This window comes from Chelmon rostratus, chromosome 5 (assembly GCF_017976325.1).
Source record: "Chelmon rostratus isolate fCheRos1 chromosome 5, fCheRos1.pri, whole genome shotgun sequence".
Lineage (NCBI taxonomy): Eukaryota > Metazoa > Chordata > Actinopteri > Chaetodontiformes > Chaetodontidae > Chelmon > Chelmon rostratus.
In genome coordinates, this window is record NC_055662.1 from 12,852,658 (window position 1) to 12,913,605 (window position 60,948).

A 60,948-nucleotide genomic window follows, 5' to 3' on the forward strand; every position below is an offset into this window, starting at 1 on the left:
CTGTGCAGTCACATTCATAGCGATCTGCATCAAATCTCACACAGACTCCTGAGTTCTGACAAGGGTAGTAGCAACAGGGATTCACTGCGAACAAAGAAAAAGATCATCTTATTTATCATAATGTAAAGACTGAAGTTTCTCCTGCACCACAGGTGTATGAACAGAGGCTTGTTGTTTGAAAAAAATTCCCGTCACTGGAGTCATTGATGCTTAATTTGTTTAAACTATCATTTGACACACAGAGACCAGCTCCTCTCACAGCATGACTCACCTTCAGGGAAGCAAAGGTGCCAGATTCAAACACTGAATAGAACGGGACCCAAATCTTGTAAAATGTTAATAAAAACTAAAATATGAAACACAGCAAACCTCTTCCTAACATGGGACAGATGAACTAAAACTTTGCTAAATTAGCTCTCATTGCAATGCTACATTATCCTTATGATCAATTTTGTGTTGTGATTGATTATTCTTTTTGGATTTTATCTAATTAATTATATAGCAAGTCTGTCGTAAATGTTTCGTATAACTCTGCCTCCTACAAGTTGCCTTTCTACATGATTAGATTATTTTCCCATTTGTTGTGATGGTGCTCACTGACTGAAGTTCAAAATAAGATAAAACAGAAAATGAAAGGTTAAGTGTTAAAATGTTGGTGCAGGCAATGCATTTTAACATGAATTGTTATTTCTTTGCAGCCCCGCTCCCAGCTTTGCAGGTCTGCCCTGCACAGGTCTGTCCTAGTACTGTTTTTTAAAAGGATCTGTCTCAGTGGTTGAATGGGTTAAATATTTACATGCCTCAATAGCAAAGCTGGGAGCAGCTCAGACACCCATTCATACACGTATCTCCTGTGACGACACATATGAACTCTTGCTGACTGCATTCTCTGTTTTATATTGTAATAACTTTCCTTATGCAGTCCAGTGTGTTTTTCTTCCTGTCATTGTTCAGTTTCCCACCAGTTTCAGTCGTCACCTGTTCTAAATTATCCAATCAGCCCCCCCAGTACTTATAGTCCAAGCGATCCACTTCCTGTTTGCCAGATTGTCTTTGTCTTCCTGCAGACTAGAGCTCCAGCCTTTGTTAGGCCTGTTGTTGCTTTGCAGCTCTGCCTGGTGTTTGAGTTTTGATTATTGCCTGGCTGATCTGCTTTTCACCTCCAGTTAATTAATTTTTTGAATTTTTGGACTTGAGATCTTTGCACCTGAGTCTCTTGTAGTTCTAGTCATTACAACTCCAACCCAAATGTATGGTGTATGGTGATGGAGAAATTTAACATGAAAAGTTCCGCTTTGCCCCATCCTGTGATCCTTAAGACTGAATATAAGGAGCTTTAAGTACACCTAGATGGTTAAATGGTAGCACAGACAGTGTTCAAAAATTAGTATACAAAGAAAATGGATCTGAGAGGAGGGGATCGCTAAAATCGCTAAATATAAATTATCCTGGCTATTGAAATTAAAGTAAAAAACGCAAATGTAAGGTAGCAGTAAGCATGATGTCACGACTTGGAGTTTCTTTCAGCTCTTGCTGTGTTTCCACTGCATGCTGCAGCTTGGCTCGGCTTGGCTCGGCTTGACTTGCTCTTTTTTGATTTTCCATTGACAGAAGCCGTGGATAGTACCTGGTGCCTGGTTGTGTTTGGTATCACCTCGGTGGAGGTTCCAAGTCAGCTGAGCCGATGCTAAAAGGTGGAGTGAAAACACTGCAGACCACTAATCGGTCAGACAATCATCAAGCAACCAGATTCCATTTATCAAACTCCTGTTTTTGTCATTCTTTTGACTTGTTGTATTTTGCTTTTTCTGATACAAAGTTTGTCTCCTTGCCGTGACAAACAGCCATAACTCTGATATCAACTACAGACACAACACTCTGTAGTTGCCATGGTAAAAATGACAACAATAGGGAAATCAGCCAAAATAAAACCACATTCATCATCATGTGAATGACCTCCAGCTTCACTTCATAATGTATGGTGGCCTATTCACAAGGTGTTATCACGAAAAATAAAAATGCCAAAAACCCTACATTTCACGTATAAAAAGTTAGTGTTTCTATGCAGCATTTAAAGTTTTCCATAAAAAAACACTGACAAACACCACAAACTGTGGTGAACCTGTTGCAGTCCAAGTACTCGTAAAGTCAAAGAAGTGAACCTGCTCACCCACACTGAAGTCACCAGCGCATGTTGAACTCCTCAGCAGCAACAGGAGGGCAAACACCCAGATGGACACGATGCCAAAGCCTGAATAAGGACAAGGATGATGTTCTATCTGTCAATGAAACCGTCAGGTGCTGTATATTTTAGAAAGAGCAACTCACTTCTCATGGCCCCCAGCAAACACCTGGGTCTCAGCATGTGGTGTGCTCTGGTTTAGATTATAGTTTTGGAGTGTTTGAGACAGGAGAACTCTCTGCATAATATAGCCTGACATTTGGTTATGTAACATCAAAACTGGGAGGTGCAAATTTTATAATTGCCACTTTTAATCAGGTTTCCCACATTCAAATTAGCCTAGCAGCCTCAGAAACGCTGCATGATTTTTTTTGAGATATTGAACTCTTTCACTGCATTACATTAATTTGACAACTCAAGTAACTAGTAACTTTTTAGATAATTAACACAAAACACATATCTGCCTCTAAAATATGTATATTATTCCAATCAAGATAAAAAGAAACGTTTAATGAAATATGTGTGTATATTTATATATGTGTGTGTGCGTGTGTGTGTGTGTGTGTGTGTGTGTGTGCATTGTCAGATGAAAGCACACAGCAATATAAAATAACTACCTTCACTGTAATACATGTTACTGCATAAGTCGGGGCCAGTTGATATTTGAAATCAATGTTAGATTTTCCAATAATTGAAAAATTGGTAGTTTATAAATCAAATTTGAACAGAATCATTAATTCAACTTAATGACAACAGAATATGTTTGCATTCTCACTCTGAAAGGGAACCTTCTGTCTCATGAGTACTTTTCCTTTTTATACCTTGAATAAATTTGACTAATATTTCTGAGTGAAGTTCAAGTTGGAATACAAGACTTTTAGTTGTTCAACCCGGATTCAAAAAAGTTGGGATGCTGTGTAAAAGTAGATAAAGACAGAATGCAATCATTTGCAAACTAACTGTGTTCACCAACAGCAGTTTTACGAGGGTTCCCTGGCCCACGTAGTAATATCCTTTATACGTATGCTATATGTTTTTGGAAGAATAAATAGATTGAGTATTCTTTTAACCCAAGAAAATGCACAGGAGCCACTCTTTTTTGCCCTGAAAAGTGCCTTAAGGCCATCTCTCATGCTGCTGCATAGAAAATTGATGTGACATCATGTCAAGCTTCTGTTCCAATAGCTTCTGTGAGTCAGTGTAATCACTCATTCAGCATCATAAAATTTACACATTTTTAAAGGATAAGTATGATTACTTGAGTAATTTCCATTTCACTGCCTATTCTATATTTTTATTTCATTTTTTTGCATGACAGAATACACTTAACGTCCTTGTGCTACAGTCTAGTCTTTTTGACACTTTAATGTTGCATTGCATGTTTCTCAAATAATCTGTTTAATCAAATTAAAGGAAATTAAGTGACACCATGTGAACCTGGTACACAGCAAAATACACTTTACACCTCTGACCCAAACCTAAACTTAGGATTTTAGGGCCATAGTTGTGCTTTGGCTTGTTTTCCTGACAATCTCACAGATATTTGGTTGTACAGATTCAGGACCGCCTCAGTAAAAGCTGTGCAAGGTTCCACTTTGACACAAAGGCAGGCCCACTTTGAACATCATAAAGACCCATTTGACACATGACATGTTAGCTTTTCTTCCAGGGATGGCTGCACATGTATGTCTTGATTTCCTGTTGGGTCGACACAAAGAAAATCATCACCCTATCAACATGCTGACATCTGTCTGGTAATGAGGCATATATGGATAAAAAGATGTAAATGAATCTAACCTACTTCTACAGTAGTGCTGTTAGTGCTGGGAAAACGTGATGAATGGTGATAAAAAAAATTGGATAACTTGAGTTAAGTAGAGGCTGACGCCATGATGGTTCCCAAAGTCCAAGATCTCTTGGCAGCTCACCGTTGTTGACTGTAGTGAGTTCTGTAGTGTCTGATGTTTTAGGACATTCTTTCATCATCCTGCAAGACAGATTACATTTCTGGCCTTGCTCTGTGACAAGAGCAGATGATGACTGCTATCACTGTTTAGCATGAAGAGGTAGACAATCAGGTCTCAGTTCTCCTGGTCTGTGTAATTCAAATGGCAACTGCTGCATCATTGTTGATTTGTCGATTCCAAATAGTAGGTATTTCATGTGGATTCAATAGTTTTAATATCTCTTGGAAGAGTAATTGCCCTTTTTCACAGCAGATATTTTGACTTGTCATAGTAGGAAAAGCTCTGTCACTGATAACATTAAGGATAGCTCAGCTGTATGCAGGTGTCCCAGTAAGCCATGACAGTGTTACAGTGAGCCAGCATGCACAACACCAGGACTGTGAAACTGAAACAACAGAATTCAGCCGTCAATGCTCTTTTTATGCACACCTGTGCTTTTCATACAGCGACATGTCAAAATGTCTTTAATGAAACACACCTAGAAACTCTTGTTTTTGCTGCTATCTAGCAGCTAAAATGTTTATACCCCAAAAGTGCAGCAACCAACTGGTCGACATGCATCACAAAGTAACCCACAGGGGTCAGTGCAACCCCGCTCCTCCATTACAGACAGCAGTGTTTCAGTTAGACATGCAATTAACACTTTAACCTTGCATGAGAATTGAATCTAGAATCTAGAATAATAAAATGTGGTTACTTCACAAAGAGTATATTTATCCTAGATGTGTACCTTGTTTTTGCATTCTACTGTTTGAAGCAGAGTGAATGAACAGCAAAGCGTGTTCGGCAGGGCTGCCCCCATGACACAGCAGTCTTGGGACACTGAAGTAATGCTGCCTGTCTTTTGGTACATCAGCAAAACCACAGCAGTGTGAGAGCAATTTTCACACACGTACGAGGGGATACACCACTCTCTGCATCCTGTCAGTAAGTCAGTGTGAAACCGACACATCACGTAGCCACTCAACATTGTGGTTGTCAAATTCCCCAAATTGTGAATTCAAATTGTCCAGAAACTCATGTAACAACTGCACATAAAGGGCTGTACTAAGGCACAACACTGACGGTGCATAAGCTATATCTCACTTTTATTTTGGGCCATTTAAATTGCAGTGACTTCTCTCTCTTCTTTCAACAAACAGTTTGTACAACAGTGTTGGGTATTTTTGTTATTTGGTCTGCAGGATACAGTCATGTACTGTCATACCCCCACTCTGAAAAAGAGAGAGAAAAAACACCAAGAAGAACAGAATAAAACAGTCACACAGTACTGAGTTACACCAATTCATTTCCAAGATCCTGAGTATTGTAGCACATGCAAATGGAAAATTCTGCCTTTCAACAGGTTATCACGTGATTCAGGGTGACCATTTTCAAAAAATGTGTAAATAATAGTTATGTAAATAAGGCTTACTGTAATACAGTATACTGTTACATGAAACTTTAAAGCCTCATTGTTTTGTTTTTCAAAAAATAATTGAGATGCCTTTCAGGCCTACAGTGCCAGTATTAAGACTTAATTGTGGACATCTCTGGAATATAAACTCATAAAGATGAAGAATCTCCTGTTCCATCTTCTTAGACTCTGGTCTAAGGTGGTGGGAGGGCGGCATATGCTGCAGGGTTTCCTTTATTCTATGTTGGAGTTTGGAGGATAATTAAACCCAGAAATAAAATGAAATGGGAATCAGAAACATTTAAGTTAATTGGGAGGGAAAAATGAACCACTGAGACATAAAGTTAACTCAGATTTGTCATCTTGATGTGCACAGTGCAGAGAGAAGTTACTCCTGGTTCTGGTGAGTGACTTTAACCATACTAGCTAACAGCAAGTTACAGCAATGGGCAACAATCCCAGTTGCCTGGTTTTGCGATGTTGGCTAACTAATGCCTGCTCTAAGCTGCACTTCAGAGCGAATTCGGTGGCGTCACAGCCCTGTACTAACGACAGCACCTCTGCTCTAACTGAGCAGGCCAAAAGAAAAGTGTGTGTTGCACTTTCATCTGGTTTGTCAGTAACAGAGAAAGTCTGGTTCCTTTTCGGCCTCACCATGTGAGAGTCCAACAAACAGCTACATCATCGTTATTCAAGGATTCATTTTAATAAGCAGACAGATAAAACAGTGGAAACACACAGCGCAATGTATATGAAATGAAATGACATCTATTGATGTTTAATGTCATTTATCGAACAATAAAAAGGGGGGTTAGGAAGTGTGGAGAAGATTATGAGGCCAGTGGCTGGACCTGGTCCTGACTGCTGACCCGGTTGTCAGGCAACAGCTGCTTCCAAAATCGAAACCAAAATGGAGCCTTCTTCTCCTTTTCTCTGTCTTTTCCTTTTTCTCCCTCTTCTCCTTTTTCTCCTTCTTCTCCTTTTCTCACAGAAATACAAATTAACATCTACAGCTCAACAGAATACTTGTTTGGTCCCATGAACAGAGTCCAGCGACATGCCATCCTCACTGGTGGTTGGATCGATGTAAAAGCAGGTGACATTTTTGCCATCTGGGATGCCGTCCCACTGCAGGAGCTCACCAATGTCTGCATCAGTTTGGCTGATGATGCCTGAGACAGAGCTGGTGATGGAGACAGCAGGAGAGCTGGAGATTTCCTCCATGATCTCTGCTTGTTTGTCTTTCTTACTTAAATCACAGATCTTGTGGAGAAACACAAACATTAGAAAACAGGCATGCAATATATATATATGAAGTATATTATTATTTAATAACATTTTTGATACAACTCCTCACTGTTTGTATGCTTGTTCGCTCTATTATTGCAAATTATAACATGTGCTTTTAGTGTCCATGTGTTAAAGCTGGAAACAATACAGATGATCATGTGACGGTGGGTGCAGAGAAAGACCCAGGAGCGGAAACGGAGAAGGTTAACAAAAGTTTTATTTTCACAAAAGGGCAATAACTCAAACAGTCGCTGGCAGCGCGAGGTCCAAACAACACAAACTCAAAGAGGTCCAGAGAGTGCTGGGCTGTGTGGGCATGGGAGGCACTGGAACAAAAAGAAGAGAGACAAGCAATTACTCCAAACAGGTTTAACACGAGATCAAAAAGTACTTTACCACGAGAGACTCAAGACCAACTGATACCACGGTACGTGGAAGTATACTCTGGCGTCGAGGAGCGTCTCCGCAGAGATTAAATAGGCGTCCTAATTTCCGGAAGTGAACTCAGGTGTGCCCAATCACTCCTCGACGCATCGGGGGGGGGGGGGGGGGGCCTCAGGAAAACAAAACGTAAAGTTAAAGCCAACACAACAGAACACAGGAAGTGGACCTTCAAATTAAACGCACAGACAATACCAACCGCCACAGATCATTTGTTGTGGGGTTTTCAATATTTGTGTTTTTGTATGTATGGCTCTGAAATTTTGTGTAAACATACTTTATCAAGATTAATTCTCAACATATTACTCCCTATTTTTCATTTTTATTGATCTAATGTTTGTGTTATCCCATCAGAAAAAACATGTGAAAAATGCTGTTTCCTGTTTGTTTACAGTTAGTAAATGGTGAGGTGTACCCTCCTACGGTGTCTGTCGTCTCTCAGACACATATAGTTCTTACCAGTCTTCAGATGCTGTTAAGATGAGCTGGGTTTAATTGTGTTGTCATTGTCCTTGCTGTTGTCCTTGTCTGTTGAAGTAGTGTGTTTTCCAGGCAAGTTTTTGTGGATTAATGCAGAAATCTCTCTGTTTGGCTCCACTTATAAAGTCAGGAGAGAATACAGAACACTGGTGGCTTATATAGAACTGTGTTTTAATAGAACTTGTGTGTGTGTGTGTGTGTGTGTGTGTATGTGTGTGTGTGTGCATTTGTATAACTCATGTTGTGGGGACATTAATTTACACAGTCACATTGTGGGGACTCACCTTCCTTATGGGGACAAAACACAAGTCCCCATAATGTTGAATTAAAACCATTATTTTTTCATGCAGCACCTTTCATTACTAAAAAAAAATAAAAAATAAAAACTTGATTAATCATGACTACTGGGCAGGAAATAAAATAAGTGAGATATCTGTGATGATCTTAAAGGAAACATCTTAAAAAATATTATAAACAATTTCATTTGACATTTTAGAACAATTTCCACATGGTGCCAAAAACACATGAGAAAAGATTAGTTAAGAGCCATGCTGTACAAATGGGTTTTCAGAAGTGATTTTCCAGTCACATCTCCTGGGATATTTAAAGGCATGAACTTAAGACCTCAGCCTGGAATTAGGACTGACCAGTGAGACATAATCAGTGGATCTGAGAAGCTGTATATGTGGCACCTGTAAGGATAATATTATTTTGCAAGTTATGCCTGAGACTACTGGTTCAACATTATGTTTATTTCTGGTTAACAATTAAGCTCCATGTACCACACTCACCACTAGGTGGCAGAGAAACCAGTTTTAGGGTATGGTACTACAGGCAAGGCATGAGAAGTTCAAGTGTTCAGTACAGAGTCGGACTGGTTGCTGCTGTGCTAATACATGAAAATTTAGCAGAGTCTTGATGTTGAAGCGATAAATTAACACTTTTTCTACACTATTAATGCTGTCGTTGCTTGAGTGGTGTAACATAGACCTGCTTCAGTGTGCAGCATGTCATTCGTTGCAGGCAGGATAAATTCACAGAATTAGCACATATAGCTTACAATGACCTGGATGAATGAGAATCTTCACAGGCACATATAGTATTAAAATCGGAGCAATAAATCCAATCTGAACGGGATTAAAACAAAAACTTATAAGACATTGACAACCATAGTATGTCATATCCTACAGGCAGCATCGTAATAAACTGATGACCACAGGTCATTAGGTGAACACTGATTAAAGTTCAGTAGATGGTTTCCTTGGTTTTGCTTCCTCCTCATTTCGTGGAACATGGAAGTCCACGTATGGACACCACTTGGTGTTGAGACATACCAGTTTCTTCAAAGTAGCAGTTTTGACAATACTGAAGCCTGTCTCTCCCCCAAAGGTGCTGGGCTTCCAGTACTCAGGGGAGCAGATGGGGTTTCCTAGCAGGCCTTTCAGGGAGAAGGGAGCGCCCATCTCCACCATGCTCTCACCAAATATGCCGTTAGCACGTGTTTTCTCCAGCAGGATGCCGGGGTAAAACTCCAAAGCATCTATGTCGCCGTAGAGCTCTTCCAAACCTCTGGCCATTTCTAAGTCGTCTGTTCGGGAAAGAGAAAACAGCTGTTAATTAACTTAAAAGGCTACTAACTCACCATGTTACACCACAGACTGTATGTGTCACCATGGCTTTGGCGATCCATACTAGCAGCAGAGCTCTATATGGCAGTGTCAGTCAATAAATCACTTTGGTTGAGAATGAAATGTTGCAATAAATACTGGATGGACTGCCGTTAATTTTGGATTTTAAAAGCAAGATATAGGCACAGCATCATTTCCGCTTACCAGTAAATTCATAAAAAGACGTGTATGGTTTTAGGTTGAACTTCTTCCTGTATTCATTAAAGGGCTGCACACGCGTTGCTCGAGACTCTCGGATGACCATTTCTGCCACTTTGAGCACTATTTCATGAGAGTTTTGGCCTCCACCTATCTGCAACACAGACAAAACAGTTACGGCAACGTCATTTTAATGAACTGTGAGAGTCCTCTTTTTCGCTCAGTGATCAACACTGAGCATCTTAATTCTCAGCAAACAGGAATAAGACTTTGCATGCTTCTGAGAAGTAGCTGAGAATATTATCACTGGAAGTGGTTACAGCGTTGGTTATTGGTTATTAATATGTGCCATGTTGTATGTTTCACTCTTACTGTCGTCTGCATGGGAGACCCTCCCACAGATCTTTGATATTTGAGGTACCTCTGAGCAGACAGTCGTGTATGTGATAAAACACAGAGCAGTGGGCTTTATTTGACAAATACTTGCTTTGAGGCTTTACATATCAATGAGAACATCTTGTTAATGCAACCATTTGAGGAAAGAGTTGAAGATGACAGAGATTGAGCTCAACTTCCTTCACAGCATTTCCTGTCACATATCTATATTTTAACTGTGATAAATGTTGCCACAGATATGATTCATCCCCCAGCAAGTGTTAAATGTTCATTTTGAGGTGTCTGAATCATATAAAGTCAGATCAAGTACTTGATTTAGAAAAATGGCTCATGACTGAACTGTATTATGATGAATAAAGTCTTAATACTGATGCAGCAGTGCATAAGTACTGTTGTAACTAGTCAAGGTGGAACTGAATTTAACTGCTTTATATACAACTGGATAGTTTAGTCCAGTGGTTCCCAACCCAGGGGTCGGGCCCCGTCTCATGACCCCTCAGTTAAATCTAAGGGGTCATGAGATGATTAATGTGGCGGAAAGATGAAAGTTCTGATATGCAACTTTTCTTTTGTTTTGTATTTAAATGAATCTGAAAAGCTTATAAGGCAAATCACTAACAATTCATATATATCTGAAACATAACAAGTGGCCCTTGCTGTCTGTGTTATAAGGGGCCATAAGCCAAAAAGGTTGGGAGCCAGTATTTGCTTCTGAACTGTACTGAAGTAGAAGTATAAAGTTTATTAAAATAAAATAAAGGACAAATACCCCAAAAATGTACTAAGGTACAGCATTTGAGTAAATGAACTTAGTTAATTTCTACCACTGTTGACTTGATTCCTGATTACAATCAGTAGATGGTACCTGTCCTGCAGGTTGACGAGAGAAGGCATCCACCAGTTTCTCCACCCCGTAGTGAGTCAGGATGGAGGTGTTGTAAATAAACTGGGAGTACGGGATTTCATCTCCATCGATCAGGAAGCTGTCAGGCATCAGTGGGTGCCAGTGGTAGAGGTGGCAGAACTCCAGAGCGATGCGGTTGCTGTACTGGAAAGGCGTGTTGAAGAGCAGAGGGGGATCGAACTTCAGCTTCAGCAGGTAACCACTCAGATGCTGCACGTACTCTTCGATTATGATGTTGATTATCTCCCCTGAAGGACAAAAAATGTCATCAGTTGATGTAATTTTCTATTTCAAATTTATGACTGTTAATCTCTACAGTACTTATTTTCTTTTCATTTCCTTTGTCTGTTTTGTCCATTAAGCACCACAACACAGAGGTAAATAATCCCTGCTTGGCAATAAATATTTTTCTGATTCTGATTTGAAAATGCCACATGAAAGAAAATGTATTTCCTTAAATCTGTAAAAGATGACCAGTTCTGCAATTTTCAATCTTGATTTCTTTAAAAAAAAAAAAAAAAAAAAAAAAACTGATTCATGGTCAGAAGTGGTTGAGAATGCAACAAAATATCAGGTTTACAAATTTAGAGTAATGTATTTGTTCAATCTGTCACAAAGAAAGATTTACCAGTACTGACACAATCATGTGACTTGGCCCTTACCGATGATGATGAGCCTGGTGGTCTGGAAGAGCTGCTCATCATCCCAGGTGGGATGTTCTGCCTTCAGGACGTCGCAGACTCTGTTATGCTCTCTTAGCCATATGGTGGCGTATGTGGTGAGACCCGGCAGGATGCCAAATAACTCCTGACCAATGGCCAGCCGCTGCTCTGGAGGGAGACCTTCAGGGTACACCATGTGCACAGGGACCTCAGACACCGTAGGAGGGTACATCTCACCATTTACTAACTGTGAACAAACAGGAAACAGTGTCCGCATGTTAGAGAAATATTTTAAAGGTGTGAAGGGTTAAACTGTGGATCTTGCATTTCTTTGACCTTTTGAATACCCTGTCTTATTTACTAGTTCTTAATAACCTTAAATCCTTTTCATAGTCTGCTTTATGACTATGGAAAGTCTAGTCCGCCATGCAAGTTGTCAAAGTTCGACTACAGGCATGTAAAAAAAAAAAAAAAAAACTTGTCAAGCACTGTGGCTTTTAGATAAAGATAGCTTTTAGTAAGTTCTCAAACCCTGACCACAAGAAAGTCAAAAGCAAGATAAAATGCTGCCACCTGCCATGACATGGCATTGCGTGAAAAATGTTTACATCAAAATCACAGATAGTTCAAAGATTAATGGCGCAAATCACGTAGTATGAGAAGTATGCAAATTCTGTTGCTTTTAGAGATGCCAGTTAGTGTGAAATTCACTTTGTGTTGGAACGTTACTTGAGAAGATTGATACCACTTTCTGTATGGTAAATATGAAGCTACAGCTGGCTGCTGCTTAGCTTAGCTTAGTTTAGCAATGAGGACTGTAAAGAGGGGGAAACCGTTATCCTGGCTCTTTCCAAAGGTAAAAAAAAAAGAACCTCTAAAAATCACGAATTAACACATTATGTATATGTTCAATACGTGCAAAAAGTGAAATGCAAAACTTCACTTTAACACTTTTTAGCTAACCAGCTAAGCTAACTGACTGCTAATCAAATCAAACAGATGCAAAACATGTACAAGTATCATTAAAAGAATTAGATGTGGCTATTTTTGAGCTTTCTGCTGGTAGACAGGTCTTGTTACTTTCAGATAGAGCCAGGCTAGCGTCCCCCTGTTTCCACTCTTTTTAAGCTAACTGGCTGCTGGCTCTTACTACATTTTTATAGTAGCCTACAGACGTGTCAGTGACATTGATTTTCTCATCCAACTCTCAGCAAAAAATAATAGTATATCTGAAATTGTTGAGCCATTTCTTGATTACCTGATATTTCAGCTTTCCATCTTCATGAAGCCGGAGTTGAAGCTGTCGCACAAGCTCGTCTCCATAGATATTATTCGCATCTACCTGCATGAGTAAGAGGGGAAAAAAATAAGTCAAACATTCACAACCAACAAATTATGAAAGAGTTGTGTGCTTTATGCTTAATTCATGACAACTCTAATTGTTGAAATGTTTACGAATGTTTAAATTCAGCTTCTGCTGTATGCGTCTCACCCCATGTCCTAAAGCCTTGGTGAAGCCCCCTTGAACTTTATGGTCTGTCTTGAAAAACTGGTGGGTGAAGTGTTGGGCCATGAAGGCAAACATCAGATTGGTTCCCTGAGGGTCTGGCCTGAACTTTTTTCTCTTAAAAAACTGTTCGGCCAACACTTGGGGATCAGGAAGAACAGGTTTGCCTGTGGACAAATGAAAACGTTAACATGTCCTCTGCAGCACAGTTGTCTGTGTATAGTTGTATGGGTCTCACCTTTAGTTCCCATGGGCAAAGGACAGTCTTCAGGTACAGGAGGGAGGAGCCGGGTGTAGTAGGAGATGTTGTAGTAGGACTCCCAGTTGAGGTACCCATATTTGGTATTGTAGGTTGGAGGGCTTGGAATGAGGTTGCTTCTGACTTTGGTTGACAGGTGACAATATGTAGTTTTTTACAATGCAGTATATATGTATTTAAGCTGATTAGGCTGGTGGTATACCATGTGACTAATTATTATTCTGTATTGATCCTACAAGCATGTCTTGTTTGTGTAGCCCCTACCTTATATAGCTTATTCCTCTGTTCCACAGAGCTCCACTGTTGTCTATTAAATTAATATCAGTGAGCCACATCCTTGTATTGTTTCTTCATTACAATGCACCTGGGGACTGTAGTTCATTTTTACTCAGCTCACATATACTGTCCTGCAGCTGAACATTGAACATAATCACTAAACACTAATGTGTATTAATCCGCAGGTGAAAATAGTCCCCTTAAAATGCCCTATTTACTTCTGAAAAAAAATGTGCACACCTTTTTAAATTAAATAATAATTAATAAAATAGTTGTAACCTAATTAAGAAACAATGTTGCTTCTTTATTTTTAGTGAAACTACTGTGACTGGTTGTTAAAAATGAAGAACTTCAGTAGGCACCAGTGGGGACTACTGAGAGAAGGACACAGCTTTTCTTTTTGTGGGATTTGTTGACAATAAGAAAACTATGGATTAACACCAGACTTTAACTTAAACTAAAGATCCAGTGTGTATAAATACCTAAATCAAAATGTTGGTTGCAATCCGCAACCTCGCCACTAGATGCCACTAAATCTCTCACAGTAGTCATTAAAGCCTGCTCTCAAGTGAGAGAGCAGGCTTTAATGACTGAGTTTGCTTGCAAGAAATAGGAACAGAACAGCCCAAAGTGAGAGTATGCAACCTTGAAAATGTTCAAAGGGAATCTATTTAAGTCTACTATCTCAGCACTTTTTGTGGATCTTTTGCACAAATTTGGTTGAGCACACTCGGACAAGTTGTTCTCCATCAAGGAAAGTGTTCGCAATGCACCAATATGTTTATCAAAATATGTCTCCACCTTTTCATCAAGACTGATAAAACCAAACTCCCACCAGTGTCATCTATCTAAAGACCATGACCATAAATAACAGAGAAGAAACAAAGCAAACGTTGAGCAAAATAAAGCAAATATCACTGATTCTGCTGGTCTGTGATTCTGCCAATTGAGTGATTTATTTGTGGGGTTTCAGTTTTTAACCTTTAACCTTTTCACCTACCTGTCAGCACTAATCTCATGAATGTGTCTCGCAGGAAAGAGTTGTTAACGAGGTCCCAGAACCACTGGAAGTGTGTGAGTATGAAGTGAACCGTCGTAGGGCTGGGCTTCAGCATATGACGAACTCGGGTCCAGAACTCTGCTGCACGCAAAGATGAAATATTTTTGTACCACTCCGAATAAAGCACACTCTCTAGGGGGATTAGAAATTGTCACTAATTTGGCTGCTTTAGAAATCACTCATTGTTAAGAAACATGTTTGTCTTGCCAGGTTGTGGAACATCCCTTTGGCACTTCCTTCATGTTTTTAGCTCTTTACAACAGTCCGTTGGACTGTCGATCAACGACAAAACATATAAAAATTTCGATTTTTAGTTTTAGTTTTAGTTCATCCTCACTCTTTTAAGTTTAGGATTAATTTGCTCCAACTTGGACACATGGAGGTGTTATTTTTACATAGACCCTCACAGATTTATGTCAAAAATGAAAAGTTTTGCTGTACTTACGAACAGTGCAGTTGTCTCCATAGAAGCTGGTGCGAGTGCAGTCACACTGGTAGCCGTCTGTACCAAATCTCACACACACTCCTGAGTTCTGACAAGGGTAGTAACAACAGGGATTCACTGCAAACAAGGAAACAGATCATTGTGCTTTGTACGAATGGATAACTGACATAACGCAGCCCCTGCTGAGCTGCATGGCTGGTCAACACACAGCCCGAGAGACAAAAGACAAGCACAGGCAACCTGAAAGCAAATTAATTTACATACATATAGTTGTGTGTGTTAATACAACAAAACTTGTATTAACTCACACCACCACTACCTGAAGATTATAACCTAATCTGGCCTAAAAGTCACCCTCCGTCATTAGCACCACTGAGGCAAGACTCTTGACCTGCTGGACCTTCTCAGATCAGACCATGGTTGTACTGGGCAGCTTTTTTGTTCACTATTATTATTTTTTGTATAGGTTTTTGATACAGAATACAGTCTGTTTACATGAACTGGTTTATTCAATTCAGACTTTCATTGTTTCGGAGGGAGTTGCTGCTGCCCCCCTCATATCTTTTACACTCTTGGCTGTATAATGGCTTCCTGTCCCTCCTTCGTGTTTGCAGAAGTTCAATGAGATAATGTGACGCTGCAGTTTTTTTCTTCCGCATTAGCTGTGAATGAGAGGATAGATAAGCATAGTCGACCCTTCATGAACAACAAATAGATTTAGGTTTTTAAAAAGAGAAACTGCATGAAGGTTGCTTCAGATAGTACTGATGTGTTAATGTTATGTCAGTCTTACTTTGCCAGGGAAGCACGGGAGGCACATGCAGAACTATAGACAGACTGAATAGATAATATGCAACTTCTCTGTCATATCCGTGCGTAACCATAGGTCATACGTGCTATTTTATAGTTCCACTTTTTCATAATATGTCCCCATAGTATGCTCTGTATTAAGCTCTTAAAGCTGCAAGTCCACTTGATGGTGGATTATGTTGTAATACAAGTCTGTTTATCCACACACCTGTTAGGGAAAAGAGTCTATTCCACCATGCAATGGGCAAAAGTGGAACAAGAAAACACAAAAAAAAGTCTGTATCGTCATGAAATACACTACGATTACCAAACAATACGGCATGTTGTGATGGAAAAAGAAAATGTGCTGACCAACACTTGAGTCACCAGCACATGATGAGCTCTCCAGCAGCAACAGGTTGATGAACATCCATGAGGACAAGATGCTGAACTCTATGAAAACAAAAAACAGTTGAATATTTATTTGGGGTATAAAAATTTCAATCAGCAGGTGTTTCATTAAATAATTTTAGGACTCACCTTTCATGATGTATTGTGCTGGGATGGTTCAAATTGATATCTGGTTTTGTCGTTGTTTCTAGAAGGTAATTTGAGAGAGAATGAGAGAATGGGCGGTGACACAGTTTCCCCCACTTCCTTGGACTTCCTTAGTCTTCTGTAGACCATAAAGAAACTGCAGTAGAAAGAATTTATTTTGATTTGATCATTTTTGACCAGAACTTGTGAGTAAATTGTTCTCAGGATAATATTTAAACCCATCAAGTGGACATTTTCTTCAGAGTGAAAAGTCCTGTCTTTAAACAGTGATCATTATTGATTTTAATGTGTCATTAAAGTTGTGACAGTGACAGGAAACAAAAACAGAGTGATGCTTAAGGACAAATTCAAAGCACTCTATCGCCACCTGCTGGCAAACTCATACAACTTCCAGTCCTCACTTGTTAGAATAATAAATAAATGAATATACTATAACTGCAAAATTGACACAGGTCTGTACTAAACATCCCAGTACCCCTAAATGGTCGCGTGCACTGAACACCCTCATCACAATTTCTGTGTGTGCAAGACTACAATGAACTCTCTTTATTTAAATAAAGTGGATTTTTACAATTGCATCCTGCAAAACTTATCACTGTGTCCTCAGTTTTGAAGACACAAAATTTAAACTAGATGTGTGTTTCCATCTACTGACTTTTACTGTGTGTATTTGTTGATCTAACAGTGTAATTGAGTGAAGAATAAGCCCCACGGGGCCTGGATATGGCATTATGAACAGATATTGAGTATAGGGCCTCAACACAAGGTTCATTAAGTAGCTGGTCTGGAGCTCACACGATCACACGATTGTTTGATCAGCAGTCCAAACCTCAAAATTACTTAAAAAAAACAAGTTTAAAAACAAATTTAATTTGTTAAAATAATGAATACTAGCAAATCCCCACATTTGTGAAACTGGAGCTATGAAATAGTTTTTGCATGAAAGCAACCAATAACTAAAGCTGTCACATAATTGTAATGGAGCAAAATGTAAAATATTTCTCTCTGAAATGTAGTAGAAGTAGAGTAGAAGTAGAAAGTGGCATGAGAGTACTGTACAGTGCTTGAGTAAATGTAAGTTGTTACATTGCACCACCAGATGATCCAATTGGAGCACCTACTGTACAGTAACACTCCCTGCCATGTACGTCCAATTTAAACAACATTATGCAGAATTTTTTCAGAGCTCCTTGAATGGTTCAGGGTGAAGGAGGAGCGAGTGCTCGTCTTTCATATCAGTTAGGCGTAGTTATCCTGCTGGTCCAGGCAACAAAACACCAAACCGACAAACCCTCTCTTTAAATTCTGTGGACTGAGGCAGAGAAACACCTGCAGTGGCCAGCGGTCCATCAGACGGTGTGATCACAGCACAGAGACTCTGACACTGATGGGAAGGAGTCCCGAGTGCAGGGGTGCCCAAATTTTTACAAGGCTGGAACTTAATGGTGGTCCATGGGTCACCAGCACAAACTTACTGTATGTATCTAATAATGAGGAATCTTTTATATTTGAAGAGAATTTTACCTCACAAAAAATGATAAAGCACAAATAGGGAATTATATTAGAATTTTCAGAAATTTATTTTTAATTTATTCTTTTATTTCTTTTTGCTGGAAAAAGCTGGCTGGCCAAATCAAATGTTACGGCGGGACACCTTTGGCTGGCAGGCCCCGTTTTGAGCATCCCTGCACTAGTGTGTCTGATCTGTGTTTTTTGGGAATAAAGGAAGAAAGAGAAACAAACGGAGGAACAAAGATTGCCTTCTTTCACAAATGAACCAAACAATGCAGCTGAGTTGCCAGGTTGTGATCTCTGATACCGTCCCGCAGAGACATGATCTGAGACAAACCTATGGGAGATTTTTGAGCGTTGAAGTAACTCTTCTGTGTAATTTCCTGCATACTGTAGCAATTTTAGGACTAGCTTGTCTGCGTTGTCCACATGGAGATAAGTCAAATCTTGACCAAAACATGTTCAGTTAATTCTTGTAAAATGTTGCAGCCCTCGCCTCAGCTCACTGTGAAGATGCTGTTTATGTTTTTCCAACAAATGTAGAAAAATAATACACTTTGTTGTCACTCTGTTTCTGTTTAAGATGTTTGAGAATATCTTATACAGAAAATGTGAGTAAGGACAGTGTTTTTTACAGTGTGTAAGTGTGTGTGGCGGTGGAAGAAGTAGTCAAATCTTTACTTAAGTAAAAGTACCAATGCCCATAGGTGCCTGAGCACTGGAGCAAGTGAAGCGAATGCAAAGAGCAAAGTTACAGTGTCTCTACCCCAGTTTTTGTCTTTTTAGGATAAACTATTCATACAGTCCCAGCAATCAGGTGATTATATCTATGCAGTCAATATCAGTGATCATTGTACTATTTTCAGTAACTGACAAAACAAGAAATGAAGAAATGACCCTTTGAGTTGGTTCAGCCAAAACCTTCACTGATCCTTTGCCACATCATGCTTTAGCTGTCAGTGACAGTCTGTCAGTCCAAACCGGAGTGTGACCGTTCAAAGGTGAGAAACATGACATTTAGCCTAACTGCGCTCATGGACTGAAAAAAGAACATGCGCTGATTTAGCAATCTTCAGGATCTCAGTCGTTACCATGCAGGAGGGCAGACAACTCAACGAATACTGGATGAAACATTGGTGCTTATAAACTGTGAATGTGGCCGAGTCCTGATTGTTCGCAGCCTGTCGGCCCCGTCCTGCAGGCACACGGACTCAAACAAGACAGACAGGAGACAAAAGAAGGGGAGACTGCAGACCTCCACACCCTCACCCCACACAACAGCAGACCAACTTAGAACACTGGGAATAGAATAGTCTGCAATCCACTAAATTTTTAGGCCACATAATGGTTTGAGAGACATAATTTCAAATCTGAAATAGCCATTCCTCTAATACACGTTTCATGTCCTGATCGACTCAATCATGTATTGTTCTTGATGCATTCTTGGTTTCCATTTACCTCGTGAGGCAGCTGGATTGGTGAGATCACTCAACACAAGAATCCATCTTGCCAGGCTTTGGGTTGTGGCCAAACCACAACCGTTTGGACCAATCAGATGAGGACCAATCAGATGAGGAACTACTGGTAGCTGCGCGCCAGTGTGGTTTAGATGTGACAACATCGTTCCTTCTCAAACAATGGTTGCTCCTCAAGAGTTCAGAATGGATGCTGCGGTAACATCAGTTATATCAGTACTGCAGAGTGTGTGTTCACTGAAAGAAGAGCAAAGAACGGCACTGAAGGCTTTTGTCCTGGAAAAGATGTTTTTCGCTCTTTGGCCTACTGGCTTCAGTGGGAGCTTCAGTTTCCTGCTGTCTTGTTGTTCGTTGATCTGATTGGTCGGAGTTAGGCCATGATAGACAGTGAACCGTGTGGTACGCGAGGTAAGGTTTTCATTGCACCTGATAAATAATCTAAATTAATGCAGGCGGCTGATTCTTGACTTAATTAAAGAGGTTAGGTGGTGTAGAAATGCAGAATACAGATACAGATTTTGATCTCTTTGGGGTCAAATTTGAACAGTTATTTAAATGAAACCGTCTGAATATTTTAGAGGGCAAAAGTCCCATCAACAGCTCTCAGACATTTGAGATGTGACAATGGTGACACACTAGACCAGCCACTGGTTTAATATTTAACAAACGGTCTAAACTGATCACATGTTTTTTCAACGTTTTCATTTCTAATTTGAAAAATAAGAACTACAGCTGTCAAATAAATGTAGTGGAGTAAAAAGCACAATATTTCCCTCTGAGATGAAGTGCAGTAGAACTACAGAGGAGCACAAAATGTAAATACTGAAGTACAAATACGTTAAGCTCACTTAAGCACAGCGCTTTAGAACTTTGGGTGAATATGCTGTTGGAATGAGGTGGTACAGATGCTTTAAGGACCGTGGGAATGTCTGTAATAGTACGTTAAGTGCACATGAGTCGATCCAGCAGAGACCTTTGTCACAGAGTTTTTTCTTTTTCAGTTCTGTTACAGCAGTGATACTCAGGAGCACTTGAGACTAACATGTTTTCTGTAAAGGAGATCATAGCGAAGGCCAAGTTCAAAGCTGGGTGTGGTCCGAGCCATTAGTACTGAGTACTCTTGTCATAATGTAGTAATGGCTACTGAGCACTCATGGGTCAGAACATCAACACGAGTGTTGACAAGCGTTGCAGCTGGTGTGATCCCATCGCAAGTAGTTTGTTTACGAATGCTTAATCAACCACAAACAAGCCGCAGCAGGTTTACTATGATTCTGTGATGAAGAAATTATGCAAATTTTTAAGATGTTGTTATTCCAGGTAAATAATTCTGATCATTGCATGCTTCTATTTCTATATCTATATTCCCTGCATATTGCTGTCTTTTACACCTGTGCAATTCAATTTCAATACCCTGTTTTCTGAGTACTGTGTATGATACACTCTACCTTGAACCTTCTTTTTGTTTGTTTGTTTCATCTAAAGTTGTCAGACATTTTAGCAGATTTTATTATATGTGCTTTCTATAGTTTTTACAATGCAACACAATGCAATACAAAGGATAAGTGCTTGGCATCCTCAGGTGAAACACCAGGCTTTCAAGGAAACTTTCGATCTTGGAAGTGGGAGTAAATGCGGAGCACTTGAATGCAGAACACTAATGTTACTGCTCCCACTGCTTAAATGTTTTCTAGCTCTCTGAGAGCTGTGTTTCAAGTACAAAGACAACTCCCTTCTGAAGCCCATCATAATCACTGGAAACTACGTCAGTCACAGTCCACAGTTGTGATATTTTCACTCTGAACATGCTCATAACTCTCACTTCTTGGTGTTTTCTTTTCTTTTTCATGCTTTGCATTTTTCTGGTGTTTAGTCTTGAAGTTTGTTTGGACTCTGGACGTCTGCACATCCGTGCATTGCTCCTCAGTGGACGTTTAGTATACCAACCGACCAAACTCTGCAGCTTCGAACTGCAAACTGTATTTGAATTACCTTCTGTTTCCTAGACATGATTGATATGAAAAAGAATGAGAGGCATCAGGAACTAATTATCAAATCATTATTTCCCGCCTTGCAAGTGCCTGAAAAGGACTCCTATCTGCGCAGGACTCGCAGACGTGCTGCTGGTTGCCATGGTGCTGTTGGCACAGGCTGCAGAGCGAGGCCCGCCGCTTCCTATAACATTCCTGGTAATTGAGATCAGATGCTCCTCTGAGTGGAACCTGGACTGGGAGTAACCTGGAAGCATTTATTTTATGGAGAAGATGTTTAGTTAAGCCGTGCTCCCGCTCTAAATGAGCCTCGGTCCGGCTCTGGTGATGAATACGATTGGTGAAAGCACTGAAGGCTGGTTCCTGACTTCTTCCTTCCCCCGGATCGGGTTGCAGATTAGCACACTTCCTGTCCAGTTGTGGAACGAGCCAATCCAACTGACGGAGCCGCGATAGGCATACACGCGAGGGCATCACGTATTATCTCATATGGGATTTCTGACAGAGCCACACAGCGGTGGGTCCTCAAACAGCCCACCGGCTATCATTTGTTAAACCTATTTTGAGAAGCAGCTGATTGTGAAGGAGGACAGACCTCCTCTGCAGTCAGCTGGTGGTCCACAACAAGTAGTGCAACTGTAGGCTACTTAAAGCTGCACTACAGAAAATACTGTGTATAAATGAAGATGTAAGTGACGAACCCACTGAGAATTGTCTCTGCAGTCCCACTCAGCTTTATGGAGCTTTTTAGACAAATTTATGCTCATTGTTTTTTCATTCAAAACAGCTCTTCTCCTCTTTCACCTGCCAGCCACAGCAGGTTGCCATTTTCACAAAAAATATCCTGTCTATAGACTACCTGTGCGGCACTAAACAGTCGTCAAAGTTTCAGGGAATAGTGGAGCATACAGCAGCTAACAGACTAAGGTACGAAACATATCTCCTGTTTCACTCATTCACTACTCTCTGTATAATAGAATAGTTAAAATTAGCTTAATAATGAGCAGTAAATTGAGATTTCCGACACTTAGTGATCATCATCATCTTGTATCATCACTGCCAGATGTAGAGGCACACAACAGAGCATTGCATTGTGGGATTGTTTGTACAGAATGTAGTGTACATGCACTACTGCCATGCTTGCTAACATGTCTGTAAAAACGACAAAACAACTATATAAGGTGATAATATGTCAGTGTTGTGTTTATTCTGCTGCCACCAAGTGTCCAAGAAATGAATGCAGCTTTCAACACAATTTTGATGTGCTTCATTTATTTGCATTCCATGCTGCAGAGTGAAACGTTGTACTTTTTTCCTTTTTCCTTTGTAAATTAGGATTTCACATACTCAGCATATCAGCTTAACCGTACATGAGTTCCAAACAATTTTCATTTTACACCTCCACACCGGAGACAGTATTATGTGTTCGGGTCGTTCATCTGTTCGTGCATACGGCGGTTCGTGCGATCCTCATGAATGCAATATCTGAGCAACACAATGAGTGAATTTCTTTAAATTTGGCTCAAACATTCACATGGTCAAGGATGAACTAATTAGAATTAGGTGGTCAATGGTCAGTTTGACCTCACAAAACAAATGTTTGGCCATAACTCGTGAATTCATACATTAATTATGACAAACAATTCACACAAAAGTCTCATAGGATAAAATAATGAAGTGATGACATTTTATCTCCAAAAGGTCAAAGGTCAACCTCACTGTGACATCATAATGATCTGCAAAATACTTTTCCTTCCATTATTCAAAACAATAACTCAGGAACAGATGGGGAGATTGTGACCATATTTCACATATGGTCAGATACTGAATTGGTGACACTAATCTTGGGTCTCCACCTTGAAACTGTGCTGATTGTACAGATCTTCTGTGCTGCAGGGCTGAAGATGTGCGTGAAGCATCCACGTTTTTGTTGCTTCCTTGCAGCGACACCCATATTTGAAGCAGTGTAGTCCAGCAAAACGTCATTGGTTTTGCTGATATTGAGCTTCAGGTGATTGTTTTTGCACCATGTGATTCATTCCTCTGGACTTTTAAATGAATTATTCACTGGAATTATACATATGACACACATATAGTGATAACTTCCATTCCACCAAAAAATACGCTTAATGTCTTTTATCAAATTCCTAGTAGGTAGTCTTCACTATATTATATGAGTGTGGACAGCCATGGATGTAAACTGCAATTTGAGTGGTTGGTGGAGGCAAACAATTGCAAGGTGGTAATTCTGGTTTCCTCAGTTAGAGTGTGTTTTGATGTTGGCTAAACTAAAATTCACTCATACTGCAGATCACTGGGTCCACATATTGTGCTTGGGAGCTGGGTTTAGACACTCACAGTCCTCAGACATTTACGCTATTTGCTGAAAATGATCAGAGATCGGTGGGAGGAGCAAGATTTAGGCTCATTCATCAGCTGTCAGAGAGCTGGCACAGTTCATCAAAGAAAAACACACTCTTCACTCTGCACACACCATAATGTAAGTGTTCATCGTTCGGGCACACAGGGTCTAGTTCTCCAGAGTTAGGGGTGCATGAAAGTCAAACATGAGGATGCAGTCATAGCTGACTATTCATCCATGTCTTTAAATTGGTAAATTCAAGATGTGCCTCCAGTATATCTTTACCCTTGCACTTGCTTTGTTTGTTATCACACACTCCTGCTGAATGACCAGAGGTACTCTTATCAAAACAAACAGTCCTAGTTGTGCTCCAGGTTATAGATCCTTTCCAGCTCTCTTTTGCTAAAACACCCCTCCGTTTCCTGTCCCACCTTCGACACTTCCCCTGGCTGATCAGACTGTGAGCGTGCCTGGCACCAGCCACCTCTACTTGACACAGCTCGACTCCACCGCGCTGCACCCGGAGCTGCTAGGATCAGCAGCGTGGCAGGATATTGCACTCGGCATCAAACTAAACACACGGTGCGTCCTGCACAAGTAATCTCCATGCTGAGCCTATTTGATGTGACAGTTTAAACACTTGAGCTCGGAGTTGGCCTGTCGGGGGAGGTGGTGTCAGGGGAGGTTGGGTGGGCCGTGGTGGGATGTGTGTGTACTGACCTAAAGGGTTTTCCGTGATTAGGAGCCCTGTTCACCTCTGATTGCTCCGGGTCAATGCAGGTAAGTGCAAGTGGTCGGAAGTAGGTCATTTTCCTCCTGGTGCTGGTTACCTGATTGGGTAAGTATCTGATCTTTGACACTGACCCGAGTCCTCAAACATATTTAGAGCCGAGGAAAAGCGCTGGATCCTGATCAGAGACAAGACTGGGGCTAAATCAAATCACACAGAGCTATAACAATGTGTTCCACACATGAAATTGAACTGCGGGTGATTATTTTCATATTTTTGCTGTTGCAGAGTGCTGTGGAATTAATGCGCCTACAGTAACCTGACCGAACTTTCTGTCTCTTGCTTGTTTCATTTCACAACTAACTGCCAACGAGGAAAACAAATGTCTCTCGCGCTTTCCTTTGCACAGATACATGTGTTTGCCATCTCCAGCAGGGAGGACAACAAACAATAATCTGCTGACTTATTGCTCAATGAAATTCTCCTCTGGGAGGTTGAAGGGCCAAATTCGCTCAACTATAAATGATACAAAAGGAGGTTAGAGGTAAGAATCAGCAAAAAATCTGATCTCTGATACTGATGGTCCAGCATCTTCCTAATGTATAGTCTAACTATTTGCTTTAATGGGGTACTCCACTTCAGTGTTGCACTTCCACAAAGTCGAAGTTGTGAGCAACATACTGAAAAAGAATGACTAAATTTAAAGCAGCAAGAGCTGACATCATCATACATTTGAGATTGATATGGTTATTTTTTCAGAACTTAGAGCCACAGAGGACATCACAGTGCTGTTGTTGGTACCTTCATGTTAGCTCTCTCCACAACTATCATAAAAGGGCCAAATGAGGGAATATCTCTTGTAAGAATAGCATTCATCCCTTTCGTATAGTTCAGAAAGATCAACAGCCAGGAGCACTGAAGTTGTTCTGGCAGCAACACCTTACAAAGGCTGGTGGCCCAACACCTTACAAAGGCAATTTGGTTTTTGTTTAATTTCTTACCTGTGTGAAGCAACTATAACTTCTGAATCAGCACTTTTACTTTACGGTGATCTTTCCTTTAATCTGTAGTTACTGTACAAAGTAGGACAGAAACAATGCTTTTAATAGTTATGGATGGACATTCGTGAATGTGGCACGAATAAAGAGCCAGATATTCCCTTCAGGAGATGGTAGAGACCGAAAACAGAGCTAAAAGAGAGCAAATATTATTGACTTACATTCATCAGGTAGCCATAAACACAACTGCTGGATGTGTCAGTAAGAAACTGTTTGCTAACAAATTCACCACATCAGCTTAAACTGTCAATGTTCATTTGTGGCCACTGCTTCCAAGTGGCCTAAAAATCAGTTATTGCAGGTCTAAATGCTGAATATACTAATCACTTGTAAGCTTGTGCTGTAGGACGTGCTCTTTGTAAATTCAGTTTCAGCACAAACCAATATCTGTGTGGGTTTGGGATAATCTTGAAACATCTGTATTTCTGGATGTTGTCTTTTGATGTGGTAAAACAAGATGCAATTGAGTATACACTTAATTTTGCAGTGCTCACTGGCCACTTGAGGGATTTCTCCTTTCACCCAGCAGAGGAAAAACATCAGCTCTCTTTCCTCCCTCCTTTGGCGGAATTGATCAGCTGCTTCCTGGCTGTAAATAAAGAGGCATACTGTAATCCACTTGATAAATATCAAGCAGAATACGGCAATCAGCTGAAAGCAATTTGCATGTCTGTGCTCAAGCCAGCGGCTCGTGATTTTCTCTCCTGTCATCTATCATAGACCACACGCTTGGGCCAAAATACACAATACCACCAAATTGCTGTCATATGGAGTGCAAGCCCCGAAAAAAGGCCCTTCATTTTTCCTTGTCTGTACTTCAAATAAACTCGTATTTGTTAAATAACTGGAGAGGGGTTCTTTTCTCTCCAGTGAGACTTTGCAGAGAGAGGGATGGTGTAATGTGCCATTTCCTTTGTTTGTTGAAAGCTTGGCTGCAGGACTATAATCTAGATGGGTTTGATCTCAGAGTAGATGCAGCCTGTTGAATGTTGGAAGTCGCTGGATGGTGAGTCTACAAACGTCAAACTGCAACAAGCTCCCATAGGCAAACATTCACTGTCGCCTCTCCTTTATTATTTGTGTGCGTCTTGACATCCTCAGCAGTTGATCACACTGAAAAATAAAAAAAAACGCACATCAAGAAGTATGTTTCTAACATTTGTTGGACAAATATCCAAAGCGCCTTTCAGCAGCCATTGTCTGACGTACCTCCACAGGCCTGTCAGACAAGCTGAAGTGCCCCTTCATCAGCACCACCGGTCATGTTCCAAATGCATTCTTATAAATGGGTTTTAATCTGGAGATTATTTAACACCATTTGTGGTTATTGTCACAATAATGTTTCCATACAATTGGCAGTGTTTGTTGCCTCAGTCATTTGGCATATGTTGCCTCCTGCTACCACTTCAAGTGTCATTTATCCATCACTTCAGAGTATTTCTAGTGTTTATTCATTACTCTTCACTAACAGTTTCAAAATGTTTTTACATTACATCAAGGAGTGTTAAGGTGTGTTCCACTGTTCATAGCTAATGATTTTAACCATTTATTCATTAGGCTACTTTGAGCTATTTCAACTGTTTATTACTTTACAGACGATTTTTCAAACAGCCTCCCCTAGCATTTCCACATGCCCAGCAACTACCAACAACACAGGACACACTGCATTTGTTTCCAAATTTCCATAAAGAAACAGTCACCACCTCTTTGTAAATCAGAGAGAGGAAACAAGAATGTTCATTGAAGAGGTAAAGGTAATTGCCATCATTTTATGGAGTTATACCATAGTTATGTCACGTAAACAGGTAACTACGGCAGGGGTTTGGCGTCGGGGTGGAGGGGGAAGTTGAAGAAAACACTAAGAGAAAAAGCACAAATGAATTCATTCATTTACTCTGTAATGGAAACTTGAAAGCAGATAGAAACCTTGACTGGATCGTTACGCCTTCATTTTACTGGGAGATCATACCCGGTGCAGACAGAATTGCAAGTGAATGCAAGGCGTAAAGTGAGCCAATATAAACGCAGACGATGTCTTTTTTCTGTAGCCATTACAATGTGCGATCAACATTTACTTCATCATCTTACGTTAAAGCAAAAAAAAAAACAAAAAAAAAAAACACGTCTATTGGTGGTTTAAGCAAACTATTTAAACTGTTTATTCACTATCTAACTGTTTCAAGCACAATCCAGTTGGCTAACCTTTACAACTTCTCTTCTCATTTGCTGACTAGTTTTCAAGCAACCTCAAGTGCCACAGGTGGTGTTAATGTGCTACAGCTGACTCAGACCAATTGGCAGCAACTGGTTATTGTAAATTTACTATTTGTCCTGTTTCTTTTCTTAACACACCCACAGCAGGTTAACCTTGGTTGCAGCAATATCTACGCATACTGGCCTCAGATCCAACTCTTATCTCAAACATCTAACAATATTCACATGAACTACAGTGGCAGAAGTTCTACAGCAACAAGATAAGACTTTGGTGTTGCATTTAGGGCTTGCTCCACCCTTCTCCAAACAATTTCTGTCAGCCAACATGCCAGGCGGAGCATCAGTCAAGCCTGTAACGGGGCTTTGTGCTGGTTCTCTGTAACATGCAACCACTGGAAGAAAGGGGTATGAATCATGCACATTGCACTTTGTCTGCCCCTCACCCAAAAGATTTACAGAAAACATAACAGAATCGGAGAAAATCATGAACTGCAGGCCCTCAACCTCTGCTGAAGAGAAGACATTATTGTTCATGTTTAACCACGTAATCTCATGATCACAAATGTGTTTATTTATTCATTCAACAAGGACAATACAGACAAACATTGTTAGAAGGAAGTGGTGCAACAGATGTAATATGGTATATCAAGCTGAAGCTAATTTGCAGCCTCTGTCTCTGTTTAGCCTTTTAAATTGGGGTTAAACAACTAAACAAACAAGTGGATGAAACAGATTCAGAATACGAACAACAGATAAAACAGACTGTGTGCATAAGAGAGACCTGTCAACACTCCTGGGATTATTTCACCCTTCTCTCCCGCTGTCTTCCTGTTTGAATGTTTCCTGTAAATCTCCTGTATTTTTCACCTTTTCTTTAAGAAAAGGAGGCAAAGCCAACCACCTCTTTGACGTGTTTTCTGGATTCCCCTCCGGTACAGCAGGTGGCAGTATGTCAAACATTAGCTTTAACATCTAGTGAGGAGAAGTCACTCAGACCCCAACCACCAATAAAACAAGAAGAACGAGGAAAAGAAGAAGAATGAATGAATGAATGAATGTGAGAGGGATGAAGTCCCTGCCAAAAAAAAAGCTGGGCGGGTGCGCTGGAAAATGTCCCTCATTTTTAAATCCCAGCATTGACAGGTATGGCATAAGCATGAGTCTATGTTCATGTACACACTGATGCTGTATGTAGGTGCAAGATATTTGTGAGTATTTAGACATGCATATACAGTATGTGACCATCCGATCCATTCAAAACTCGTCCAGTCTTCGCATCTTTGCTGCTGTGTAAGGCATTGTTACATTTGTTATCATTTTATTAAATTTATTATCATCTGTAATTACAAAAAGCTGTAACCCTCCCTAAATCAAAGACATAAGGTTGGTGTTAGGGGACAATGGCACAAGCACAAAATGGACTTATAATCAGTTACAGCACCAACATAATCAATGGCCTTCACTAATCATATCATGATACGAGTTTTAAAACCCCTCAAAATCTTACCTGTTTGTTTTTGATGAAATAAGCAACAAGCCAAGTAAAAGTTTTTTGGCAGATATAACATTATTAGGGGTTATTTATGAGAGTTTAACGCTCAAAATTTCACTTTGGATTTCATGGACTCTCACAACTCTCATCTAATTCTGATACAAACGTTTCTAAATCCTGATGTGTGCACTCAAGTATGTGGCATCACGTTTGTCTGGCTGAGTCCTGAATACTTTACACCAGTGAAAAGACCCTGGAAAAAAGCTGCTGTCATGTGGAACCAAAACTGGTCTAAGTTTGGCAGAAAGTCTTGTTTCAATGTTGAGCCCCATCAGAGTTAGAGGCTGATTAAGACAAAAAAAAAAAATGTTTCCAAAGTGTTTCATCATGAGAAAACACAGTCTGATTTTTCAAGATAACAAGATAATTAGTGTGAGATTTCAAACATTCAGACAGAAGAGATTTCTGCACACTCCGGTGGTTTTCCACTTTGTCTGAGACCTTGATCAGAGCACACATGACCCAACACTGGACAGGCTGGTACAAGTAAGCAATCCCAGTCTAATCACTGGCAGAATGCAGTACACCTGTGCTCACCCTGCTGGGAGAGGCTCCACCTCCTGGGTAGTTTTTAAATGCTAGATGGAGTCCTAGGTTTGTTAGGCAGTCAAATGGAAGCCATGCTTGTTATATAAGAAGGGTGTGAAGCAAAGTTAATGAAGAAAGAACTTATACGAAGAGGAAGCACTGTGAGCCATCATACATCAGAAGATTAATTAGAAAAACAAGCATCTCAAAATAAAAATAGAACAAAGACCTATGGAGGGGTATCAGGTGAGGGCCATCATGAACTACAGACCCCAAATTCTGCTTTAGAAATGAAAAAATCAACTTCCTGGGTGATACAGCATAACACTCCTTGCCCGGGCTGAAGTGTGTCTAAAGTGTCAATTCAAGAGAGACAGGGGTAAAATTAACATTTGCCACCACAGCAGCCCCTCGCTCTTATGCTCCTCACACGAAACGCTGCAGCACAGTAGTGATGATTGACTGCCAAACCCAGCTGAGTGGGTATTCTGATTGAAAGAGGCTGTCTGAGCAACATTGCCTGTTTGTTTGTTGGTTTATTTTTTTTTTTTTTTATGATTTAGATCTTACACAGATTATACCAAACTACAACAGAAAAATTAGTCAAAAACAGCGGGTAAGGATGGCTACTTCTGGCAGTGCAAAGCTCAGAAAAAGTACGATTATTCAGCTGTCTTTTGGCTGCTCAATTTCATATTCTCCAAATCAATCCACTGAAAATTACTTACAGCAGTAGATTATATTACATTACATTACAACCAAGAATTGAAAGATTTTAGGCACGACTTCAGGTATGAAAGCCAGTTTGTTATACAAGCATTGTTATTCACTTATGACAAAAGGACCCCACCTTAATGCTGGTTGTTTCCTAACATGCACCTCAGTAAATAAGTTCATGCCCTCATGTGAACCTCTCTGCACCTCCACAGCGAGCGGATGACGCACGTCATACATTGTTGACATACCAGCCATCAAACTGTCCACTGGGGGCTCATTGGATGAGTCTGATAGCTTTAGCATGTGGTGCAGTTTGTTTTTATTGTGGCAGTGTGCTGGTCGCTTATTGTCTTTGTGGATCGCGAACAGCTGAAGGAAGGGCAGCCGCACACGTACAACAGCAGAGCTGTGACACTGGCACATCCACAGAGCTGTACAGGATGCAACAGGTGACCCATCCTCGGATATTACCTTTGTCAGGATGTCGTTGTGCCTTTCAGGTTGCCAGATCTGTAGGGAGGAAATTCTGTAGGGGTGAGGTTCAGGAAAACAAAAGTCAAACTGTTAAAAAGCCTGCTGTTTAAAGGACATTTCCTTCTAGATAATCTTTACAAAAGAGGCTGTTTATTTCCCATGCATGGCTGAAAATCACATCAGTGTTTTAGTGATTAAATGAATAAATATATGATATACAGCACACTACGGCAATCTCCAGTCAAAGTTAACTTACTTGAATATTTTAGTGTGGGTTAAGGTAAGGTGTTAATGGTGATGTAAATACTGTTTTAGAGGCTTTCAACCATAACATTTGGGATGAAATTCTTCAAGAGAAAAAAAAAATGCAACAGAACTTAATTAAGTGTACACCGGTCAAAAACTGATCGACACTGGTCAAAAACCTTCACTTTTGCACAATGATAATGGAGGTGAAATAACACACTTCCCTCATTTAAGTCCTCCTACATCTTGACCAGCCCACTTCCATTTGACCCTGCTCCATCTGGTGATTACAGTTAATGCACAGAAGTGCGTTACACTGAGGATACAAAGAGACTGACACAATGTAATTCTGCTGTTCCAGATGCTTTTGAAGCGATCAATAAGGATTAAAATGTCTTTGACTTCATGAAAACCTTAACCTGAAAGTCAGTTTGTTCCCTCTCTGTGGGTGCAGGGAGTCTGGTGACTGTAGTGAGAGACATCTAACGCCACAGCATGAGACCTGCAACACAAGAGTCACTGTGAAATCTTTAAAGCCACTCAGGTTCTGTATAATCAACCAATCAGAGGAACCTAATGTATCAAAACTATTGAATCATCATGACCACATGAAATCTCACATGATAAAACAAAGCCTACTCTCTTCATGCATGTGCAGTATGAACAAGATATTAGCTAATTTCAAGTTGTTGGATGTAAAAAGTCATTCTTCAATTGCTAAAAATCCCTTCATGATGTTTTATTGACATTCAGCATATTAAAAATACATCAAGACATCAAAAACACCTCACTGAGAAATAAAACAAATGCTTTGTTTTATCGCAGAAAGAACGTCGTTGCTGTCTGGAGACTTTTCTGTATTTCTGTTGCTTTTTATTAACAATATTGTTATTTATGAACTTCCTCGCGGGCCGAACCAAACGGTCACGCGGACCGCATACGGCCCAGAGGCCATACTTTAGAGCAAGACTGCAAAAAATGTGGTTAAAAATGATAAATCCTCCAAAAATAAATTCTATATGATGGATAATTAGCGCTGCGCAGCTGGCATCACCCTGACCCTCCATCACTCTGCAATCAGTGATGGAGTGATTTCAATAAAACTAAGGCAGGTACGCAGCCGTCATCACCAAACAGACACATTATCGAAATTACCTGGTGGGTGTTTCCGCGCATATTTTAACTGATTGTCTTTTTCTAGTGAGTTCATGCCATGAATGTTCCTGCGAGCCCACAGAGAAGGAGAGTAAGCGCGCGCGGGCTCGCCGGTCCGGTGAGCAGCATCACATCCTGTCTGGCTGCGCTGGGTGTAGACCTGGAGTCCAGGCGGTGGGGAAGAAGCTGCAGCGGGACCAGCGAGACACGGGAGTCCGTGTGGTCGCTGCCGCTGGTGCCACTGGTTTGATTCCCACAGAGTTAATGAAGTTGGATTACTGCTGAAGACAAAGAGAGAGAGGCGCCTGTTTGAGCTCCAGGGATTATTTGGATATTTTGCTTGTGATGTTCTGGGAAAACTTTTGCTGGACGATGTTTTCGCCGCGTTTGGGAGGTTTTCCATGTATGAAGTACATGATTTATTTTTATTTCCATAGGCCATCTCTTGTCGCTGCCTCCAATATTTATACCGTAGCTGGTAATTAACATAATCTTGCATTCGTGTTAATTTCGACAAACTGAAGGGTAACGCGGACTCCGGATTGCCACCCAAACGCAGATTTTTTGGCAGTTTATGAATGCAGCTGTAATCACCCAGGGGAGCCTCAAGTACTTAAATGGGTCCATCATGAGAATGAGACAATCAAGCTCCTTTATGCTTCAAGATCAGCTGCAGTTTCTGCACATTGTCTGTTATGAATAGACCGATCTCCAATTGAGCCTCTTCACTTTGGAGATTTTTCGATTTTCGATTATACAGCTATTGAAATTAGGATGCGCCGCCTTTTTTCTCTCTTAACTTGGTGGCTCGGTTACTTTTTTTTCCCTTTTTTTTGATTGCCAGATGAAATTGACACTCGGGCTGCCACTTATCAAGCGAAGCATTTCAATCCACCGCTAATTGCAGATATAGTGCCATCCTTTCTTTTCACTGCGTTTGATTGCATGGGAATACAGCCTCCCATTGCGCACGAGAAGAATGATCGATCGTATATGGGTCTTTTTTTTCCTTCTAATTGCATCAAAATTTCTTTTGTTGCTAGGGTTTAAATGCAGGAGAAACTGTTATTCGTTGTTTTGGACCGGATATAGTGTGGGCTGGGGCAGAGATGCGTAATGCGCAGAGCAAGCTCCATCTTCTCTCCAAATAGGCAGCGCTCAAGACCCGAAAATGGTGAGTCACAAACATCTGGACGAGTCTGGTTTGCAACCTTTTGATTTCTTTGTCTTTCGCTGTGTGTAAGGCTTCGTTGATCCCTCTTGCTCCCCTCCTGAACTCTCTGCGTTCCAGATCACCTTCGGAGGACTCTGGATTTGGCTCAGGTTTAATCAGGAGGAGACTGAACTGTACCTACGAGCTGCATGCTTTGACAATCATGGATGTGGTGGAGAGAAATGCCAATAAAACTCAATTAATCCAATTTTGATTCGCTGATTAGAGATAATGCAACACCTTTAGCCTGAGATAAATCTTTGCTGTTGTGAGATTTAAATGAAGCTTAACATAGTGAATCATCACAGCACGTGCGCGGATGTCTGTCCAGATAAATCATGGTAAATGTGTAAATTTCTTTCCTAGGGGGCCTGTCACTGGAGACAATAAAGCTTTTCTGGAATTTTAAATATTTTCTCTTAGACCTTGGTGTTTTTTTCCACAGGACTGGATCTTCATGTTTCCACCACCTCACTGACTACAACTGAAATACTTGACGGACTATTTTCTTTCAGGAACACTGTGTTTAAAAAAATGAAACAAACTACAAACTTCCCTTTAATATGAAAACCGTTTTTTCTGACGCAGTCTAAGGCGGAGGTGAAGAAGGAGTCCGGTGAGTCCAGTCCGTCGGAGGGCGCCTGTCTCTGCTCTCCTCCGGGGGCCAAGAACCAGTGCGCCAGCTGCGGCATGGAGATCCAGGACCGGTACCTGCTCAAGGTGAGAAATGACATCTGGCGGAAGAAAAGGGATAAATATCTGCACGATTAAACGTATCTACGAAGCTTCGAGGGGATTAAACTCCAGCTCCGTCTCTTTGGTTTTCATCTTTTCTTTTATTCCCTAATATGTCTCTGTACACTCTCAACAAAATATGCGGTGTGGTGGTGACAATTTTACGCATGCATTGCTATTCAGTCCTCCTTTATCTAGTCACCCTTTTCTACTCAGGTTTCTTTCTTTTATTTTGAAAAAAAAAAGAATTATTTTGTTAATTCTTTACGGGAGGTTTCACGCACACTCAGCAGTCTGTGAGCGTAGTTGTATGTTTTCTTTCGTCTCCACAGGTCAACAACCTGAACTGGCATTTGGGATGTTTGGAGTGTTCAGTGTGCAGAGCGTCTCTGCGCCAACACAACAGCTGCTACGTTAAAAACAAAGAAATCTACTGCAAACTGGATTATTTCAGGTAAGGTCAGGTTTTATTTGTGCAAAGACTTCCGCTTTTATTTTGATCGCTAGTGACGTTCATTACATCAAAATCAAAGTGTCAGTAAATGTGAAAATTAATTATTTAAATAATTACCACAGCTGAACTATAGATTCACTTTATGTTATCATTTTAAAATAAACGTTCATTTTTGTAGTAGGCCTTCATTAATAATAGTAATTGATATTTATAATTAATAGGCTAAGTTAATAATAAGATAACCTTTGAATGGCGTTCAATTCAAATTTGACAATTACCGAAATGAAATGAATGAATTCGGTGATTCGGCTTTATTCAAATATTTATTTTGAAATGTTTATTTCTTTTGAAATTTAATTTTACTTCGTTGGTTTTTTATTTTTGTTTTTTTACTGTTTCGCCATGTCGACGTTTATTCTGTAAAATAAACTGAGTTTCTTGCACACGCAAACTCTGCGGTTCATCCCTTTAGTTCTGAGGCCAGTTCTTTTAACGCACATGGCTGAAACTGCATTTGTTGAGTCGTGTTTGAAAAACAGAGAAATGAACGAAAAATAGCTTTAAAAACAGACAAATGAAAAACATGTTTTTGTAAATATTGTTCCTTCGCTGTACCACTGCAACCCAAAATGCTGATAATGTTTCATTTTTTTTTTATCTCCCATTGAACCTCTCAAATTCTTGTAAATGAGACTTTATGAACTAATGCTTCTACAATATTCGAAGAGCATCCTTCCTGTTGTTTTTCATATTAATGAAAAAGCCTTGCAGACAGACAAATGTGCATATGAATAGGATTAAATTAAGTATTGAAGTATTTTTGGAAACCAGAATTGTTTCTAGAAATGCAAGATGATATTTCAATGCTTCTCTACTTCATTCCTGAAAAAACTGAAAAATGAAGCATTTCACGGTGGACTGATGAGCTTTTATTTTTTTTGTGCAGGTGATAAATTATTGGACATTAGTTTATGTTTCTGAGTGTTTTTACAGCGAACTGATCTTTGCTCTCCAAGATCAACTTTGGACTCGAGTATAATGTGATTTGGCCTCCCACTTAAGGGAATCGTGATTTCCTCAATGAAAAATATGTTCTGCATAATGGCCCATAATGGGCCTTTGCTCTAAAGGATCTTTTCAGTAGAATAAAGTCTATCAAAGCAAAACCATGTTTTTAAAACTAATTCCCAGCCTGTAAAAATCTGTTTACAGTCCCTGCCTGAGAGTCAGATCACATCAATGAGCACATTGCTGGATTACCAACCAGGCAAAGTGAGCTACTGCTCTAAATTTCCTGCATCATTTCAGTGGGTTTTGGTCATTTGATTGTTCATAGATTTTTTTGAAAATTTGTGCCACTAATGTGCAACATTAACTGCATTATTAGCTAATTTTGTGGCCCTGTTTCATTGAAAATCTAGTTTTAGGACCTTATTATTATTAAAACCCAGTTTAGTTGAGTTAGTCTTCCACTTTCACAGTTTTACTTTGAGGTACTCTCATTTAACTGGGTCTTCTTATTCTATTGGCTACCAAACCCCACGTGACACAAGGTCTGAGTTGAACAAAATGTTGACATACTCCTCAAGATTGCCTTAAGTCACCCTGCAGGGCTCACTAAATAATCACAAACAGTGAGTGAAGTGTGTGTGTGTGTGTGTGTGTATCCTTTTTGCACTGGTTTTACCTCTCAGGCTACATACAGACTGGTGTACTTACTGCATATTTTTGTGTAATTGTATAATAAGCTCTAAAAAGATGCTGGAAATAAACATCAATAAAAGATATGGCATTAAAGAACACCCTTTAACTAAGAAGTAGGCCATCACAGACAGAGACTCCCCAAACCCTCGACCTCTATGAAATATTATAGCAGCCCATCAAAGAAAGCTGTAGGTTATATATTCTGCTGTTCTGACTCTAACTGCTTTATTAGTTTTACTGTATTCATTTGAAATGTTACTGAAGCATCAGGGAGCTGTGTAGCTGTAATATGAAGGAGAAAAATAAACAAATAGGATTTGGTTGGCAGATACTGAACATTAAAAGATTCAGTACACAATCAAGACGTCTCTACTTTTAACTGAGCTCTGCAAACTGCAGCCAACCTTCACCCACTCGTTTCCTTCTTCCTCACAGTAGGTTCGGCACCAAGTGCGCCCAGTGTGGCCGGCAGGTGTACGCGAGTGACTGGGTGCGGCGGGCTCGGGGCAGCGTGTACCACCTGGCCTGCTTCGCCTGCTTCTCCTGTAAGAGGCAGCTGTCCACCGGGGAGGAGTTTGGCCTGGTGGAGGGAAGGGTGCTCTGCCGCAGCCACTATGACATCATGCTGGACAACCTCCGCAGGGCTGCAGAAAATGGTAACAGACGTTATCAAAGATGTATCTCAGATGGTCCCAGCAAAACTATGCACGAGTCAGGGCCTCAGTACCAACAGGAACAAAATATTCTGGCAACTCTTGATCACTTGAGCTCTAAAGTTTCCAGTGTGCCCTTTAAGTTTCCTCTCAAGTAGTTTTTTTCCACACTGGATGACAAAATCACAGATATATTCTGGATGAGCTCAATCCAGCTCTTTATTGCAGCCACGTAACACTCTTATTGAGTCAAATATCGAAATACAAAGAACTTTTTTCGTTATGGATGCGACATTACAACAAAACGCAAAAGTCTAGATGTCTTCGCGCCTTATGTTCAACATCTAATACCAGCATTTGATCTTTGTTAGCTTTGTGAATTGAAGATAAAGATCTGAGGCTCTGAGCAGTGGTTTTCCACCCAGCGTGAGGTTAAATGGTGGACCTGCTGAAAAGAGGGACATTCTGAGGACTTCTGACAAAAATAGTCACTGTTTGAAAACAATGGGCTGTAGGCAGAAAGACAGAAACAAAATATCATTCATCGTGTTTCAGCTCATGAAAAGCCAAGTGGATCCTAAAGGTCCCTTGTTATTTCCTATACTTTTCATACTGATACTCTGATGGAAGCCTCTGCTCACTGCTGTGCTGACACTGAGGAAAACGTGGGCCATAATAGTATAAATACTTTGGACTGTGCGGTTGCTGGCAAGAAAACATTTTAATTACGTGAAACGGGTTGTTTGGACAAATGCTCAATTTTATGACACAGACTTGAGCTGTAGCAAAATTGGCCAGTAAACTCATAACTACCTTGTTTTGTGTAATTTCACAATGAAATGACTGAAATGTGAGCAATCCTGTTGTGATTGTGCTTTCTTAAAGGCACAGGGCTGACTCTGGAAGGAGCGCTGCCCTCTGATCAGGACTGCCAACCAAAACCAGCCAAGAGGGCGCGGACGTCGTTCACTGCTGAGCAACTGCAGGTACATCCTGCTCTGATGTGTGTGTGTGTGTGTGTGTGTTCAGATGCAGCGTCACCTGTTGTTTCTGTCTGTCGCAGGTGATGCAGTCTCAGTTCGCTCAGGACAACAACCCTGACGCTCAGACGCTACAGAAGCTGGCAGAAGTGACGGGGCTGAGCAGACGAGTCATACAGGTGGGACATGATAAAACATAGGGGTTATGAGATGGGCTAAGAAAGAAAAAAAAATCCACAATGATATAACATTTATTTGCTTTTTTTTATTTGTTGAAATGAAACAAATTGAAAAGGGGAAACTCACTTTTTGGTTGAGCTAAATATGGTTCGTAGACTCGTAACCTGTGATTAGTTACAAAATACTGTAGACACTGCTTTGTTTTCAAGACGTCTGAAGCCAGAAAACAGCTTTGGGAAGGAGCCACTCATATGAAAAATGCTTTTCCTGGAATACGCAGTATCTGATACTCACATAGGATTTTGTTGTTGATGTACACATTATTTCAATTTGTTGAGTTTTTGGGGAAAAAAAAGAACCTAATCCAAAGAATTTCCTCCAAAATTCCTCATGGTGGAATAATATAATGTCTCATTTCGAAATGTAGGTCACAGTGTTCTTGCTTGTAGACCCTGAAGCTTTTCCTTCTGCTATTGACAAATTTAAAGGATTTTTCGAGACCGGCACCCAGTAGTTCCAAAGAAAATGATATGTATAAAGATATATGTTTCTTCCCTTTTAATCGACTTGTGGCCCCTCAGATCAGACCCCCAGGTTGGACACTACTTATTTAGACCATTTTAAACACTTAAACTCTCATGAAACCCTGACCAATTAAATTCTTTTAGGAAGATAATTAACAGTGTCGTACTTCAGAGGAAGACAGGTTTCATTGTAGGTTTAAGTGAAGCTTGCACACAAACCAAGTGGTCTATCTCACTGTCAATCAATATATCAATACATCAATAGCCCCGGTCCTTATGAATTCAATGAACTCTCACACTAAGTGCTCCTTGCATGTCGTTATAGTGATCCAAGCAACATTTGACTATCACTTCTGGGCGTGTCCTATTCTCTCCTACAGGAGATAAGGCGGCAGAGAGTCCACTTAATCATGGACTCTGAATCAAGATTAAATGGTTTTATTTGTTACGTGCAAGATGCAGTAGTCCACTTAATAGTTATTTATTGGTTATGCTCATCAAATGAACTATTTTCATTCTAGTAATTGACCTTTGACCCCGGGAAAGTCACAAGTATTAGTGACATAGTTTGATTTGACTAAAACTTCAGTTTCTCTCACGCGTGTGCTGTAATGAGCTCTTATATTTTATATTTATATATGTAAATCTTCATTTTCAGCAGTCGTGGTTATTCTGCAAGGGGAATAACCTCAAATGTGTAAATCTATATTTGAAGCTTGTGGCCTGGTGCTGGAAGGGTTAAGCTGGTGGGTAAAATCCTCCCACACCACACTGAAATGATTTGTCTGGCAGGGACAAATAAACAAATAAACAAATGGGGTCTGGTGAGAAGCACAACAGTCAAACCTCGAGCTTGATTTCCACAGTGTTTGTTGTGGCGTATGTTTCCTCTGCCTGCCGCATGTTCACATCATCTGTAATATTTCCCAGGTTTGGTTTCAGAACTGCCGCGCGCGACACAAAAAGCAGCCGCCACAGAGCAGCTTCTCTCAGAGCGCTCCGCTGTCCAGGATGCCTCCATCGCTGCCAGACGATATCCACTATTCACCGTTCAGCAGCCCGGACCGACCGCATCTACTGGCCCTGCACGGATACCTGGACAGTGAGTGTCAGGCCTTTTTGTTAGTGCCACTCTGTTTGGGATGTTTGTGTCTTTTCTGAACCAAAGGTGACTCACACACATACAATTCTATGTTTTAAAAAGCAGAAAGACTCATTTAAGTGGAAATCTGAGGTACTTGTACTTAACTTGTGTATTTCTGTGTCATGCTGCTACTTTTATTGTGCTGTTTAACTCCTTGCTAGTTATTTTACACATTAAGCACATTAAGATTTGATGATGCTCTGTTATACATTAAACTACACAACAGTATGTACTGTAGAGTTCAGCTCCATCTCATCCAACTACAACAGCAGTATAACACACAGGCCATTGCTCTGCATCATGACTGCTTTTACTTTAATACCTTTGAGATATTATTTTTGATGCTTCACTGCTTTTTTGTAGCAATCCTTATGTCTTTTCACGTAAGTAGTATTTCAAATGCAGTACTCTTACTTGTAATGGAGTATTTTAAACTACAGTATTGCTACTTATGTAAATTTACTCGGCTGTTTACTGTATGTGTAGTCAAATGCAGGGTGGCACACTCTTGAGGCTGTGATGGAAAGGAACAATGATTGAGATTAGAGTATAAATAAAGATTAGGAAAAGAAAAAGATCAAAATGAAAAATCAACTTTAAAATGTAAGAAAAGGTGTATTTTGCTCTGGTGTGTAGGTGGCCTGTGCATTAAAAAGTTAAGCGCACATACAGTTTGTCTCAGCTGTAAGGCGAACTATACAGTGCAGAGGATTTTGGAAGATGGCCCCCTCCTCTATTGCTCTCCCTGAGGTTTCTTCCTTTTAATTTCTAGTGTTTCTTCATCCGAATCGAGGGTCTAAGAATAGAGGGTGTGATTTGTTGTACAGATTGTAAAACCCTTTGAGACAAGTTGATTTTGAACTATATAAAAAGACAAAAAGCTGGAAGTTGGAACATTGTTTTGCAGATTCTGAATCTCTTTCCTCACACGTTCTTGAACTAAATTACATCCTCGCATGTCTCCACGAACTCATGGTTTTTCTCTTGTGCACTGCAGCTCATCCCTTCTCCGTCCTCGCTGCCCCGGGCCACTTGACCCATCCGTCCATCTCTTTACCACAGCTTCCCATCAGCCGCTGACTTCCTGCGTCTGCTTTTTGCAGCGTCACCACACTGATGTTGTGAAAAAAAAATCCACTGGGACGTACTGTCAGTAATCTGCTCTGTTTGGGAGTCTAATCCCCCGCGGGCAGCCGGGACCTCGGCGATCTGTTTTCAATCAAGTCGGATTCTTCGCTGCGAGAGTTCTGAGCTCAGCTTTGTCTTATAAAGACAGCAGACTGTGGCGATTGGAGAAATGTCCCACCTCCACGCCAACATGGGAGTTTTTTTGTCTTGTTTTTTTATGGTGCAGAGAAGAAGACCACTTTTATTTCATTTTTTTTCCTCTTTTTTGATGGGACATGAAACATTGCATCAGGTCAGGATTTCTCCTTTTGTTTACCCACTCATACAAGGTATTTTAATTAAATTGCTGCAAAATGAGCTCTCAGAAACGAAGGGAAAAAGCAGTGTTGTAGCAGTATTTCAGTAAAACCTGCATTTTTGTCTGTATTGGTGATGAGCACATTTGCAGCTTTACTGTTGTTTGTTGTTGTGTTGTTGTCAGAAAATGGAAACTCTTATTTATTCAGAACAAAACTTCACTTTTAAAAAGCACTTTTAAATGTGTCTTGAAATTGAATAATTCAGTGATTGTACGTTGTAAATACTGCTACAGTTTAATAAAATGTATCAGAGCTGTTATGAAAATGTTAGTGTTTGAATAATTAAGGATCAGGTTGGTTTAATCAAGCAGAGAGAGCGAGGAGAGTGTCTTTATGTGAGTGAGTGAGTGTGTGTGTGTGTGTGTGTGTGTGCGCCTCAAAATGTCAGGACAAACACACATTTTGAAGGATCGTTACAGAGAAATGTGAACGCATTATATCAGGACACTATTTCTACACTAAGAGCTCCAAAAATTGAAAGGGTCGCCTGTCAGAGGCCATGTACCTGCAGTAACCTGTTATTGAGAGCAATATCCTGCGACAAACCTGCACATCATCTCCAATTTACACTCAACAGGAAATGTGACCAATCCTGCTGTGAAGAGGATTATTTGAAACGACCTGTTCACTCAAAGCGTGGCCATTGATCGGGCAGTTTGTTGCCTTTTCTGAGGCCTTTTAACGCAGATTTTCTACAGTTGTTCCATTGATTGGCAGCACTTAAGGATCTGTGATGGGAAGAATGAATTGGTTACTTTGAGTCAAAGGGTATCATTACATCTGGATTTTCCAAACTGGATCAATGTGGAGGGGTTTTCATCCCTGTAGTGAATTAAAAGAGTGCGCCACGCCCATTCACACTGCACATGTCTCGTTTCACAATCCTGAGAACAACCAGGATACACGATTTCTGAGGCTGCAGGAGACTGTGATATTTGGGAGTTTAAACAAATATGATGGTGATGTATCATCCAGTATTTACTTGTTTTACATGACCACGAAACATACACAAACATTGATAACATTTTGCTCAACATGTAAGATGTCAAAACCACTCTCACATTTTTCCATTAAATTTAAGGTTGCAGCTTGCAGGAAAAAGATTGGAAACACAGGGAAACAGTCTGCTTCTGTCCAAAGGTAAAGTAAATAAATCTATAAACCAGCATCTTTAAAGACCACAAACTAACACGCTCCGTCTCATTTGTGGCAACTTCTCCCTGCCAAGAAATAGTGCGGTACCCCCCAGTGATCAGTGATTTTACAGGTTAGCTGTTTCCAGTCTTTTTACAAACATAGTCCTCTGGCTCCTGCTCCACAATCCCACAAATGTAGAAATATTATTTTAAAGAATTGTTAACAAGAGCAGCACATTTAAAATGCGTATTAACCTGTGAGTGCTCTCTGCTGTGCAAATCATGTAATGGTGCTACTGTTTTCATAGATCTCTTTCTACTGAAATTTCTTGTTACTTCTGGTCAACATATTTTTAACCAATGTTCCTGCAATAACATCAAACCTGCTGATTCACCAGGCTCTACTTGAAACTAGTGCTGAAATTAATGTTTACTTTCATTTTTGATTAATTGTACAATTATTTCCCAATGAATCAAATAATGATTAGGTCTGTTAAAATGTCAGAACATTATGGAGGCCCCAAAAGGTCGCTGTGGGATTTTTTTTTTTTTCTGCAATGTTGTTGCCTTACCTCAAAATACATTTGCATTCCCTCTGATCCTACAGAAAGGCTGAGCTGTATGTCGATATGGAAACAAAAATCAGTAGGCCCAGCCTCAGCTAGGTGTGGCTCCAGTCTTAACTGACTGCTGCTGAAGCTGATTGAGACAGACTTGCTGTGACTGTGGCCATCGCCATGGGATGACAGAGCTTTGGCCGCCACTGTGATTGTGGCTGCAGCCATGGCTGTGCTTCAGTTCTTCTGATTATGGCAGTGACACATTAGTTTATAATGGGTGTAACACTAAACACATGTAGGGGTTGTATGTGTGCAGTGAAGTGACCTGCTTCTGCTGGCATTGTATTGAAGCTACTGCAGCACATCTGTTGTATCTGATAGAAGCGTCGCCAGTGCAGATCCCATCAGGCTTAACAATGGTCTCTGGGGTGATGTTAATTTGAGCTGTAAAGTGTAGTACAGCCACCATAACCATAACTCTGTTCCACAGCCTCAGTTCCACCCACCACAGCCAGGCAGAGCAGCTGCAGCTGCTCACACTGACTGTATGCTGTCACAGCTCAGCCTTTTCAAAGAAGTGTTAGCAATGAATGCGTAATGTCAAAGCCTCACTTCATCTCTCCTTTCTGTAGCATCTTGAGAGCCTTTTCCCAAATTGGCAGTGTGTTATAACAGGACTCGAAGAACACGCAAGTAGTAGTAACACAAGTCCAAAAAAAAATTCCCACCATGACCTTTAGGGGCTCTGTTAGAAATGACAACCTTCTTCAGTAAAAGGTGATGCCTTCAGGTTGCTTTTTTGTCCAACCAGCAGTCCAAAACTTAAAGAGGCGTGGCAGAAGAAAGAAAATCAACAAATCCTTACAACTGAGAGACTGGAACTGGATTCCAGATAATCAGAACAGTTTCAGATTAATTTTCTGTCAATCATCAAATTGACTAAGCATTTTATCGCTGCCTGAAAAGAAAACCGTCTGTAGAACGTGTTTATTGTTTGTTTGGTTGGTTGGCTGTTTTTTTTTTACTTAGACATAAGGCTCTTTCTAGCAAATACCGATACACATGCAATGTCTCAAAATTGGACCTGAAGCTTGGTCTCATGCCAGGCATTTGTAAACTAATAATCCTACAAACAGTCAACCTTAAAGGAATTGTTTAACATTTTGGAAAATACGTAAGTACGTACAAACATGTAGCTAACATTAGCAGATTATTTTAGCATAAAGACATGAAACAGTAAACGGGCCCATTATTCTGAAACCCCGGTTGTCTGAAAAATGTCCCATTGGACCAAAAACCTATTTGTCTGACAGCCCGTTATCCCAAAAACAAATGTCCATTGCTCCTAAGAGCCAGTGCTTTAGTTGCTATAATGCTAGAATTAGTGAGCGAGGTGCTGGTCGGGTATTTGTTTCACCTCAGGTAAACGCAAACATCCAGTTTGATTAAAAATGCAGAAATGCGAATCACATCTGCATTAATGCAGTTTGAAGAGTTGTTGATTGTTGCTTGTGTTGGAGCACGAACGTCAGGAACATGACAGTTTGACCCATTGCTGCCCTCACACAGACAGCAGAGCTGCAGCAGATAAAAACTACATTATCCCACTCTGAGATTTAATTAAAGATGACCAAAAGGAGACTGGACAGGTCTGAGTGAGTGTCTGTGTCTGCATCATTGTCAGACTTTTAGGCACATCTGTCTTTGTGAGGGAGTATATACCTGAGAGCACCCATTGTGATGGAAAACAAAAGACGACTGATGCAATACTCTCATTCTTTCCTGAACTTTACCTTGAAGTCAAACTTTTTTTCCCAATCAATCACTTTCAATCAATTCAATCCAGGAAGAAACCGGTTCAGAGAAACGAAGCCTTTTTTGTGAAATCTGAGAACAAAAGCTGTCTTCATGCTGAGCAGAGAGATGATTATCAGGCTGACATAGTTTGGGCCACCTGCCAGCACTACACTGTAAAAACGCAAATTTCTTCCCCATTAAAGTCCCTCTCAGATACGAGCGCTTAAAGCAACGTTAAGGCATGTCTCTCTCCATGCACAAGCATCCCTGAGCATTTAAGCCGCCCCGTTTTGTCATCATGTCATGCGTCCGCCTCGGTGATTGGCAGCCTCAAGTGGTTACAGATGAAAGCGGGCCCCCCATGCTAATGAATAGGCCCCTGATTGCAGAGCTGCTCGCTCTCTGAATTACAGCGTCGCCCGCCTAATGAGCAGATACACTGCAGTGCCCCTCGTCTCGGCGTATTCAAATTTCTCTCCTTCACGCTGATGAGCTCTCCCCTGCATAACAGTCAACAAAACCTCTGTGGAAGATTGCAACGTGGGCCATCTTCATCAGCACCCTCCTCCTCCTCAAGTTTGTTTCAGATGCTGCCATATGCTGGCAGGTTCTTATGAGTTTTTTTTTTTTTTTGTCCTGCTTCACTTGACGATATTATTCCACTGAACTAATGGTGCCATGCAAAGTGTCTGAATGGCTGATGAGCATGATAATGTCTCAGTTTCAATGTGTAAATAAAAGAACTTCGATAATGCGTTTATCTTTAGCTATAAAAATATCTTACCGTACACCAAACTGAGGATGTAGAGGCAGTACTATTTTAGGAGTAAAATATAGCTTTGCAGACAGTACACATCTTTACATTTCACCATCTCCTGATAAAATAGACACTTTAGCTTTGGTGTTAAGGACTGCAGAAAAAATATTTAAGTGAGGCTGAGCCTTATTTTTCACTTTGTAAAAAAAAGACCTTCCAAACATTTATTAAAGTTTTGTCTGAATCCCCAAAAGGTCAAAATTATTTCAGCGCTAAATTGGCACAACTTGTTCAATTGGGTAGCTCCACACAGGCTGAAATCATTTTTCACCCAATTTCACCGTTCACTAACTTCACCCAAATTAACTTTCCCCCAAACAGGCCTAGCCTAGCAACTGTAAACTGGCGCTGGAGGTCTGGCCAGATTTTCCATGTGTCAGTGTGCAAGGGGCCAGGGAAAGAGAGATACTTGTAATTTAAAGTGTTGACAGTGGGGTGTCTTTTTTTCTAGCCTTCCAAAAACCAAAAACACAAGACCAGAATAAGTATAAGTATAAGGGATGGATTGAACTGGGTGTAACAAAAGCTGCTTGACATTAGCATGCCCAGCTAACTAGCTTGTTACGTCGCTACAGCAGTAAAACTTAGGGTTTTTTCCACAGCAAAGGGCATGTCATTAGCTAACTATATCATTATATAGTTTATGTTGAAAAATACCTGCTCAGGACAAGATGCTCCTATATCACAATTTAGAGTAGGCCTAGTGTTAGCGGCTTTATCCTTCTCTTTATCTGGTTTAGGGACGTATATACACCAGCAATTCCACACAAACTGTATTAAACAGCATACTGTCTACCAAATGCCATCAGTGTTGCACCCTCAAATCCCTTCCTGTTCTAAAGATAACACATACTGTTCTAAAATGCTGACATGAAATAATAAATCTAACAACTCTGTCTGCATACATAGATCATCACCTGCACAGGATGCTAACTTTTTTGCCTGGGAAATGCAGCTTTACCATTTGTCTTGTAGCACGATATCATGTATGTGGCCATCGAGTGCAAACCTGAACCCCTTTCACAAGATTTTCTTTTTTAATACGAGTCACCTGAAGCATTTAAAAACAGCCAGAGGCTACATTTTGAACCAGTCACGGTGCTAACGTTAGCCTAACTAGCTAGCCATTCACAGCTGAGCATTAACTAAAGTAAAGCTGTAACCTTTATTTTATTGTTCTGTTTTATGTATTAATTTACTTATTTGTTCTGTTGTTATTTCTATTTTTGGTATGTAACTAATATTCTTAAGTCTATAATGTCATTCCTTTATTTGTTCTCGATGGTTTGACTGTAAACTGTCTATTTCTTTGTTTTATGGACTTCCTCATCTGGTGTGATATATGACTGTTGTCATCTTTGTACAGTAGTTAGTAGGATATTTTATTGTTGTCAATAATGATGAATGGGGCTGGCTGGCTTCAGCTGATCAAATCTACCATTGGCATAAACCCAACAAATAGATGATGGAAAGCTGTCAATGAGAAGACTGCTTTTGTTCAACTTTGTCTAAAATCAAGAACCCATTGTTTCAAAAATGACTGTTAATTCTGAGTGGCATCAAAGACATATTCATACAGAGGCCATTTTTATGTGACACATGCTCAGCGTGGGAAGTTTGAATGCTGTTAGCGAAAGGATAATGTCGCACTGCTGCGCTTCAGCAAGTCGTATACTTCACTGCCTCCCGATTGATCAGCAACTGAAAAGACAATGGAGAGTTAAAACAGGCCAATATTTCAAGGTTATTAACAACACTGACAACCCGCTAGCTAGACAACAGCTAATGCTAGCATTCAACTACTTCCACTTCCACATAATCTGTTATACAGAGTATTCATGAACACTTATCATTAAAGCATAAACTCATGACACCTAGGACAATGTTTAGTTTTGCTTTTAATTAGGTCTAGATGCAAACTTGACTGGCAAATCTTCTGTGGTTTTCAGCTTGTTCTCAACCAAACAAATGTGCTATCCGGCTTCAAAACGCATTGGGACTTTTCCTCAACAACAGCTGCTCATTCCTGGAAGCACTTAAAGCATCACATGCAAATGCAATGTCATCCATCAGCTGTTTGGTGACACAAGAGAAACCCAGCAATTTGAGCTCCTCTCAGACTGACTAAATTTGTTGTTCAAAACTGGACTATCTGAGGATTCGGAGCAGGACCACGTCAACAAACAGCAGTGCAAGTGTTAACACGACATGAGTGAACATTTTTAGGTGAAACGTCCCTTCTGTAGGCAAACTGGACCACAATGAATTTACTTTGTGGCTTAGGGTGTTTTGTTTAAATGTGGATATTGCACAGGCCTACCATTTAACCCCGGCTATAAAAGCTCTACACAACTGGATTCAGTATCAAGTTTCCAAACAAAGCCAAAACAAAGCAAAACAAATTTATTTGACTCTGGACTGCGGGCTGGTACATAGTGTGCAATAGAAATTCTGAGAAATAAACAAAGAAACTTTTTTTTCGTGTGTAAACTATGACTCTTACAGTAGCACACGAGAGCAGGAGGAGGGCTGATGAAAAGCAAGGAAATAGTTGAAACATATGATTCACTTCACCCAGGCTGACGGCCAACTGTGCACTATGCAAAAATAAACACAGGACTCCACAGCAGGTTCCCAGAATGTGTTTATTTGGGGTGGGGGGGTGGACGACAACCACTTTTGAAATATCACAGCACTTCATTTTGATTTATAAGAAGCTGGAGCAGGAGCTAAACCTCTCTCCTGTCTGCTGTATGTTAGACGGTTGGGCTACAACACGGTGGAAGACTGGGAATTCTGGGAATTACTGAAGCCAGAACTGTTTCCAAGTTCATACAATGTACATATTCTCAGCTGGGCTTGAAATGAGCTGCTGTTCAATACAATCCAGCTTCTGTTTTATCAAGCACAAAGAATATGAATTTCCTCCTATTTCCAAACTTACATTCAGGAAAATGATTTCTTCAGTATATCCTGTCCTGTATTGTAGATATGTTCTGATTTTAATCAGGTTTAAATGTTCTGACCTCTGCATTCAACCGTTTGTCATACATTTTAGTTCAGGACTCTCTATCAAGCAATGTTGGGAAAGGGGCAATTAGCTACCGACGCTGCTTAAATGTTATGATTGGGACAAGGTGAGAGATTATCAGGATCAAGTGAACAGTGCTCCTGATGCTCAGTCTACTCATTACAGACAGAAAACAGTAAGCACTATAGTAAAATTTGTGTCAATTGGGAAAAAATATAGACAGTGAAAAATACCTGCACTGTACCCTTTTTTATGTATGCAGAAGCAGAGCAATACATTTTTTGCGAATTGAAACCACTTAAAGTGTGCTTAAGATATTCAACATTGCTGCACTAACCTTTTTTTAACATTGACTCAAAGAACTCTTTGTAATGTGAAAAGGGGTCACTTGTAATGATGAACTCATAACTAGCATCCAGTTCTGCAGCTGGTATAATTGATTGTTTGGGCTTTGTGGTGCTCACGTACTGCAGCTATCCTGTCACTGAAGAATCATGGATCAGCTAAATGAAATATGTTTCCTCAGTAGATGGTGGAGACCAAACCAAAGAAAAGATGTAATGCTTGAGCTGAAATGTGGCCACTCTCTCAAAAACAAATGTCTCTTTTTAATATCCATGTATCATTTGTGGGAGAACATTCATTTCTGCTGCTTTCCTCTTCATGACATCTCAATAATGTTCATGTTGAAAATGAAGTAAGTACTAAAATAATGCATACTGCATACTAATACCAAATTATCATGAATATTGAGCATCATACACTAAAACAGATGGATTTGTGTATAATGCATAGACTGTATACAAAGATCTTTATATATGTATGTGTGTGTGTGTGTGTGTGTGTGTGTGTGTGTGTGTGTGCGTGTATAAATCTTTATATATAGTCTTTGATATAATGTCATGGTGCAAACTTGTTTTGGAAAATTTGAACATTTTTTAACACTGAAACAGTTGCAGTTAACAGCATGTTTTGCATGTGTTCCTATTGAACTTGTAGGTTCAAGCTATATAATGTTTCACGTTTTTATACCCACAAGGTGGCAGTGCATCCATGCTGCAGCCTCCACCTGCATTCGTCTGAATGCAACAATAATGCCTTTCAGATTTATACTTCAGAGGCAAAGCATTCATGTGTTCCTGAGAGATATTATTTCAAAAAGGATCTATGCGATACATGTGCCCACATGCTTTCTGTCACATGTATTTCATTGTGTTGCTGTAAGAGGTGTATGCATTGCCACAAACACCTGTACAATGTTATGCAATCAAGCACAATAGTCCAGGACTTAATACCACATTTAGGAAGACAGGAAATGTAATTTTCTTTTGTTGGGACTTTGTTGGACTTGAATCAACCTCATTGTGGACAGCTGGATAGAATTAAGGTATTCGTGTGTTTGTGCTGGATAGGTGATGACTTGTTCAGATTACAGACAGCACAAAAGAAACTTTCCACACTGAACAGTCTAAAAATCTAATCAACCATCATGCAGTGCTGATATTACATCTCCTTCGTCTGCTGTTAAAGTCTCGATTTGATCGTGTGGATGATCTCAAAAGCTTGGAGGGCATTTCTTTCTCTTTTTATCATTGTATGTATGTACAGGGCATGTGTGGGGTTGGGTGTAGTGAGAGGCATGATAGGCAGAAAACCAGGTCAGTATCACTGTGTGATCCGATCCTGCAAAGATAATAATGCTCACCGGTCAAACTACAATACAGTAACAGGGGATTACATACTGTGTCACAGCAAGACAGGGCTGAGAGATTGTTGACACTTATCAAATGTACAAAAAGGTGTGTATGTGTATTTGTTTCTGTCTGTCTGTGTGGGAATATAGGCCAGGTTTCCAGTTCAACCAGACCTACGCCCTGCATTTCTCAGGGGTCTTCACTTTCTTTTCATTCTGTCCCTCCATTGTTCCTGCTTCCTCCCTTTTCCCCCTATCCCGCCGGGCCGTCCTCAGGTGGAGCCGGCTCCCTCACATCACTCAGAGTGCATTGTGTCCATGCTCAATGGGATCACTGTGGAGACAGCACGGCCCCTGTTTCCAGCCCGCTAGCCACACTGGTTTGTCCTCCAAGTTTCACCATACAGGTCAGATGAAGACCTGAGGAGACTGATGTCACTGTATGAGGCTAAATATAGCTCAAAAAGTCAGTCTGCACAGGAGATAATACACCACCGTTTTACATTTACATCATCCATTACATTTTTCTTTAGGTTATTAGCTCTGATATTCAGAGTATTTTTATTTTCAGCACTGTTCAAGCATCTCCGTCATGATCAAATGATTTTCCTTCTTTGGATAATAAAGTTAAACCTGAATTCACGTTTAAAGGACCACAGATGTTGATTAGTTTTACTGTTACAAGACATAAATCAAGTGTCAGCTCACAGCTGCTGTTTGTGATGCTGCATGAACGTCACGATAATATTCTGTCACTAGTTTATGTGCAGTACAGTTTTTTTTTCTCTCTTCCACAAGGTGTCAAGTTGCATCCTCCTATTTGTTAGTGTGGGATTGGACACATCAACAGTGGCTCCACCCCGACAAAGAGAGTTGTGTTCTGCAGTCAAACTCACCTGTGAAACCTGGTCCAGCAACATCAGAACGGTCTCTCACACTATCAGGGTCAAAACCTGACCGATCAGCACAAGACAAGACCTACCGAAGACCTGAGCTCGATGTAAGTACTGTTTTTTTTTTTCTCTGCTGTTCTTACTCAACAAATAATCACTCATTGTCACTGGATGAGCAATAAAGTTTTCAGTTTTACACAGGAGGAGGAAGGCTTAAAGCTCACAGCTACTCTGACACAGAAACTGTCCATTGCTGAGGGAGGGATGATCCATGTGTGTAGTTTTGAATAATCTACTAACAACTGAGGTAAAATATTCCATATATAGCTCTCGTTGTTTACGCATCATCAAGCAGATTGACAAACCACAAGGTCCATTTAGTCGCTTTCCCTGAGAGACACATGGATTACTGAGTGGGCCTACCAAGCCTGTCTGAAATGACTATTAACATTTCAAATTCAATTAAACCCTTGCAAAGAGATGTAAAACAACTAGGGAGAGATGCAAAACAGCTACAGAAGAGACACAAAATGACTACAGAGAGAGCCAAAACAACTACAGAAGAGACAAAGAACAACTTGAGATGCATGTTGGCTACATAGAGATACAAAACAACAACAGAGTAGACACAAAAGGACACAAGTTAACTACAGATAGACACAAGACTACAGATGCAGAAAGATAGGGAGATGCAAAACAACTACAAAGCAACAATAAACAACTATAATAGGATGCAAAATGAGTAAAGACAAATGCAAAACAACTATAGAGAGAGATGTAAAATGACTACAAAAAAGTAAAACATGATTTCGTGATTTCAGGATGTGATTTCGTCTTGCTCATTGACAAAAAGTTAACGTTTTCTGGAGATAGCAGAAATAAGAGCCCTTCATAAGAGCACTGATGAAATTTCCATCTGAATCTTCTGCAGTGGACGCCATGGCCTCCACCTTGTCTGTGCGCAGCTACTCGGTACGTCAGCCCTCCTTCTCCAGCATGTCCGTGAGGGACAGCGGGCGCAGCATCCGCTCCAAGCCTCCCGTCTCCATCAGCACGCTGTCACTGTCCCGCTCCGTCTCAATGGGCAACAGCCTCAACACGCTGGGCTCCAGCCTCTCCTTCAACGGCCTCGGTGTTGCCGCCAACGAGAAGGAGACCATGCAGGGCCTGAATGACCGTCTGGCCAACTACCTGGACAAAGTGCGCTCGCTGGAGAAATCCAACGCTGAACTGGAGATGAAGATCAAGCAGCTCATGCTGGACAGGGCTCCAAAAGGACATGACATCGAAGGGATGATGGCCCAGGCACATGCCATCGGGCAGGAGGTCAGTGACTACTTCAATCCACTTTTGTAGAGGTTTTCTTTCAGGGAACACATGGTTGCACTGCAGTAATTGATATGAATTGAGATCTCTGAGTTTCAAGTTGTAAATATTGTTGATCATGTTAACATAATTGGGCTTGACCTTAGATTCACACCTAGATTGAATGAGGTAAAGTCTATATTATATATATATATATATCTATTATTATCTTGGTGTTAAATATTACTTGATGAAGATGTACCGTTAAAATGTCACAATGGTACTTCAGACATCGTCTTTTTCTGAGTGCATGGTCTCCCTTTTCTTGTGACATTAAAGACATAGTAATGCAACTGTCCTCCAAGTCAACATTAATCTTAAAAGCTAGTGCTTTGAAACTCTGAAGGCAGCAAAAAGACATTTGGGGATATTGAGATAAGAGATTAAGAAGTCTTGGTCCATCTTGTTATGAAGAGCCTTAGTTGAAAGCAGTGGCGACTGAATGAGCACAAAACTCTGACAGCTACCTTTGTAGCTGATGCAGGATCTGCATCTGCAGCCAGATGGATTGGGATGTTCAGGGTGATGCCCTTTACTAAGAGCATGCATTATTTTGGAGTAAAGCTCACATACATCACATATTGTATCTTCTCCATGCAGTCCTCTAAATGAACTTTGCACCATGTTCACTGCTCAGGTGAGAAAGAAAACGCTGGAGAACGCCCGGATCATGCTGGAGATTGATAACGCCAAGCTGGCGGCCGATGACTTCAGGGTCAAGTGAGTGTCACACAGGAGTTCCTTTCTTTTACTTGCCTGTGAGTGTTCACATGGGAGCGCCAGACTGCAAAGCAATGTGAATAAATGACCTTTATGTCAGGCTGTGAAATAAGAGCCCCATTCCCACGGTGCTCAGGCACCCGCAGGAGATGATCGTGCCATCGGTGAGTGCTGGATGTGATGGATTTTGTAGGTCAGAGAGACGTTGTCCGTTTCACAGTTTGTTAGGTGGAGCTGAAGGAGAGATTGTGGAGTCAGAATACAACCACTGCTGGTGTTTTTCACAGTGTGTTGATGGTATGTTCTGTGGCCTGATGTGAAGGAGTAATGCATCAATCAGCAGTGATTTATGGTATTAGAGGCAAAGTGCATGTGTACTTTTCATGCAGATCTTTGCATGGTATTTTCATGCATGTGTGCATCCACTTTCTTGAGTGGCTTCAAGCATCCTCTGCTTGTTTGCTTGTTTTGCACTATGACTTATGCTTCAGTATTTTCGTTTTATGCTGATTTCTACACCTTTGGTTATACCCTTGATGAGGTTGCAGGTTTTTTTGTGACATGAGAAAATGTTACAAGACTTTTTAATGGTTTTTGTAACATCTGCTAATTCATCTTTCAATAAAACAGATGTTTAACTCCGACCGCAATGTACTGATAATACTTGAGAGGCACAAACTGTGACTGGTGTTGCACATGTCTGCTGATGACCTTCTTTCCTCTTATTTCAATCCTCCACTGTGTGGCGTCTGCAGGTGGGAGGCGGAGGCCACCTTGTGCCAGTCAGTTGAGAGGGACTGTCAGGCTCTGAGAAGGGCAAAGTCTGACCACGACCAGATCATCGCCACTCTGCGAGGAGACCTGGACAGCTTGAAGGAGGAGCTCTACTTCCTCAAGAAGAATCATGATGAGGTGAGATCCCTGCCAGGGTAAAGGTCCAGTCAGACATGATCAATGAGTGCTTCCTCATCAACATAATCACTTTACAAGTTGTCAAGTGTAGTCTTGTTTAAATGTAAGATGCCTTTGAGGGACAGTGCATTCTCTGAGCTGCATGAAGCCGATTTTCCTGCACCTCAGTATGATTAATATCATCTAAAAACTTGAGAGATTGTAGTACATTCCACACTATCAACAACACAACCGAAACATGTTGGCATAAACCAGGACTGTTTGTGTTTGCTCTGTCTGTCAAGGTTTAACAGTATTCAGCATCTGAAACATGATAATGTTAAGTCTACAGACACACCCTTTGTCTTTGTAGTCGTGGTGCTTTAAGATGTCAAGACAGCACCCGTGACAGGACTATTGGATTGTGTGTGTGCAGCCAGTAAGGTGTGGTGTCCAGGATGTGGACTGAACCTCCCGGTAGACTTGACAGAAGAAGTGCACTGAAGTTTACAAAGAACAAAAAAGGAGCCAATAAGGAACAATTAAAGCTCATGGGAACATAGCAGCTGGTTGTAAATAACTGGGAAAAAACAGATAAAAAAAACTATAGCTGCAGTGTCATATTATTGTCTGATGTGACTGTAACACAGTAACCTAACCTAACCTTGCCCAGATCTGTGCTACTTAAATAGCCAGCAGAAAATCAGACAGAGTGACCCTAAGGACACCCTGAAATCTGGCGGCATGGGTCTATTATTCTTACATTACTGTCCATTGTGACTTTTTACTCCCCACCTTTCTAAAACCAGAGATTCTTTTCAAAGAGGTTGATTTGAATTAGTAACAACAATATCCTCTCACTTTTTCACTTCAGAAAAAATAAGAAAATCTGATTTGCAGGACTCAATCATAGAAATAGGGTCTAAATAAAATATACCATCAAATGAATGTGAAGGATCTGAATCCACCACTGGATAGTTGATAAGTGCCATGGCGAGATGGCAACGGACACTGCCAGCTTTGGGTTGTAGCTTCCCATCAAAACAACTCTACAATAATCAGGTGTTCAATACATATAGAAATGTTGCAGCATTAAACACTGTTTTGCCTTTCGCATCTTTAAATAATTTCAGGAGATGAATTCTCTGAAGGGGCGTCTGGCCAACGAGCAGGTAAATGTGGAGGTAGATGCAGCTCAGGGTCCTGATCTGGGGGCCATCATGGCTGAGCTGAGGGTCCAGTATGAGAGCATTGCTCGCAAGAACAAGGAGGAGGCCGAAGCCTGGTACCTCAAGAAGGTCAGTCACTAGATGAATCAGGTCTTATTTTTCCAGTATTCATACTTAGCCTTTGCTTTTACTGTACATTACGGTTTATATTGATCTCATGTTTGTGTCTACAGTTAGAAGCAGTGCAGTCGGAGGTCAAAGACAGCAACGAGGCTTTGCGTTGTGCCCAAAGTGAGCTCAGTGAGAGACGACGCTTCCTGCAGGCTCTGGAGGTCGAACTCGATAGTCTTCGGAAGCAGGTACAGTACTGCGCTAACACTTGGTGCAGGGGGTGTAGTCTGAACAAGTAAACCTCTGTAGGTAATCACCTATTTCTGCACGGGTAGTACTTAACCTCTAGCCTCAGCAGTGAGGAGGCAGGGTGGTCTAGTAATTAGAGAGCCAGGATTCAGACTGGTAAATGTCCAACCTGTCCGGTAAAAGAGATGATGAACCTCTATTGACTTCAGAGACACTGGTCTGTAGCTGCTCTGACTTGCAGAGATTAATCAAATTCACGTTGCCATTCCTCCACTTCTTTTGAGCTCAGCCCCGCCCTCATCTCTTTCTCTCTCCGTAACAGCTGCTTTCTCCTTGTAAACAAAGAGCTACTAGCGCTACAGTTTACACAGTGATTTCATTCTGCTCCAATAATCAATCAGAGTGACAAGACAGAGTCAAACAAGCAAGTGTTTTGTCTGCGTTTCCACTACATGTGAACACGGATCAAAGAGCATATAGAGGGGCACACTGGGGGCAAATATAGCTCATAGTTGTTTGCCTCATAGTGAGCACACAGTATTGAATGCAGAGATATTATCATGCTGACAGCCTCTAGTATCTCTGGTTGAGTGATGAAGGGTCGTGAATGGATGAGCTCAACAGGTAAACAATACAAATACAAATACAAAACAAAGCAATATTGAGTGGTAAAAACTCCACGGAGAAGCTTTAAGCCAAAAGCTTTAGCCTTTCACTAACATCAGTGTTCACCTTGTTGCCATTTAAAGGTGCACTCTCTTGCATTTAAAGCTGCACCTTGAAATATTCTTAAAATTACAATGTATCAATTGTAGTCATTGTGTAATGTGATAGGAGTCACTCATAGTGTCAAACCCACAGAGAATTAGCACCAAGCAAATACCAAAGCAGTTCCCCTACCTCTATGAAGCATTTTATTATCTTTCAGCTCATTGTTTTGGCTTTACTGCTGTCCCCAAGTGGCCAAAACAATTAGTAATGCAGTTTTAAATGTCAAACTATGATTGTTAAGTTACTTGTAATTGCTCTGTCATCACCTCAAAGGTTCATGCTAAGTTAAGATAACCTTCTCCTGGCTGGAGCTTTATATTTATCTTAAAGACATGAGAGTATCTCAAATGACTCTCAGATACTCATTTCAAATCACTTACAAAGAGAAAAGTATTTTTCATCAGCAGATTTAATCTACAAAATGTATACAATATTACCAGAGACTGACTAAATTTGATGTAATGTTTATTGTATTATCTCAGAAATGTTGTGAATGTGATTTCTTGATGTCGATTATTAATGCACCTTTAATACAAACAGTATGTAGGACTTAAATGCTATTTGGTGGTGACGTTTCAGAATGTACAACACACCTGCTTCACTGTGCATTGTTTTATAACAGACAACTTGCCATCTACAATCTGTGATCATTACCTGTATGCTCTGCTAACAGGTTAGTGTGTTGGAAGGAAACCTGGGAGAAACCGGGCACAAGTACTCTGTGGAAATGGACCGTCTCCAGGCCACACTGACCCAGCTGGAGGATGAGCTGTCTCAGCTGCGTCTGGACATGCAACGTAACAAGACCGACTACGAACAGCTGCTGCGCATCAAACAGAACCTGGAGATGGAGATTGCCACCTACAGGAGGCTGCTGGAAGGAGAGGAAATGTAAGTTTGTAAGCTTTGTATTTGCCACATTACCACTGATTGTAATCTAGAAGAGAGTTTTCAGAATTATTGTAACTGGAAAGTATTAATACTTCTTGATACTTGCTGGTAGTTTTGCTTTTTTGCTGCACAGGAGTACACGTTGTTATCCTGAATGTATTGTACACTCCAAATGAATAAAATAGCCTAAAAGTTCTTCATTATGTTGCAGAGACTCAGATGAAAAGATTGATATCACTGTCATGACTGGCTGCAGCTAGCAGTCAGTTAGCTTAGCTTAGCATAACGACTGGGAATTGTGCCAAACAGCTAGCCCAGTTCTGTCCAAAGCTAACAAAATCTAAAGCTAAGCTACACAATGGTCTCAATCTTTACAACAAGCTCTCCTCAAGACAGAGAATGAGGACATTTCATAAAACTATAATACGTGCCCTTTTACATCAGATAATGAATGAATATGGTTTCTACTTGGCACTATTCTCCCTTGGATTAAGTTGTCATATTCTTTTGTCCTGCAGGGTGAAAGAAACACCTCCACCTCCCAAAAGTAAGTTCAGATTACTTTATTTAGGCCTGCTAAATGTCACTAACGAGCAGCTAATTACAAGTATTATTTGTGTAAAGTTTTCTCTTTCTTCACATGGTCTTGTGGCAGGACGGTACTTGTACAAAACCACTTTGTTAGCCATTCAGCACTAGCTTGCTCAGAAAACACGAAAGGGATGAAAAAACTTTTCGCCTAGTCATCATCACTTTGTTTGCTGCTGTTTTTGTTAACTTCTATTTTTGGCTTTCATCAGATCTGGTGTCAGTATCGAGTGACCACATCTGTGAGCAACAGGGAGAGTCTGCAAAACTTAGGAAAGGATCAAATACTTTTTCAAGTATCTTGGGGTTATCTTGTTCACTTTATATGCTTCTGCAGCGAGTCATTTTTATATTGCCTGGGGTGCACAATAAAACATCATTTAGAAAAATAAATCAAAACGTACATGTCTGTTTTTGCAAATAAACCCTTCACATACAGATTTTGCAGACTCTCCCTTTGGCCCACATGAAATTCTGGCCTCTGGTGTGGTCACTCAATACCCACACAAGATCTGATACGAGTGAAAAATAGAAGTTAACAAAAACAGCACCAAACAAGTGACGATTCCCCCAGTGAATCTTGACCTCGCTGAGGTTCTTTTTCATCCCTTTTGTGTTTTTGCCATGAAGTCGGTATACACGAGGATGTGTGCAGTTTACTGACATTTGGTTACATTTGAGGGTATTGATGGCCAAAATTGTTAAGATATTGCATTTCAGTGGAGCTTTATAACCTCCTCATGGCAAACTAATACTCATTCAGACTTTGTATTTTTATTAGTGGACTGTTACTGCTGCTTTTCAGTGAAGCAGGCAACAAAGATGGACATCATTCAGTGCTTGTTCTGACTAAAATGACTAACCGTGGTTTAATTCTGTTACAGAAGACCCTGACGTGAGGACCAGGAAGATTGTAAAAGTCGTTACCCAGACCATGATCAATGGCAAGGTGGTAGATGAGTCCAGTGAGGTGGAGCAGATTGAGGAGCGCAGAAAATGAGCCAAAGTGTGTGCTGAGAAGGAGCAATAATGTGTTTTAAACCCAAAGTGCCTGCTGACTGTGGATCAATTCTTACCTTCCTGTTAGATGTTTTCCTTATTTTCTAAACGTTTTAGTGCCTTAAAATTTCCCAAAAATATACTGAAATGAATTAAAAGTAAAATTAAAGTTATTCCTAAAATGAATGTGTCCCTTATGACATATGTCTGTATATATAACCAACAAAATTGAAGGAAAAACTCATAATACAATGATCCCCTGAAAAGAAATACCAGTAGGTGGTGGGGAGACTTACAGTAATAAAACATGACAAACTGTGGACAAAAAATTGCAAAAAATCTTAACAATGTCCACTCAAGATTTTTTTTTAATTTATACAAACACTGAAATGTAAAAGTCTTTATGCTAAGCTAAGCTAACCAGCTGCTGGCTGTAGCTTCATATTTAGTGCACCGACATAAGAGCAGTGTCATCTTCTTCTTCTATCTTCTCATCTAACTTTTGATATGAAAATGAACAAGAGCATTTCCCAAAATGGTGAATTATTTCCTCAATACAGACAAAAGAGATTTCTGGAAGATTACAGTTAATGTAGTGGATTGAAATTTGCAAATCATTGTATGCAAATGCTTTCTAGAAAATCCTCCAACAGTATCTCCCACATTTGCATGATAGTTTCTCTGTAAAATAGTAATGGGAGTATTGTAATGTGCTGTCGTTTTGTGATAGAAACAAACAAATCAACCAAAGCGGATGTACAGAGTCAATAAAACGCAGTGTTTGAAAATAAGAGTCTCTGTCATTTTCGAGAGATTGTTGCTCAAACAGAAACTTTGACTGATACCAGGGAAAAAAACATAATGGGAGGGAGAAACAAAGAAAGGTATGACTCTGCACCAAGAGCACAGAAACTGCAAACCTGCATACAGTGGTATCAGGTAGCAGGCTTTTGTGTATGTGAGTGTTGTGTTTCAGTGTCGCTCTCTGGGAGTCTGTGTGCACATGTCGGCTGCATACAGCTTAGAGGAATTAAAGTAATGTCGGTTCATAAATGCTGAAAATACATTTCAGATGTGGGCAAAGTGTGAAAGCAGTGAAATAAGACAACGAGAGCATAATGTTGCAGTACTGTGAATAACAGCTGTTGTGCCTTTATTCTGGGACACTGTGATAAAGGACCAAGTCAGATGTCATGGCAACGTGGAGACAATGACCCCACAGTTAAACAACAAAAGCTAAAAATCGTATCAGAGGTTTATGTTCTCCACCGGAGACTTTGGTAAAAGACACCATATCTCATGATATCGCCCAGTTGAAGAATGCAGAACGCAGTGCTGTCATTTGGGGATTTTAACCACTTTGGGTTTTATACCTGATCACAGAAGTGTTTAGATGTGTGTGTGTTCATGTATTACTCACATTGTGGGGACATAAATCTGTTTACTCAGTCACATTGTGAGGACTCGCCTTCCTCATGGGGACAAAATGCATGTCCCCTTAATGTAAATCATTAAATTTCCGAGTGAAGACTTGGGTAAAGGTTAGGGTTAGGGTTAGTGTGTGTGTGTAATGTCCCTCATCTTGGACCACTGACACTTATCTTAAAGGTCGCCTTCACAGTTTTGAAACTAGACAGAGCACAGCTGTTACACTAGAATTATGAAAAGTAACATGTTAGAAATATTTGAAGCAAAGTCATCAGCTTCAAAAACAGGTTTGAATAATTCTTACAGCATTGGC

The 60,948-nt window shown here is 40.4% G+C and overlaps 4 protein-coding genes across 9 annotated transcripts in view; 2 read left to right on the top strand and 2 right to left on the bottom strand.

The window, feature by feature from the left end:
- LOC121606335 (prostaglandin G/H synthase 1-like) overlaps window positions 1-2,365 on the bottom strand; it is an 8,768-nt gene extending 6,403 nt beyond the window's left edge. Inside the window, exons 1-2 of the mRNA XM_041936579.1 lie at window positions 2,350-2,365; window positions 1-84 (exon numbers count right to left, since the gene is read on the bottom strand). The exon at window positions 1-84 is cut by the window's left edge and continues 33 nt beyond it. Coding sequence (XP_041792513.1) covers window positions 1-84; window positions 2,350-2,365 — 100 coding nt within the window. The remainder of the gene's footprint in view (window positions 85-2,349) is intronic.
- Window positions 2,366-8,487: 6,122 nt separating this feature from the next.
- On the bottom strand, window positions 8,488-16,490 carry ptgs1 (prostaglandin-endoperoxide synthase 1). 2 transcript variants are annotated; one of them, XM_041936726.1, is made up of 11 exons: window positions 16,421-16,490; window positions 16,253-16,333; window positions 15,092-15,208; window positions 14,587-14,724; window positions 13,290-13,433; window positions 13,037-13,218; window positions 12,803-12,886; window positions 11,545-11,791; window positions 10,844-11,130; window positions 9,589-9,736; window positions 8,488-9,344 (listed from the first exon to the last, which is right to left on the bottom strand). In XM_041936726.1, the coding sequence occupies exons 1-11, from the start codon at window positions 16,425-16,427 to the stop codon at window positions 8,995-8,997; spliced, it is 1,785 nt and encodes a 594-aa protein (XP_041792660.1). In that variant the 5' UTR covers window positions 16,428-16,490; the 3' UTR covers window positions 8,488-8,994. The 2 variants fall into 2 exon arrangements, with proteins under 2 accessions (XP_041792660.1, XP_041792659.1); XM_041936725.1 differs by having other exon boundaries at window positions 14,587-14,727.
- Window positions 16,491-32,716: 16,226 nt separating this feature from the next.
- Window positions 32,717-41,740, top strand: lhx6b (LIM homeobox 6b). Of its 5 annotated transcripts, none has more exons than XM_041937162.1 (9): window positions 32,717-32,855; window positions 33,496-33,626; window positions 34,254-34,385; window positions 34,733-34,854; window positions 36,994-37,214; window positions 38,097-38,197; window positions 38,275-38,370; window positions 39,826-39,997; window positions 41,037-41,740. In XM_041937162.1, exons 2-9 carry the CDS (start codon window positions 33,624-33,626, stop codon window positions 41,117-41,119), a joined length of 930 nt encoding a protein of 309 aa, XP_041793096.1. In that variant the 5' UTR covers window positions 32,717-32,855; window positions 33,496-33,623; the 3' UTR covers window positions 41,120-41,740. The 5 variants fall into 5 exon arrangements, with proteins under 5 accessions (XP_041793096.1, XP_041793098.1, XP_041793097.1 ...); XM_041937164.1 differs by having other exon boundaries at window positions 36,997-37,214; XM_041937163.1 differs by lacking the exon at window positions 32,717-32,855 and having other exon boundaries at window positions 33,343-33,626.
- A 9,723-nt stretch (window positions 41,741-51,463) lies between these two features.
- krt1-c5 (keratin, type 1, gene c5) lies at window positions 51,464-59,979 on the top strand. Its single transcript, XM_041936763.1, has 9 exons — window positions 51,464-51,560; window positions 52,385-52,779; window positions 53,456-53,538; window positions 54,294-54,450; window positions 55,563-55,727; window positions 55,832-55,957; window positions 57,403-57,620; window positions 58,139-58,167; window positions 59,093-59,979. The coding sequence occupies exons 2-9, from the start codon at window positions 52,393-52,395 to the stop codon at window positions 59,206-59,208; spliced, it is 1,281 nt and encodes a 426-aa protein (XP_041792697.1). The 5' UTR covers window positions 51,464-51,560; window positions 52,385-52,392; the 3' UTR covers window positions 59,209-59,979.
- Window positions 59,980-60,948: the final 969 nt, after the last annotated feature.

What these genes read in the sequence shown, in the direction of transcription:
- ptgs1 (XM_041936725.1), bottom strand. An exon ending in CATGAGATTAGTGCTGACAG is followed by an intron (nt 13,434 to 14,586) that starts GTAGGTGAAAAG and finishes TGTCAACCAAAG; the next exon opens with TCAGAAGCAACCTCATTCCA. An exon ending in ATGGAAAGCTGAAATATCAG is followed by an intron (nt 11,792 to 12,802) that starts GTAATCAAGAAA and finishes GTTTGTTCACAG; the next exon opens with TTAGTAAATGGTGAGATGTA.
- lhx6b (XM_041937162.1), top strand. An exon ending in AGGACCGGTACCTGCTCAAG is followed by an intron (nt 34,386 to 34,732) that starts GTGAGAAATGAC and finishes TCGTCTCCACAG; the next exon opens with GTCAACAACCTGAACTGGCA. An exon ending in TGAGCAGACGAGTCATACAG is followed by an intron (nt 38,371 to 39,825) that starts GTGGGACATGAT and finishes AATATTTCCCAG; the next exon opens with GTTTGGTTTCAGAACTGCCG.
- krt1-c5 (XM_041936763.1), top strand. Translation starts at nt 52,393, where the DNA reads ATGGCCTCCACCTTGTCTGTGCGCAGCTACTCGGTACGTCAGCCCTCC. An exon ending in GCCGATGACTTCAGGGTCAA is followed by an intron (nt 53,539 to 54,293) that starts GTGAGTGTCACA and finishes TGGCGTCTGCAG; the next exon opens with GTGGGAGGCGGAGGCCACCT. An exon ending in AAGCCTGGTACCTCAAGAAG is followed by an intron (nt 55,728 to 55,831) that starts GTCAGTCACTAG and finishes TTGTGTCTACAG; the next exon opens with TTAGAAGCAGTGCAGTCGGA.